The sequence below is a fragment of the Petaurus breviceps genome, unplaced genomic scaffold, assembly GCF_028583685.1.
Source record: "Petaurus breviceps papuanus isolate PSGF00001 unplaced genomic scaffold, PetGlider_PUasm1.0 90779, whole genome shotgun sequence".
Taxonomy (NCBI): Eukaryota; Metazoa; Chordata; class Mammalia; order Diprotodontia; family Petauridae; genus Petaurus; species Petaurus breviceps.
The window spans coordinates 2,561,110-2,618,092 of NW_027187344.1; the positions used below are offsets into that span (position 1 = coordinate 2,561,110).

Sequence of the window (56,983 nt, forward strand, 5' to 3'; positions counted from 1 at the left end):
TATATATATATATATATATATATATATATATATATATATATATATAATCCCTTCAACTACTGAGAAAAGTTTCATTAAGTTACAATTATTGTTTTTCCATGTAGGAATGTTAATAGTTCAACTTTGATAAGTTCCTTATGATATCTTTTCCCTGTTTACCTTCTCATGCTTCTCTTGCTTCTTGTATCTAAATGTCAAATTTTCTATTCAAGTCTGGTTTTTTCAGCAAGAATGCTTGAAAGTCCTCTATTCCACTGAATGACCACATTTTCCCCTGAAACATGATACTCAGTTTTGCTGGGTAGGTGACTCTTGGTTTTAATCCCAGCTCCCTTGACCTCTGGAATATCACATTCCAAGCCCTTCGATCCCTTAGTGTAGAAGCTGCCAGATCCTGGGTTATCCTGATTGTGTTTCCATAATATTCAAATTGTTTCTTGCTGGCTGCTTGTAATATTCTCTCCTTAATCTGGGAATTCCAGAACCTGGCTATAATATTCCTAGGAGTTTTCTTTTTGGGATCTTTTTCAGGAGGTGATCGGTGGATTCTTTCAACCTCTATTTTGCCCTCTGGTACTAAAACATCAGGGCAGTTTTCCTTGAGAACTTTCTGGAGGATGCTTTCTAGGTTCTTACTTTGGTCATGGCTTTCAGGCAGTCCAATAATTTTTAAATTCTCTCTCCTGGATCTATTTTCCAGGTCAGTAGTTTTTCCCATGAGATATTTTCACATTGCCTTCTATTCTTTCATTTGTTTGGATCTGTTTAACAGCATCTTGATTTCTCATAAAGTCATTAGCTTCCATTTGCTCCAATCTAATTCTGAAGCAATGATTCTCCTCCTTGAGCTTTTGAGATTCTTTTTCCATCTGGCAAATTCGGCTTTTTAAGGCATTCTTCTCCTCATTGCCTTTTTGAGCTTCCTTTGCCATTTGAGTCAGTCTGTTTTTTAAGGTATTATTTTCCTCAGTCAGGCTGTTGATTCTCATTTCATAATTTTCTTGCATTGTTCTCATTTCTCTTCCCAATTTTTCCCCCACTTCCCTTATCTGCTTCTTAAGGTCCTCTATGGCCTGTAACCAGCTTGTATTTTCCTTTGAAGCTTTTGGTGCAGGAGTTCTGACTTCACTGTTTTCCTCCTGTTCCATGCCTTGCTCCTTCTTGTCACCAAAATAGGAGTGTAATGTTGGAATCTTCTGTCTGCTTTGTTTCCTTTGCCTGCTCATTTTGCCACTCAATGATTTGACTTTTGGGCTTTTTGCCACAGTAGGACTCTGCCACCAGACAGGGGAGTTTTGGTCCCAAACGCTGGGGTTTTCTCAGCTGCCAGAGGTATTAGATGGGTGCCCTCTCTGAGGTCTCCACATGCTCTGGCAAGCTGGACACACACCCCAGGACCTCCACCCTAGACTGCAATCCAGATCCAAGCAGGTTAAAGCAAGAGCGATTACCCCTCAGACTGGTGCTTGGTCCCCCTACACTCTGCAGGCCAGGAGCTGAAGCCACCACATGGAGCTGGCTGGCTGGCTGTTCCAGCCTCTCAGTGGCTTCTTGCCCCGGGGGTAAAAGTCACACACTCCCACTTACTGTGTCCCAAAGTCCAGACTGCACTTGCCTCTCAGCTTGTCCTTTGCGTCTATGTATTGATAAATCTGGAAACGGCCACAGCTGCTGCTGATCTGGAGTCCCTCTGGCTGGCGGCTGGTCAGGCCCGCCCTGGGGCTAAAGCCTCAGTGTGGGGCTGGGCTTGGCTCCCAGAGCACTGTGCTGGATTCCTGCTGGCCTGCCAGGCTGTCCTCAGCGGGAGGTTTGCTCCTCTGTGTCATTTTGTGGGTTCTGCAGCTCCAAAGTTTGTTTAGAGTCCCCTTTTTACATGGATTGGGGAAGGTGGAAGCTGGAGCCAAGGGAATGTCGTGCTTCTACTCTGCCATCTTGGCTCCGCCCCCCCTATAATCCTGTCTATCTATCTATCATCTATCTAAAGAGAGAGATCTAAATGATAATATAAACCCAGTGTCAGCCTCTCCCGAAAATCATATCTTGCCTTCTAAAATTAAACTAAAGAACCTTGCACTTACCATCCACTAACATGGACAATGGGGACTTGTATTTATTTTAGTTTTGGGAAACTCCCAAATCAGAGAGGGTAGTTTCAAAAGACCTGGAGAAAGGTTCCTCGGATCATATCATAGAGTCACAGGTTTAGAGCTGGCAGGGACATTAGAGGTCATCTTACAAGCAGGTGGTAGTGCCATGGATAGAGCACTGAATCTGGAGGCAGGAAGAACTGGATTCAAATACAGCATCAGACATACCTTGTTTCCCCGATAATAAGACACTGTCTTATTAATTTTTTGGACAGAAAAACACCAGAGGGCTTATTTTCAGGGGAGGGCTTATTTTAATGAACATTGACAGCAATTTTAATAAACAGGTAAATGTGAACAAAAAAATGTACCTTTATTCAATAAGCAAATCACTGGGGAAGAACAGGATGACGCGCTCACTGCTGCAGCTCTGATTGGATGCAACTCGGAGCGCGGCGTGCGTTTCACCGGGAGGAGGGGGGACGGTGCATACAGAGGGTACCGTAATGTAGCGTGTAGCGCAGGGGATCACCTTCACTACAGTAGCAATCTTAATAGGGCTTATTTTCGGGGGAGGGCTTATTTTAGAGGAATCTCACACAGTAAGGGGAGGGCTTGTTTTCGGGATAGGCCTTATTATCGGGGAAACACGGTACTAGTTGTATGACCCTGGGCAAGTCACTTAACCTCTTTTTGCCTCAGTTCCCTCACATATAAATTGGGTATAATAATAGCACCTCCCTCTCAGGGTTGCCATGAAGATCAAATGATACAATATTTGTAAAAGTGCTTAGCACAGTGCCTAGCATATATGAAGTACTATGTAATTACTTATTCCTTTCCCTTCCTTTCCCCTTCCCATCAAGTCCATTTTATACATAAGGAAATTAAGGCATTTAGACCTTAAGTAACTTGCCCAAGATCATACAGCTAGTGAATCTTAGGCAGAGTTTGGACCCAAGTCTTATTGACTCTGAAGTCCAGCCCTCAATCTACCCTTCATTTCAAAGAAGTTGTACATTGTAGCATAAAGAAGAAAGAAAAGGAGGGTAAGGGAGGGGAGGGAGGGAGGGAGGGAGAGACAGACAGACAGAGAGGAGAGAGAGAGAGAGAGAGAGAGAGAGAGAGAGAGAGAGAGAGAGAATAGAAGAAAACAAAGCACTAAACTTGGAGTCAAAAGATTAAGGTTTGAATTCTGATTCTTCCCTTATCTGTTCTGTTGCCATGAGTCTTCAGAACCTCACTTTCCTTACTTGTAAAGTGGGGTTAAGAATACTAATCACTTTTGTGAAGAAAACTCTTTTTAAAACTTGTAGAGATACATAGATGTAAATTATTAGGAAAGAAGTAGTCTTGAGATTCAGAGGGTGCTAAGTTATAAGTACTAAGTATGTATTAGGTCAGAGAAGGACCAAATCTACTACGACTTTTGCCTCCAGTGGCCCTGGAACTGGTCATTATGAATCCATTCTTCCTTGGCGGTCTGAAGACCACAGAATGTCATTCTGTTACTTCATTATCTTTTCCCTCAGCTTGCTCTCATTGTCTCTGTTTGCAGTTTGGCTGCCATAAGAGACCAACCAACCATTGGCCTTGGCTCAACCTGAAAAGAATCAGGGGAATCAAAGTAGCAAGAGACACAGATGGGCAAGTGGAAGACCAAATTCAACAGGCCTTTTACTGGGAGAGAGGAGAAAGCTTTTAAGCACCATACTCTGCCCAGCAATGCCAATGTCTACAATGAAACTAAAATTCAGAGACTACATCATAGATCCTTCAAGGTGATGTCTTCAAAGGGAAACTCTATTATTTGGTTTTTATTTTAAAACTTATTTAGTTAAAGCTAATTAAAGGTTATAGAGTCATGCAAAACCAGAGATAGAGAGGATCATTGGAAATAAAATGGATAATTTTGATTACATGAAATTAAAGAGGGAAACAAAACTAATACTGCCAAAATTAGAAGGAAAGCAAGAAGCTGGGTAAAATATTTTGCAGCAAATTTCACTAACAAAGGCCTCATTTCATAGGGAACTGAACAGAATTTATTTTTTAAAATAGGAGCCATTGTCCAATTAATAAATAGTCAAAGGATATGAAGAGGCAGTTTTCAGAAGAAGAAATCAAAGCTATTGATCAGAGATGTGCAAATTAAAACAACTCTGAGGTACCACCTCACACCAGACTGGCTAATATGACAGAAGAGGGAATGTGGAAAAGAGGATGTGGAAGGAATATGGAAAAAACCAGGACACTCCTGCACTGTTGGAGTTTTGAACTGTTCCAACCATTCTGGAGAATAATATGTAACTATACCTAAAGGGCTATAAAACAGTGCATACCATTTCACCCAACAATACCACTACTAGGTCTGTATCCCAAAGACATCAAAGAAAAGGGGAAAGGAACTAATTGTACAAAATGTTTGTAACAGCTCTTTTTATGGTGACAAAACATTGAAAATTAAGGAGCTGCTCATCAATTGGAGAATGACTGAACAAGTTGTGGTATATGATTGTGATGGAATGCTGTTGTGCTGTAAGAAATGACAAGCAGGATATTTTCAGAAAAAAGACCTAGAAAGACTTACATGAATTAATACAAAGTTAAGTGAGCTGAAACAGGTGAACAATGCACAAAGTAACAGCAATATCATAAGGATTATCAACTATGAAAGATTGGGCTATTCTGATCAAGACAACGATCCAAGACAATTCCAAAGGACTCATGATAAAAAAATGTCATCCACCTCAAAAGAGAGAACTGATGAACTCTGAATTGAAGCATACTTTTAAATTTTCCTTTAGTTTTCTTGTGTGTATATGTGTGTTTCTTTTGCCACATATCTAATATAGAAATATGTTTTACATGACCTCATATATATAATTAATGTCATATTGCTTGCGGTGACAGACAACAAGAGGGAGGGAGAGAATTTAGAATTCAATCTTTAAAAAAATTAATGATAAAACATTTACATATAATTGCAAAATATTTAGAAAAATAAATTTAAAAAAACTTTTAAGGTTATAGGGTACACAATCACAGGATCATAGATCCTGGCTAAGACCACGAGATCATATAGTTATAGCTAACATTTCTAGTACAATATTAAATAATGATGGTGATAATGGGTAGCTTTCCTTCACTCTTGATCTTTTTGGAAAGGCTTCTTTTTTTTCAAATGATTTATTAACTTCTGATTTACATCATTCATTTCTGCCAGATTTTGAGTTACAAATTTTCTCCCCGTTTTTCCCCTATCCACCACCCCAAAATAGCAGTCCCACAGGATATCCCCTTCTCCAATCTGCTCTCTCCCATATTTTCTCCCATACCCCTTTTAATTTTTCCAGGGGATCTCTATGCCCCAGTGCCTGTATACCTTATTTTTCAATTACACGTAAAAAAGTATTAATAATAGTATATATATATATATTTAAACATTTTATTTTAAAACTTTGAATTCCAGATTTTTTCCCTTCCTCCCTTGTCACCCACCATCACTGGGAAGATAAGCAGTTCAGTATAGGTTGTACCTGTGTGGCTAATGCAAAACAATAACATAGTAGATATATTGTAAAAGACTGACTATATTTCCCTCCCTCCTATCCCACCTCCCACTTGTTCTCTTCTCTACTTTTATCCCATCCCTTTTCAAAAGTGGGTGCTTCCAACTTCCCTCCTCCCTAGCCTGCCCTCCCTTCCATCATCCCCCCTCTGATCCCATTCCCCTCAATCTCCTGTAGGGTGAGATACCCTATTTAGTGTGTATTTCATTCCCTCCTCAAGCCAAATTCAATGAAAATAAGGTTGACCCATTCCCTTTTGCCTTCCTATTCTTCTCCTCAATTATAACCATTTTCCTTTGCCTCTTCTATATGAAATAGTTTACCCCATTCTGTCTCTCCCCATCTCCTCTCATTATATTCCTCTCTCTCTTAATTTCACCTTTTAAGTATCATCCCTTCCTGTTAAATTGGTCCTGTGCCCTCTATCTATGTATACCTGTAAACATATATACACACATTCACATATGTATTCATATGCCCATATACCCTCATCTATAGACATATATATATATATTGCCTTCAACTACTGAGAAAAGTTTCATAAGTTACAATTATTGTTTTTCCATGTAGGAATGTTAATAGTTCAACTTTGATAAGTTCCTTATGATTTCTTTTCCCTGTTTACCTTCTCATGCTTCTCTTGTTTCTTGTATATGAATATCAAATTTTCTATTCAACCCTGGTTTTTTCATCAAGAATGCTTGAAAGTCCTCTATTCCACTAAATAACCATATTTTCCCCTGAAACATGATACTCAGTTTTGCTGAGTAGGTGACTTGGTTTTAATCCCAGCTCCTTTGACCTCCAGAATATCATAATCCAAGCCCTTCTATCCCTCAGTGTAGAAGCTGCCAGATCCTGGGTTATCCTGATTGTGTTTCCATAATATTCAAATTGTTTCTTGCTGGCTGCTTGTTATATTCTCTCCTTAATATGGGAATTCCAGAACCTGGCTATAATATTCCTAGGAGTTTTCTTTTTGGGATCTTTTTCAGGAGGTGATCGGTAGATTCTTTCAACCTCTATTTTGCCCTCTGGTACTAAAACATCAGGGCAGTTTTCTTTGAGAACTTCCTGGAGGATGATTTCTAGGTTCTTACTTTGATCATGGCTTTCAGGTAGTCCAATAATTTTTAAATTCTGTCTCCTGGATCTATTTTCCAGGTCAGTGGTTTTTGCCATGAGATATTTCACCTTGCCTTCTATTCTTTCATTTGTTTGGATCTGTTTAACAGCATCTTGATTTCTCATATAGTCATTAGCTTCTATTTACTCCAATCTAATTCTGAAGGAATGATTCTCCTCAGTGAATCTTTGAGATTCTTTTTCCATCTGGCAAATTCGGCTTTTTAAGGCATTCTTCTCCTCATTGCCTTTTTGAGCTTCTTTTACCATTTGAATTAGTCTGTTTTTTAAGGTATGATTTTCCTCAGTCAGGCTGTTGACTCTCATTTCATAATTTTCTTGCATTGTTCTCATTTCTCTTCCCAAGTTTTCCTCCACTTCTCTTATTTGCTTCTTAGGGTCCTCTATGGCCTGTATCTAGCTCATATTTTCCTTTGAAGCTTTTGGTGCAGGACTTCTGACTTCACTGTTTTCCTCCTGTTCCATGCTTTGCTTCTTTTTTCCCCAAAATAGGAGTCTAATGTTGGAATCTTCTGTCTGTTTTGTTTCCTTTGCCTGGTCATGTCGCCCCTCAGTCACTTGACCCCTGGGCTTTTTGCCACAGTAGGACTCTGCCACCAGACAGGGGAGCTTTCATCCCAAATCCTGGGGTTTTCTCAGCTGCCAGAGATATTAGATGGGTGCCCTCTCTGAGGCCTCCACAAGCTCTGGCAAGCTGGACACACACCCCAGGACCTCCACCCTAGACTGCAATCCAGATCCAAGCAGGTTAAAGCAAGAGAAATTACCCCTCAGACTGGTGCTTGGTCCCCCTACACTCTTCAGGCCAGGAGCTGAAGCTGCTACGTGGCTGTGCCAGTGTCTCAGCGGTTTCTCGCCCCGGAGGCAAAAGCCATGCACTCCCACTTACTGGGTCCCTAAGTCCAGACTGCACTGATCTCTCACTTTGTCCTTCGCATCTATGTGTTGATAAATCTGGAAATGGCCACAGCTGCTGCTGATCTGGAGTCCCTCCTGCCCGCAGCTAAAGCCTGGTCATGGGGCTGGGCTCGGCTCCCAGAGCGCTGTGCTAGCCGAATCCTGCCGGCCTGCTGGGCTGTCCTCAGCAGGAAGTTAGCTTCTCTGTGTCATTTTGTGGGTTCTGCAGCTCCAAAGTTTGTTCAGAGTCCCCTTTATACATGGATTGGGGAAGGTAGGAGCCGGAGCCGAGAGGACGTCCTGCTTCTATTCAGCCATCTTGACCCGCCTCACCGGGAAGGCTTCTTGCTTAGCCCCATTATAGATAATGTTTGCTGATGATTTCAGATACTACTTATCATTTTGATGAAAGCTCCACTTATTCCTATGTTCTCTAGTGTTTTTAGTAGGAACGGTTGTTGGTATACAAGATATTGTAAGAGAAGAATGGGGAGTTCCAAAGTGCTGAGAGATTAATAGAAATACCCTCAGTCATCCATTCACTTTCAGCATGTCACAATACATTGCAATATACATGTACGCAGTTCAATGGAAGTACATATTATATTGTTTTAACTAAACCAACCCCTATAAAATGGAAAAATGTGTTCAAAAGATTCTTGCCAAGAAACACTTGATTGAAGACAATATTAAAAATGTGAAAGCAAGCCAGTGACAAGGCATGGCAGAGGTGATATTTCTCGTATTCCTAGAATGAACTCTTTGTCGGCCACATGAGGTAAAAGCAATGATGATCTAATCAGATCTGACAATAAGTCAAAAAATTAAAATTACCAAGAAGATGATTTGGAATAAGGATTTACATCTTCTCTAACTAATTCTTACTAATTCTAACTAGCTAATTCTAACTAATTATGGACCTCACCCAAAGGGTACACAAGAATATTATACCTAATTAATGATAGTATTCAGTCATCACAATTAGCAAGATACTTAAACTTAGCTTTTGAAAAAAAAAATGGCTCCTCTATTAAAACTCTCACATTTGAACACTTTAAAAACTTGTAAACAGAATTTTATAATCTGTGTGAAAATCTTCCAAATGAAGTTTCAGTGGTTTTCAAATGTATTTGTTAAAAGCAAGTACAATGCTTTCTGATTAGTATGCAAGAACACCTGTTTGACAACAAGGACAGCAGAAATTTGCTAGCCAAATTTTAACAAAAACTTTTGCCTAACTGGGAATTAAATTCCTAAATGGGAATAAAAACTGTGATTCAAAGAAAATACACTTCCTTCATTTGGATCTAAGTATCTTTGTGATGTATCTTTTTCAGCTATGAAAGCCATCACAATCAGTTACCAAATAAGTCCAACTGAAAAGCAGACCTTCAAATCACTGAATCTCAAAAGTTAAGCTAAGATTGAAAAAAAAAATAATGAAGCATCCTCAATCATACTGTTTTCACTAATATGTATTATTATTATTTAGTGAGAACAAAGGGATTTTGCATAATTAATAAAAGTGAAACATTTAAAATATTTTATCTTTATCTCATCTTTTTATGTCTATATGTGTTTAGAAAGGAAACAAGTACTTACTATGTGAAAAGTATCACGAGAAGTGATATTATCCAAACATTGTTTCATTAGATCCTCAGAACAACTCTGGGAAATAAGTAGTATTATCCTTATTTTAAAGTAGAGGAAACGGAGACAGAGATGGGCTTGCCAAGGTCACATAGCTAGAAAATACATGAGGCTGGATTTGAACTCAATTCTTCCTCGCTCCAGGCCCAGCACTCTTTCCATCACACATCCAGCTGCCTCTAAGGCAGTTTACACTCTACAATATACGTGTTACATTAGGACATGAATAAGATATACAAATGCATGTTATCTGTATATAGGGGTGCATTTTCAAAAAATAGTGTTTGCTGTCGGTGCATGATTAAAACACATTTGGAGACCGCTGTTCTGTGGTGACTCTGAGGGAGAACCCAAGACATAAAGGCCAAAGGCCTGGGTTTGGAATCAAGTTCAGCCCCAGTGTGGCAGTTTTCTGTGTGGTATTGTTCAGTCATGTCTGACTCTTTGTCATCTGTTTTGAGGTTTTCGTGACAAAGATACTAGAGCAGTTTGCCATTTCCTTCTTCACTCATTTTCTAGATGAGAAAACTGAGGCTGGTAAGTGTCTGAGGCCAGATTTGAACTCAGGAAGATGAGTCTTCCTGCTGAGTGGGACAAGTGAAAATATTATAATAAAGTAAATGAGACAGTCATCAAACTTGAGCTGGACTTTAGTCTTTTTTTTTTTTTGGTTTGGTTTTTGGAGGGCAATTGAGGTTAAGTGACTTGCCCAAGGTCACACAGCTAGTTTTTTGTGTCTGAGGGCGCATTTGAACTCAGGTCCTCCTGACTCCAGGGCTGATGCTTTATTCATTGTGCCACCTAGCCTCCCCCAAGGCTTTAGTCTTGATAGGCCCAAATTTTATTTTTTATAATGTGTCTACCAGGTACCTACCTTTGGTAAACAAGAAAAGCAACAAGTGATCTATAAATTGCCTACTTTTTACAACAAATAATATGTCTGCCAGGTGTTTCTGTAAATTACCTACTTTTTGGTAAACAAGAAGAATAACACGTAATCTGTAATAAACCTACTTCTGATAAATAATTTTGTATTGGGTAAAAGGATTATAAGGACACATCTTCCCAATGATGGGAATGTTACTGGGGAGGGGATTGGGGGTTTTGGGATTGTCCTAGAATTGTTTATACAAGCGTACATAACTGCTTGCTTGAATTTGTACTTTGCCTCCCTACAGTGGTGTATGTTCTGGGTAGGTGATGCCCAAGTCTCACAAGACTTGTTTAGGAATAAATAGCTTCCGTTTCTACATGGAGAAGCCTCTGAGTTTTATTTGAGTAAGGGTCTTTGGGGTCTTTATCCCACACACTGTCTCCAGGCCCAGCACTCTATCCATAGCACCAGCTAGCTACCCTAAGAATCTTTAGAAGCCATTCACATCTAAAATCCTGATTTTTGTTGAGCTTTGAAGAATTGATTAGTGATGGAAGCCCCTAAGAATAAGAGTGGACTTTTCCCAAGGGAAGGGGTCAGGAGATAAAAGATGGGAGTGCATATGGAGAGCTACGGAAATTGGAGATGGGCAGACTGGCTGGAAGTTTAAAGCATCTTCTCAAGAAACAAAACCACAGAACAATCTTCAACCAGAATGTACCCTGAACAAACCAGAGGAGTAATGACTTCCACAGACCTAACAGAGTGAAAGTAATTTCTGTCTGACAGAGTACTTACCCTCCTCCCTTTTCTCCCACAATGGTACAGAGAGAGAGGAGGAAAACTTGGCTCAGTCAGTTTAAATGAACATAGCAAACATCCGATGTTCAATGAGAGGGAAAATAAAGAATCTCTCAGCTTGTAGACACCTATAAAACTACTCCTCTCTTGAGTGATTCAGGGCTGTGCCAGTGAGGAGAGTAAGGCAGGAAATAACAGGGAAGAATGCTGGACTGGGAGATGGTAAGTTTGGCTTAGAGAAGTGAGACTAAGGGCAAATCTTTTTCTCTCTGTGCCTCCATTTCCCCATCTGTAAAATGAAGGGGTTGAAATAGTTTGTCTCTAAGGTTATTCCTGTTGTGATATCTTATGTACTAAGGTTCTTTGCAGCTCTGGCATTCTATGTTCTAGAATAGATCCTTCTCAGCTCTCTCATGCTACAATGTAAGAGCCTTTTAAACTCTGACATTTGATGTTCTTTTTATTTTTGTTTTTTGCTTTTTTTAAGGGGGAGGGCAGGGCAAATGGGATTAAGTGACTTGCCCAAGGTGACATGGCTAGTAAATGTCAAGTATCTGAGACTAGATTTGAACTCTGGTCCTCCTCACTCCAGGGCCGGTGTTCTATTCACTGTACCACCTAGCTGCCCCCACCATTTGATGTTCTAAGGTCCCTTCTACCTCTCACATTCTGTTTTAAGGTTTCTCTAAACTCTGAAATTCTATATTCTAAGGTCTCTTCCAACTATGAAATTCATTGTCTAATATTTTCTTCCAGTTCTGAAATTCCATATCTATGTTCTGGAGTCTCTTCTAAGCTCTAACCTTGTAGATTCTAAGATCCCTTCTTTTCTGACATTGTTTATTTGTATATTTAACCCAGGTCTGCTATATTTTTTTTGTTCTAAAATTTCTTCTAGTTCCTGCATTCTATGCCCCAGATTCCTCTAAGTTCTGACATTCTGAGTTATGAAACAGAATTAAGAGTTTTGTTTTCTTATTATTTTATTGGTTTAATCTGCTCACATTTAAAGTTTATGAGTAAAGTTAATATTTTTCCTCCATTTGTGTCTCTAATTTTTTTTCTAAATTAAGAAATTTTCATTTCTTTTTAATATAGTATTTTGTCTCTACAATCATTTTTGCTTAATTTTCCTTAAGCCAACCTATTCCCCTAGTTTCCTTCCCTGTCCCATCTAATCTCTCCTCCCTTCCCTTTCCCTAGTTTTAGATAACACATAGATTCCTTCTTCATTCTTCCTTTTCTCCTTCTCTTTTTTCTTCCTGTCAGTTAAGTAGCTAATTAAGATCCCTCTGTCTTTTCTCCTTTTCAATTTGTTAGGTTTTTTCTTTCTTTATTGCACCTTTTTCTTTTTTTTCTTCTCTATGATAAAAGGATTTATTAAGTAGATGAACAGTATAAACCAGAGTCTATGGAAGAAGAGAAATGTATTAAACATACTTTCATAATATTTTAAAACTTTTATAGCATAAATGTTCAATTCAACATTTATTAAACATCAGTCTAATATGCTCAGTGTACTCCATTCACTAAGAATAAAAACATTAAAATGGCATAGGCCAGGCCTTCATAAAGCCTGCATCCTGTTCTGAGAGGAATACATGTATACAGATGAGTGTGTAAATTTATACATTCTGCAAGGTTCAGTACATCACATTCCAAAGATAGGTAGAGTATGAGTGGGGCAAAGAGTATGCCTCAAACTCTACAACTGGCTTGAGCTTGGGCAAAGAAAGTATGCAGGAAAAATACTTAATTGATTATGCATACTCATTAAAGCTGGCCCCTGTATTAGCAAGCACCCCAGTGTCCCCAGGGTGGCTGCCAACACGGGCTCTTAGATCTACTTTGTTGAAGGAAAGCAACTCAAAATGGGTTAACAAGCTTACTTTAATCAATCAAATATGTATCATTTACCTAGTTCAGGGGAAAAAGGTCAGCACCCTGAACTTCAGAGTATACAGACAGAATTATCAAGACAGAAACAGATCAAGTAGACAGGTTTCCAAACTGTTCAACCATTACATCCATACCAAATCAACATCTGGGTCTTTCAAAGCTGGAGGGCTCTCAACAACGGCTTCCCAGAGTCTCATCTGATCAAATCACAGAACACTTCTCAAAGTGAGCCCCAAAACAAAGCCTCACATCAGGGTTTATATAGCCTGCTCATGGCTCAGGGAATGTAGCAACCTTCTGGACCCACTGGCCAATCAAAAAGTATCTACTAAAAAACAAGCCTCCACCCCAGGCTCCAGGTGCACTTTAGCCTAGGGGCAGGGAAGATCTTTAAATTTGCATTTCCATTACAGCCCCCTAGGACCTCTACTTGCTGGTGCTGGCTTAATATTGTTGGATTTCCTTATAGATACTCAGACTAACTTGGAAGAAGAAGACCTGACTAAAATACTGAAGTTTTATTTTTTTTTTACTTTGAAAGTTTTAGACTATTTTCATGCATTTTCTCCCCAACTCTTTGATTACAAGAATTGTCATCTATCTCCCTGAATCTCTGACAAATTTTTTTTTTATATAGTGCTAGGCCCATTTGGTTGTTGCTGTTGTTGTTCAGTCATTTCAGTCACGTCTGACATTTTGTGACCCCACTGGGGGTTTTCTTGGCAAATATACTGTAGTAGTTTGTCATTTCCTTCTCCAGCCCATTTTATAGATGAGGAAACTGGTCACAAGTTTCTGATGGCATGTTTGAATTCCAGGCCCAGCCCTCTATCCACTAAGCCACCTAGCTCCCCTTTCCTTTTAAAAAGAAAGAGGGGTGGCTAGGTGGCACAGTGAATAGAGCACCAGCCCTGAAGTCAGGAGGACCTGAGTTCAAATCCAGCCTCAGACACTTGACACACTTACTAGCCATGTGACTTTGGGCAAGTCACTTAACCCCAATTGCCCTCCAAAAAAATAAAAGCAAAGCAAGACAAACAGAAAGAAAGGGAGAGGAAGGAAGGAAGGAAAGAAGGAAGAAAAGGGGGAGTTAGGAAGGTAGAAGGAAGGGAAAAAGAAAAAAGAAAGGAAGGAAAGATAAAAAGAGGGAGGAATGGGGGGAGTGAAGGAGGAAAGAAGGAGGAAGGGAGGAGAAGAAGGGAAAGTAGATGGAAGGGAGGAAAAAAGGAAAGATCAGAGGGAGGAAGGAGAGAAGGAAGGAACTGATGTATAACAGATGGACAGTCCAAGTATAACATTTATATCCATGAAATATTAAAAGATTCAGAGGAAGAACTCTAGTGGATTAGGTAGATACTCTATGGAAGATTTCAACCAACCCACAATCATTTATTAAGTGTCTACTATGTTTCAGGCACATAAAATACAAAAACAAAAATTAAATAGTTTCCGACTGCCAGGGGCTAACGTTGTATCAGGGGAAATAACCCTACAAGAACATGGACAAGAATAATACAGGAGTTGAAGGCACAGGTGGGTTGTGATCTGGACTTGTAAAGAAAGTACCCACATGAATAAGATCAAGGAACTATTGAAATACTGAAGTAACTCGCATTCATACTGTGCTTCAAAGCCTAAGAAGCCATTTCCTCACAATGAGTCCATGTGGGAGTTATTGAGGGGGTGGTGAAAGTGTCATTATCATGATTTTGTAGATAAGGAAACTCAAGTTCAGCAATGCTAAACTGATTTGCTCATGGTCATACACATTGTAAATGCTTGGGCCAGGATTTAAACCCAGGTTTCTTGATTCCAAGTCATAATTATGTCTATATAGATAGATATAGATACATACATATTCTTACATATATATGCATGTATATATAAACACATATACATATATACATAAAAGGGCAGTTAGGTAGCACAGTGGATAGAGAATCGGGTCTGGAATTAGGAAGACTCAAATTCCTGAGTTCAAATCTGGCCCCAGACACTTACTAGCTGTGTGACCCTGGGCAAGTCACTGAACCCTATTTGCCTCAGCTTTCTCATCTGTAAAACAAGCTGGAGAAGGAAATGGCAAACAACTCTTTGCTAAGAAAACCCCAGATAGGGTTGGACACAACTGAAATGACTGAAAAATAAAAATACATCTAAAAACACATGGATTAATGATTCATTCTAATTGTCACTGGTACTAGATGATTATATACAGATTTGGAAAGACCAGATATGAAAATGAGAGTATCATCTAATTATCCTAATCAACATAGTGCCATAATAACTCAGTTGTATGTAATATATATTTAGGCCATTATACTTGATCTATATGGATTGGATTAAGAGTAACTAAGGCAACATCCCCCAGTCATAACTAAGTAATTCCTTAACAATGTACAATTGTCCAATGTACAAAAATGCTGACCGTATATTTTGGTTTTCCATGCACTATACTTCACTAGGAAAGAATGCAGAACCCACCAGAGAAGTAAAGTCTGCAGTTTCCCCAGAAAACCAAATCCCTTCCCAGGAGCTGGAGAATGTGTCTCATGTGGTAGGTCTACCTTTCTCCCTACAAATGAAGACAGCAGAAATACTACTTGGACCATTTAGAGCAGATCTCCCCAAATACACACCATGAAAACATTCCCTCATTGTCTAAGGAAAGGGCCCCAGTGCCATGGCTTGTGATTATTGGCTGCCTGAAAACTAGTCCAAGAAAGGAGCTAGATTATTCTGTGACATTCACTGGTTTCTTGGCTGTTTTTTCTCAAATGAAACAGCTACATTTTTCAAGAATAAAATTTCAGCACATTCTGAGTTGGTGAGAAAACAGCTCTTCTCTCAACACTAGCCACTTAATGACTTGTTCTCATTTGCTGGACAACAGACATTCATGTACTCGTGCGCGCGCACACACACACACTTTCTTACAAATAGTGGCCCAGGGAAGATGAGTTTCAGATGCTAAAAATAATCACAATAGGGTACTCCAAAGCTGAAATGGCCATGTCATCAGGTCAGTCATCAGGAAAATGTTTTCATCTTTGACTTCTATCTTTAATTCATGTGATGTATAGACCAACATGTATTTTATATCCAGAATGTGGCTTGTAATTTCCTGTGGCTTGAAAATCCAGATGTTTCCAAGTTTAGAATATGCAACTTAAAAATGAATTTCACTGAAAACCCCTCTTTTAATTTCAGGGGGAAGTTTCTGTTTGAAGATGGATTTCTCTGCTTTGCAATCTGGGCCCTGTAAAGGAGTGGGAACAGCAAATGACTAAAATATGTAGACGACCACGGAAGGCCAACTGGGTGAGTGTGTCTGCCTGGGGACTGAGAATCTGATGGAGAAAATAAGACAGGAAAAAGCTACTGAGGACCAGGATGACAATCAGGAAAATCCCTATTACCAGAAATCTAGACTGGTGGGTTGGATTGGCCCTCCAAAGAAGTTGGTGCTTAGAAGCCCCGTCTTCACTACTCATTTAGAAGCCTACTGGCAAGTAAGCCTGAAATAGTATTGGTAATGAGCTGACCAAAGGGGCTCCAGGAGCCCACTCTTTAGGGTGGGACAATGCCTTCACTTTATTTTTTCAGCTCCTCTGTAATGAATGGTATGGGACTGTGACTCATGCTGGCGGTATTTTTAGGCTGACTCAATGAGCTGATGGAAGTAGCCTAAGTTATTAGAGGTTGAGTGCTAATTACAAACCAATCCTTCTCATCCCAGCTGGCTAAAGGAGTCTTAAGTAGGTTTTCTTCAGTCCTCCTGGGTTTCCCCCGATCCCCTTAGGAAAAAATAGTTATCTCCCACCCTGCCAAATTTTCTTGAGGGGCTAAACTCTTCACAAAATTCCCTATTCCCTGTCACTTATCTCTACTTCAACTCAAACAGAATTTTCTCTCTGAAGTGTGTACCTTTACCCACTGTAGTCTGCTTCCTAGTGAAAAGGTGACAGCTGGCTCTGAGTCTCAGCTTTACTTGTGTAGCCTTGAGTAAACAAGGCAATCAGTGCCCTTCTCTGGGACTCAGTTTCTCCTCTATGTAAAATGAGGGGCATGGACTAGATCAGTGACGGTCAAACTCAAAGAGAAAAGGGGGCCACTAGACCATACATTAGCATGACGGAGGGGTGCGTATTGACTTAGAAACAACAAATTAATATTACTTATGTCTTATTATATGTTTATTTTGTTAAATATTTCCCAATTACATCTCAATGTTACTGGGAATATTGTAGCCACATGAGCCTACTGGCCAGATGTTGACAGCTCTCAGGTAGAGGATCTCTAACCTCCCCATCAATTGTGGCATTCTGCTCTAAGGTCTCTTATAACTGTGATCTATGTTCTAAGGTCCCTCTCAGCACTGACATGTCCATGTCCTGAGATCCCTTGTAGCTCTGAAATCCCATGTTCTTAATTCTCTTCCACCTCTGATATTCCATGTTCTGGATCCTCTTCCACCTCTGCTATTCTGTGTTCTTGATCTTCTTCCACCTCAGATATTCCACGTTCTGAGTTCTCTTTCAGCTCTGAAGTTCTTTGAGTGCTTGATCTGCCAATCAACTGAAAGTCTCACCTCAAGTGTTCTTCCCCAATCTATAGTGAGACTATATCTTTTGTCTCATCTAGAATCCTTGTTGTTGTTTGTCCTTTGTTTTAGCAAAGGACCAATGACATCATGGGTGGTGTCTTGAATTGCTCATGAATTGAGGTGAGGCAGAGCTACACAAAGTCATCAGCCTCACTCTTTATTCCAGAGTCATCAAAGTCTAGCAGCAAGACAAAAGTCAAGATGACTGATGATGGCCTGGGATGCAACAGATGACCTTGACATCTCTGATGTCTGGCCAAGCTCTATGTGCTACACAGAGCCTGCTTCAGCCACCTTCATAGCCATTCCACAGGGGAACGTCTTCACATGCATGGGCAGATGTCCCCTAAGTTATCAATGGATTTGGGGCCTGTTAGTTACCCTCAACCCTAATTTAGCCATACTGGATGGTTCTGCCAGGTGCGGCCACTGTGCATGCTGTAGCTTCTTGGAGCCACAGGTGAGAGTTGGGTGACCAAAGGCAGATGAGCAGCCCTGAAAAGGGCTTGGCAAGTCCTCTTGGAACACATACCCAGACAGATATTCAGAGACTTCCTGTAGTTGCTTCCCTATACTACCTCTCCCACATTTCCTATTATTATTACTCCTCAAATCTACCATTAAGTTGCATCCAAGTAAGCCTCCTTCCTTCTTGCCTTCAGGAAAGTTTGTCTCTCACCACTACCATCTATAAGACTTCCCTTAATGACAGCCCTCCTGACTCACCTCATTCTACATTCACTCTTCTGTTTCCAATTCCATGAAGATCTTTAGTTTCTTTATGGATGGATGGATGTCTTGTCTTCCTCATTACATTGCAGGATCCTTAAAGGACAGGTCTCTTCTGTTTCTTGATCTTTTATGTGAAGTGAAATACAAGTTGCCAACTAAGCTCCTGCTTTGGGTCACTGTGCTACAGAGACAGGAATAAGGAAGAAAAGCGTTTGTCTGAGAGTTGGGACATTGAGATTGTAATCTAGCTCTGTAAATAACCATTTGTATCATGACCTTTCTTTTTCTCCCCTATCTAAAATGGGGGGAAGGATTGGTTATATGATGGCTGAGATCCCTTTCAGTCCTCCTATACCTTGACTCTGACTCTCAGGACAATAGGATGCTTCCTCGGCACCTTCTGCTCAAGTGCATTAGAGGCCTGGGTGGATGGTTGGACAGAGAACGGCTGTTCATAGTGGAGAGCGTAGGAGAAGAGGGCAAGATTATAGAGCAGGACAGGGAGGAGGCAGGTTAAAGACTAGCAGATGGGTTGGGGTGGAGAAATGGAGAGGAAAACGCCCGTGAAGTGGGCTTGGAGAGGATCCATGGAGGAAGGCTCAACACACCATCTGAAAGCCTGCATTGTGGGATGAGAAAAGCAAAGTGGCAGGGAACAGAACAAGACAAGTGAATGAAGAGGCTGGTCCAGACAAGTGCTCATTTGTACCACGGCCCTGGCTGTGGGTGAGGGAAGGAGAGACCTGGTTAGGCTAGAATTCCTTCTTAGACTAAGAGAGTAAAATAAACCAGCTGTATTCCTTCCCAAAGAGCTGGGCCAGTTTAATGATGGGCCAAAGGCTTTCTTTCCCACTGCCAGCAGCTGTGAGACAGCTGTTTTTATCTGTTCCCTCTCTCTGTCCCCGTACATCCTTTACTTCAAGTAAATTTTGGTCCAATTGGGATTTTGTTCCAAATGGTAAATATTTTATTCCCATCTGTTCCGTTCCCATACTGATGAAACCAATGACTTTAACATAATAAGGAAAATACCTTCCTTTCTTCAACTCAAACACTGGAGCCAGGAAGTTTTGTTAACTGAGTAGCCAAGGAGAGAGAATACGATAGCATTGGATTTAGAATTAGAAAGATAAATATTAGGTCAAATGCTACCCCAGACTCTAACTAGCTGCATGATCCTGGAAAAGACACATACCTTCCCAGAACTTCAGTCTGTTCACCTCTAAAATGGTGATAATAATGCCTATAGCACCTACCCTCCATCACTGTTGTAAGACTCAGATGAAAGAAAGAATTTGAAATGTCAGTTATTATTATTATTAATTTTGCATAATGCTCCCAACAGAATGCTAGGCTTGGACAGGATTCCCTTATTTCTCCAAAAAGCAAACCACAAAGATGAAGTAACTTATGATCATATAAGTAAAGGGGGGCATCCTTATGTTCTCATGTTACAGATGAGGAAACTGAGATCTGAAGGAGAGGAAGGACTTGTCCAAGACTGCATAATTTTTTTAGTGGAAGATCCAGGGGAATTGATTCCCAGTTCAGTAATTTGCCAATTAGACCACATTTTCACTTCAGTTTTGTATTCCATATCTTTGCTCTAATTGTGCTCCCTTCAGCATAGGTACAAAACTTCTCTGAATTATCTATCATACATTCTCCTCCTCTCCTTACTTCTTCTCTCCTTTCTTTCCATTGTCCAACCTCAGGATCAATAAAAACCAGCAGTTACAGTTAGTTTTATAGAGAACTATTCAACCAGTTTTCTTCCTTTCTATTAGCATTACCCTCACCTCTCAAGGCTGAAATGATGACATCACTCCCCATCTCAAAAACAGCTGATAACTATCTACTTCCTACAGGATGATGTCCCATTCCTCAGTCTGGCATTCAAGTTCCCCCACTCTCTAGCCCCCACCACATTTTGCAGTCTTACATCCTTTTCTTTTTCTCTTTCCTTACACATCTTTGGGATTCTCATTTTTGCTTGACTCACACTATTTCCTTTATCTAGAATGCCTTGCCTTCTCTTGATCCTGTCTCCCCAACCTTTAATATCCAATTCAAATTCAACCTTCTATTTGATTCTACAACCTAGAGTGTGATCTTCTTAATAAGATCAGAAATTTAAGATCTAAAAGGAATCATAAAAATTATCAAATCTGGGGTTGTTAACGTGAGATCTATGAACTTAGATTGGGGGAGGTAAGATACAAATATTTTGATGACTATCTATAATTGGTTTCTTTATAATGTTATAACTCCTTTGTATTTAAAAACATTTTTCTTAAAAGGGGATCATAGGCTTAACGAGATTGGCCAAGGAACACATGGCACACACAAAAAAGGTAAAGAATTCCTGATCTAACCTAATCCCCTTACTTTAAAGATAGAAAGTAGGGGGTTGCTAGGTGGTGGAGTGAATAGATCATTGGCCCTGGAGTCAGGAGGACCTGAGTTCAAATCCTACCTCAGACACTTAACACTTATTAGCCTTGCTACCTTAGCCAAGTCACTTAACCCCCACTGCCCTGCCGTCCAAAAAAAGCAAAAAAAAAAAAGATAGAAAGTGAGGTGGCTTGTAGAAGGTCTCACAGTGAGCTAGTAGCAGAATGGGGACAAGAAGCCAGAAGGCATCTGGTGGCACAGCAGATAAAAGTGCTGGTCCTGGAATCAAGAAGACCTGAGTTAAAATCTGGCCTCAGATATTTGCTAGCTGTGTGACCTTGGGCAAGTCATTTAACTTCTATTTGCCTCAGTTTCTTCAACTGCAAAATGTAGATAACAGTAGCACCTATCTCCCAGAGTTGTTGTGAGGATCCGAGCTATTTGAGAAGCACTCAGCACAGTCCCTAGCACATTGTTAGGTGCTATATAAATGCTTGTTCCCTTCTCTCTTATTTTTGTGGCCAATTCAGTATTCTTCCCACTTGATCATTGGATTTTGAGCTAGAAGGGAATGTAGCGATTATCTAATCCAACCTCCTGATTCTACGTATAAAGAAACTGAAACCCCAAAAGGTCTTATTGATCATTTGAATCTCACAGTCAAAGAGGTATAGAATTTGGATTCAAATCCAAATTTTCTGACTCCAAATCCAGTTCTTTTCCCACTATACTGTGTTGCCTCCTTATACCACCCATGTTTCATGGTAGAAGGGACCGACTTGTTATGTATGACCTAGAAAACAAGAGTACGATCATAGTTATTTTTCTGCTTTTAATTACCAATTCCTTAAATTCAAAATTGGTTTTAAAAAAACATACTTCTTTTCAGGTCCCTGTCTTATCATCCCTGTCATCCTGTATTTATTTTTTTTTAATTCTGGCTAGTTTGGGTTTCATATTCTTACTGATATCTTATTTTTATACCACTTTCATTTACATCACCTAAACCACATGTATTCATATTTCCACATAGCTTTTTCATACCTTCCCTACCCATCAAGTCATACCTTATTTTTTTTTAAATAATAGTTAAAAGAGAAAAAGAAAAATAAATCAGTTAAGGAAAGTCAACCAACAAATCATCCATTTATGTTTCACAGTATATGTGGTGTATACAACATTCCATACCCATAGCCCCATAACCCTGCAACAAAGGGAGAGAGGTACATTTTCTCAACTCTTCTTTAAGGAATTTACTTTTTTTTCCTTCCTCTCTTCCCATTTTCCAACCCTGGTACCACACAAGAACAAAAAACTACAGTTAGTATGGTAAAAAAAAAATATATATATATATATATATATATATATATATATATATCCAGTTATGTTTCCTTTTTTCTACTACTATTCTTGCCTCATCCCAAAGCAGGAATGACCATGTCAATCCCACCTCAAAAATTTTCACTAATTTCTCCTTGCTTACAAGAAGACTCTCCAATTTCTTAGACTCTCATTCAAAATGTTGCACAATCTGGTGCCACCAAACCTTTCTATACTAGTGTCTTTCTTCTGTCCTATATAGACCCTCATCTTGAGCCAGGTTATCTCACCTCTCATGTACATCTTAGATATTGCTATCTCTGCTCCTTTGCCCTCTCCTTGATAACTTACCTGGTTTCTACCCATTCCTTAAGAGACAAGTCAAATCCCCTCCTCCTTCCCTGACCACAAGCACTTGTAGAGTTCTATCTTAAGGAGCATAAGACTTAAACATAAAAGATTCCTTAGAGATCATCTTGTCCAACCCCCTAATTTTATAGATGAGGGAAACTGAAGCCCAGAGAGGTTAAGTGATTTTTCCAAGGTAATATGAGTGGTAAGCACCACAGTCAAGATTCAAAGCCAGATCCTCTAACTCTAATTCAAATGATTTTTCCATTTTCCTCTGAACTCTAATAATCTTTCTGATCTATGTTGTTCACCTGGTATCCCTAGTCAGATTCTAGGACCTGAAATACTTCATGCACAATAAACCCTTAAAAAAGGTTTATTCAGATGTTTGGTGATTTCTGCATAATCTAAGTCTTTTTTCCTTTTGCCAATTAATAAATAAGCTCTCTGAGGGCAGGTACTTTGTCTTATTCATTTTTGTAACAGAGGAACATAATAACAAGTGAAATTCTGTCTCATTTATTGACATTAAATTTCAATGTTCAAAAAACACTTTCAAGCATCTACTTGCTCAAGGCATTTACAAACTTTACTCATATTTGTTCTTATTCTAATGAGAATAAGACCTCTTCTAAAATAGATCAATTGATCAACTACAAGTTTTCACATGTAAGTTATATATGTAGACATGAGCAAACATATATGTACATATACATATCATATAATTCCCAAGTCCAATGCAATATTTTTCAGGAAGGGAGATGGGAAGAATCCCATGTGACCACTCCTAGCTACCCTTTTCATGGACACAATCACTGTGGTTGGACATTGTAGGTGGTCAAACAAGAGAACAATTATCACATTGAAGAAAAGCTTGGAACAAAGTTATGTTAAAGCCATTGTTTTGTTTGCTGATAAACAGATGTTAAGTTCAGTGCCCTGAATGGTACTTCTGTAGCCTGAAAGGGGGTCACTGACAAACTGGATTATGACCACAAGAGGGTAACCACTGACTGGTAGCCTTGTCAAATGAAGAGTATTTGAAGGAAGTGGGATTGTTTAGCCTGGAAAAGAGAAGACTTGAGAGGAAGAGTGACTATATAGTCTTCAACTCTCTGAAGGCCTATCATATAGAAGAAGTGATTACTTTATGATGTATGACCTAAAAGGCAAAATTAGGATCACTGGATTAGAGTCAGGTTATAAAAATTCTGACATAGGGACAAATCTATTATTGGATAAATGTAAAGTCTTAATGTGTGGGATCAAAAATTGAACTTCAAGTTCGCATATTAAAACTGCAGCAACATCCTCAACAAGCTCAGACATCTAGTACCCTCAATCATCTGGCACAGTCACAAATCTACAAGATCCCCCATCCCAAAAGTTTCTGGGTACAGAATAATAAGGGTAATCTTCATTGAGAAGAGCAAAAATGTGAAGATCTACCCCCTGCCATAAAACACCATTTGATTGATTGTTGGGTTTGGGGAGAGGGGAGAGGAGGAAGGGAGAATTGTTGTTCTTGACCAGAAGAAAGGAAAACTCTGATTAGCCAACAGTAATTTAGCAAAAACAACAACAACAAAAAGCTAAGTTTTGTGGGCCCTAAAGTCAAGAATTGCAAGAAAAAGGGAGAAAGATAAGAAATACCGGGCAAAAATAATGACTTATTTATGTAAAATTTTAAAGTTTGAAAGTACTTCCATCATAAGAATCCTAGAGAAAGGGGAGGAGTGATGGTAATCAATAAATGTGCTGCTTTTCCTTCTCTATAGATAAAGAATTTCAAGACCAGAAAATTTAAGTGACTTGCCTAAAGTCACACATCTAGTAAATATTGTATTGCCAATACAAATCAAGTTATTCTGACTAGAAGATTAGCACTCTTTTCATTACACTGTTGTGGGGAGAAGTTGTTGCCATGGCCCTCTAGACACTCGAAAAGGAGAGAAGCTGGAAGAAAGTAGAAATATCAAGAGAAATAACAGAGATTGAAATTATCAGTGAGAGAGATGAGAAGCAAGATACCTCCCTATTAGCAGAGATAAAATAACAGTATGGAAGAGACAGCTGTGAAGAGAGAGAGACCAAAGTATTAACAACTAAAGCTTCCCAGTAGACTTAGGGAGAAGGGGGACATGAGCACAAGTCATCAAGCAAATAACTATCATATTTATAACTCAGTGCAATCATTTGCAGAATCACAGAATCTCAGAGGTATAAGTGACCTCAGAGGCCATCAAGTCAACCCATATCTGACCAAGAATCCAGTCTCCAACATCCCTGTCTAGTTAGTGGCCATCCCCTGATGGGGAATACATTCCTCAGTAAGAGGCCTATTTCACTAATAACACTGAAAGAGCAATAAACAGTTCAATATACTCTGTTTACTAAGTCAGAGATCTATGTAATTCATTTTTAGAACATTTGCCATGAAATATAATTAAGTTGTTTAAAATAACATTTAAATAGTTACCTTTTAGATACCTTGCACTTTTCCTTGTTAGAACTCTTCACGCAACAGGATCTAGGCATGACGGAAATGTTACTATATGCAAATGGCAAGAGCCTCAAAGCAACCAGTCTGCTTTTCACTTGTCAAAATGAAGTCTGACCATGTGGTATTCAAAGCTACTTCATCCTTAGTTCATAGGATTATAGAGCATTTGACCTGAAATAAGCCTTACAAGTCTTCTAGTCCACCCCACTTCACCTCCATTTGAAAGAAAGATAGGAAGGCCATCCAGTTAAATGATTTACTTACTATCACTTAGCAAGTTAGCAGAGCTAGGGCTATAATCCAGGACTCCTGACTCCCACTCTAATACTCATGCATTATACCACACTGTCTTTGTTCACTAGTAAGGCAGTGTGGTACAGAGGAAAGGGTGTTAGATTTAGAGTGAGCTTGAATCACACATGCTATTTACTGCTGATCTCACTCTCTGGGACCCAGTTTCCTCATGCATAAAATGAGGGAAGTTGTCAGATGTGTCAAACTCACAGCTTATAGTTCCCCATTAGTGTGCCCTAAACCATATTTTTAAAATGCAAATGGGAAATGTTGAACAAAATTAGTGAAAATGCAATATAACATAGATAGTATAAATTTGTGGTTTTCTAAGTCACTATGGAACCTGCACGGTTCTTCTTTCTTTTTGAATTTAACAGCACTGGACTAGATGACCACTAAAGTCCCCTCTCACTATAAAATGGTGTTCTTATGACACTAAGTACAGAATAAATTATTTTGATTCTGTTTATTCTAGACAAGATATTTACATGTTTAATGGTTTCTATTGGTGGAAAGTGCTATTATTATGAGAACTCCAAAGGAGATTATGTTCATTCTATATTCCCAAAGAATAACTTAAAAATAAACATACCCTTTTTAATGTGTCCAAAGCAAAGATAACAGAAACAGAAAATGGCCCATGTTAGAGGGAAAACCAGCACATTACTGCACTATTAGTGCAACTGTAAGCTGGTCCATCCATTCTGGAAAGCAACTTGGAACTATGTGCAAAAAGCAATTAAACTGTTCATACCCTTTGACCCAATGATATCATTACCAGGTCTGTAACCCACAGAGATTTTAAAAAAAGAAGAAAATGGCTCATAGGTACAAAAATATTTATAGCATCTCTTTTGTGGTGGCAAAGAATTGGAAATTGAGGGGATGGATGCCCATCAGCTGTGGAATGGATGAACAAGTTATGGCATAAAGAATGTGATGGAATCTGTGGTGCTGTAAAAAAATGATGAAGGTGATAGTTTCATGGGAAGACTTTTATGAACTGGAACAAAGTGAAGTAAGCAGAACCAGGAGAATGATTTATGCTATAAGAATAATATTATAAAGACAAACTACTTTGAAAAACTTAAGAACTTTGATTGGCACAATGACCAACCACAATTCCAGAGGCATCACAATAAAATCTGCTATTCAATTCCAAATGATGGTTTCAGAGCACAGATGGGGTATGTGTGTGTGTGCACACATGCATGTGCATGTATTTAACATGGCCGATGGCCAATGACAAAAATTGTTTTGCTTGACATTATATATGTCATAACAGGTTTTATTTTTCCTTGTTTTCTCAATGGGAGTGAAAGGAGGGGAGGTGGGAGAGGTAGAATTCAGATCTGAAAATAAAATAAAGCTGAATTTTAAAAAATAATATGTCCAAAGTTAAATCCAGATAGCCTAATTATGCACAAATTAATGATATCACTAGCTACATTCTAAAACACTAGACAGAATAGAACCATGAATCTATTTACACAGGCATGGGGCAGAGCTACAGTCCCATTTAACAGAAAGGGACATCAAGGCATTGAGAATTCAAACAAGCAACTTAAGGTCAAACAGGGAAAGTGACTATCAGATGTTCAAGGATCAGGCTCAGATATCCTGGGCTAGTTTGCCTCTTGAGAAAGTTCACGCCCGGGAACAGCTGCCTCATAAATGATGTTTTCATGAATTTCCTGGAAAATGGAATTTTCACTTCTATGTGAGCTGCCTTGTGAGACACGGAAACCCAGGAGCTAAGTGCAGAGAGCTGGCCTTGTTCAGGGGACCTGGCATCCATACTTTGTTTTGTTTTTATTTACTCTTTGGTTATTTATTTAATAATCTCCAGATTTAAAAGCTGGCAGCAGGAAGGAAGGGAAGGTTACTAAAATATCCGCAACACTATATCTTTGGTGAGAATTAACTCACAATATCTCACCATACTGAATTTTCCTTCCCTTCCTACCTACTCACCCTCCCCCCCCAAAAAAAAAAATAATCCCACAAGGCTATATGAGAAAGTTCCTTTTGATTAAAAAAAATAATTTTACCTGGTGAATACGGCTCATGGATGCCTGAAATGCAGTTTAGGAAAAGGATTAAAAAAAACCAATTTAAAATAGTCATAAGTCCATGGAGAGTTGGGAGGATAAAATTTAATTCAATTCTACCAGCATTTGTTAATCACTTAATATTTGTGAGGCGCTGTGCTAGATGCAAAGTCTACAAAGACAAAAAAGAAAAAAAATTATGATCTAACATTTCCTGGGGGTATACACCAAATATATAAATGCATAAGTGAAAAGTATGCACAAGTTAAATACAAAGTCATTTTTTTTTGTTTCCAGGCTTACTTATTTTTTTTTGTAGTTTATTATTTTTTTATTTCTTAGTTTACATCATTCATTTCCACAAGATTTTCTTCCCATTTTTCCCCTACCCACCACCCCAAAACAGCGACCCCACTGAATATCCCCTACCCCAATCTGCTCTCTCCCATATCTTCCCCCATTCCCACTCTGACTTTCCAGTGGGGCATGGTGGATCTCTATGCCCCAGTGCCTGTATATCTTATTTCCCAGTTACATGTAAAATAATATACATATATATATATATTTAACATTTGATTTTAAATCTTTGAATTACATATTCTTTCCCTACCTCCCTTGTTACCCACCGTTACTGGGAAGATAAGCAATTCAATATAGGTTGTACATGTGTAGCTATGCAAAACATTTCTATAGTGGATCTATTGTGAAAGACTGGCTGTATTTACCTCCATCCGATCCCACCCCCACTTGTTCTGTTTTCTACTTTGATCCTGTCCCTTTTCAAAAGTGGGTGCTTCCAACTTCCCTCCCCGCCAGCCTGCCCTCCCTTCCATCATCCCCCCTCTCATAGCCTTCCCCCCTACTCTCCTATAGGGTGAGATACCCTATTTAGTGTGTATGTCATTCCCTCCCTAAGCCAAATTCATTGAGAATAAAATTGACTCATTCCCTTTTGCCTTCCTGTTCTTTCCCTCCCTTGTAATAGTTTTCCCTTGCTTTTTTTATATGAGAAAATTTACCCCATTCTATCTCTCCCCATCTCCTCTCATTATATTCCTCTCTTACCTCTTAATTTCACCTTTTGTGTATCATCCTTTCCTATTCAGCTGGTCCTGTGCCCTCTGTATCTATCTATCTATCTATCTATCTATCTATCTATCTATCTATCTATCTATCTATCTATCTATCTATCTATATATATACTATCTATACCTGTACACATATATACACATACTCACATATGTATTCATATGCCCATATACCCTCCTATATAGACATATATATGTGTGTGTGTGTGTGTGTGTGTATATATATATATTTCTATTCCCTTCAACTATTCTCATACTGAGAAAAGTTTCATAAGTTACAATTATTGTTTTTCCATGTAGGAATGTAAGTAGTTCAATTTTGATAAGTTCCTTATGATTTCTTTTCCCTGTTTACCTTCTCTTGCTTCTTGTAAATGTCAAATTTTCTATTCAACTCCGGTTTTTTCATCAAGAATGCTTGAAAGTCCTCTATTCCATAGAATGACCATATTTTCCCTTGAAAAATGATACTTAGTTTTGTTGGGTAGGTGATTCTCACTTTTAATCCCAGCCCCTTTGACCTCCAGAATATCATATTCCAAGCCCTTCGATTCCCTCAGTGTAGAAGCTGCCACGTCCTGTGTTATTCTGACTGTGTTTCCACAGTATTCAAATTGTTTCTTCCTGGCTGCTTGTAATATTTTCTCCTTGATCTGGGAACTCTAGAACCTGACTATAATATTCCTAGGAGTTTTCTTTTGGGGATCTTTTTCAGGAGGTGATTGGTAGATTCTTTCAACCTCTATTTTGCCCTCTCGTTCTAAAACATCAGGGCAATTTTCCTTGTGAATTTCTTGGAGGATGATTTACAGGTTCTTTTTTGATCATGGCTTTCAAGTAGTCCAATAATTTATAAATTCTCTCTCCTGGATCTATTTTCCAGGTCAGTGTTTTTTCCAATGACATATTTCACATTGCCTTCTATTTTTTAATTTGTTTGGATCTGTTTAATAGTATCTTGATTTCTCATAAAGTCGCTAGCTTCCATTTGCTCCAATCTAATACTGAAGGAATGATTCTCTTCAGTGAGCTTTTGAAATTCTTTTTCCATCTGGCAAATTTGGCTTTTTAAGGCATTCTTCTCCTCATTGCCTTTTTAAGCCTCTTTTGCCATTTGAGTTAGTCTATTTTTAAGTTGTTATCTTCTTCAGTAAGGTTGTTGACTCTCATTTTATAATTTTCTTGAATCATTCTCATTTCTCTTCTCAATTTTTCCTCCACTTCTCTTATTTTCTTTTCAAAATCCTTCTCAAGCTCCTCTATGGCTTGTAAGCAGCTTATTCTTTTCTTGGAAGCTTCTGGTGCAGGAATTCTGACTTTGCTGTCTTCTTCCTGTTCCATGCCTTGATCCTTTTTGTCCCCAAAAAAGGAATCCAAAGGCAGACTGCTGTGCTTGCCGTGCTTCCCTTGCTTGCTCATGTTGCCACTCAATTCCTTGACTTTTGAGCTTTTTGCCATGGTAGAACTCTGCTACCAGAGTGGGGAGCTTTGTCCCAAATTGCTGAGGTTTTCTCAGCTGCCAGAGCTATTAGTTAGGTGCCCTCTCAGAAGCCTTCACTGGCTCTGGCAAACTGGTCATGCACCCCAGGACCTCCACCCTCTCACTTTGTCCGCAGCATCTCTGGGTTGACAGTTCTGGAAACCACCACAGCTGCTGATGAACTGAAGTCCCTAAAACCTCAAGTTTGCTGGGTCCTGAGATAGGCTCCCAGAGTACGGTGCTGGCCACTTCCTGTTGGCCTGTCCTCAGCAGGAGGTTAGATTCTCTGTCATTTTGTAGGTTACATAGCTCCAAAGTTTGTTCAGAGTCTCCTTTTACATGAATTGGAAGAGGTGGAAGCGGGAGCCCCTCAGAAGTCCTGTTTCTACTCAGCCATCTTGATTCTGCCCCTTCCCAGGCTCCAAGTCATTTCTGAAGGTGGGGGCAGGAGAACCCTCACACTGGTGGGGATCACAAGAATGATATCTGAGCTGAGCTTTAAAGGTGATTAGGCATGCCAAGAAGCCTAGGCAAGGAGGGAAAGCATTCTAGGCACAGGGCACATAACTGGAATGACATTAAAAAAAAAAATGAGCCTGGGTATCCTTATCTTTCCCAGGTTGGAAGTGAAGGGACTATTCAGAGGTCAGGCTGTACTCTCATCAGCACAGAAAATTTGACCAGTTTGGTTTCTAACTAGGTTGCACAATGGACAGAGCAATGAACCTGGAGTCAGGAAAACCTAAATCCAAATCTGGCCTCAGACACTTCCAAGCTGTGTGATCTTGGGCAAGTCACTTAACCTCTATTTGCCTCAGTTTCCTCAACTGTAAAATGAGGGTGACAACAGCATGTATCTCACGAGATCATTGTGAGGAGCAAATGAGATGTTTATAGAGCACTTAGCACAGTATCTGGCATGTAGTAGGCACCAAATTAATACTTACTCTCTAACCCTTCCCCCTAATCTGGGCAGGGTTGCTTCTCCTTAGACAATCTGGGACCCCTCCCTCCCATGGCTTCATCATATGAATTCTGAACTCATTGCAGACACACAATCAGCTTAGTCCACTAAAGCTCAGAACTCCAGAGCTCAAGCGATCCTCCCTCACGACAGGGATTAGAGAGTGTACCAAAAGACCCAACATGGGAAGATGAGCCCCTCAATCAGGAAGATGCTGGCTTGCTGTGGTCTCTGGCGTCACGAAGAGTCAGACACAACTGAACAGCAAAAACCACAATACGTGGCTGGCATGGCTTTCACTGTGAAGGAAATAAAAATGTTTAACTTTCTTTGTTGCGATCTGGATGTAAAATCTAAGGCAGCTTCTTTAAGAGTTGCCCTTATTCATTTTTTTTTCATGTGTCAAGACTCATTAAATGGGTGGTTAGGGTGGGAGAAAAAAGTGAGGTCTTTTTCTCCTTCATTGCTACAATTACAAAAACAAAGAGAGTTCCCAAATTATAAGCTAAGTTCTGCATCAAGGTGAGAGTATGGAACTGAACAGAACCTCACAAACTGCATGGCTCCCATTTTGACTGGTTGGCTGGCTTGTCCCTGGAGCAGCCCTTCTACCACCCACATCTAATGAGAAGAAACCAGGGTATAGTGGAAGAAGCAACAGATTTAGAATCAATCAGCCAATCAATCAGTTTCTATTAAATACCTCAGATACCTGCCAGGCTAGGAATAAAAAGACAAAAATGCAACGTCCCTGCCCTCAATGAGCTTACAATCAATTAGAGGAAAGAACAGGTATGTATATGTAAATATATACATACAAAATATATTTAAGGAAAACACATAGTAATTTCCCTTGAGAGGGGAAGAGACTAGCAGTTGGGAGGACCACAAGTAACCTAGAAGTTAAACAAATCAAGTATAAATCTATGATCTAGTAACATCCTTATCCCACAAAGGATAACTTTTTCTCAACTCACATTGACTGGATCCAATCTTGGGAGAATTGCCCCCTTAAGCAAAGGGGTTAGTTCTGGTCTCACTTTTGCTTATTGCCCCACCCCAAAGTAGAACTCCATGGAAAATACCTCATGTCTTACATCTAGAATCTCTCCAAAAAGGATTAACAGATGTCCCTTATGGAAAAGTGAATGTACAAAGTTGTAGGTATCGGGTATCATACAGCTTTTTATTTCTTCTTTCACAAAAATAAATGCTTAAAATGCAAAGACACATTAATACATGTTAATAAATACTTAAAGCACAAAACAGCAATTCATCAGCCCTATTATATACCCTTGGAAGGTGGGAAAACCTCCTGAGAAAATTGTGGAACTACAACAGATTTCCCTTTCACCTCAGTCTGTAGTGTGTGAGCAATGACTCGTGCAAGGTTCATATATTATAGCCAGCCAAGTATGTTTGGCTCCTCCTTCTGGCAGCGGTCATCTCCAAGAAGGACGCAGCTGCACGAAGCATCTCCTGCTGAGCTAACAACACCAAGACCTCTCAATCATACATGACACTCCATCTCCCAACACAGTGCCTTTTCTCTGGCTGTCCCCCTCTGCCTGGAATGCTTTCCCTCCTCACCTCTGCCTCTTGGCTTCCTTAACCTCCTTCAGGGTTCCAAGCAAATCCCATCTTCTGCAAGAAGCCTCTCTTAGTCATATAACCTCTGTGTAGCTCAGTTTTCTCAACTGTAAAATGGGGGTAATAATGGCACCCACCACCCAGAGCTGTTGTGAGGATCAGATTAGCTAACACAGTCAATCACTTACCACAGTAGCTGGCACATAGCAGGCACTGAAGAAATGCTCATTTTCTTCCTTCTTCCCTCCCCGTCCCCCTTCCCCCACCAGTGTCTTCCCTTTGAGGCCCCCTCCCTGTATATGTCTTGGGTGTACATTCAGGTTGTTTCCTCATTGGTCCGTAAGTCCGCAAGTCCGTAAGTCCGCTCCTTAAGGGCAGAGGCAATGTTTGTGCCTTTCTTTGTATCCCCAGCGCTTAGACAGTGCTTGGCACATAAAATAATAAATGTTGGTTAACTGAATAACTTAGGAAAAACCACCTCAGATCACCATTAAATCATCTTTTCTAAAGAGACACAAAGCAAAGGAGGTAGCTAGGGTTTTGAGATCCCGTCTCTAGCTCATTGAGATAAACAAATACATCTTCTAGTTGTCCTAGCTGCTGCTAGGAAAGAGGAAGAAAGAGAGTTCTCCAGCCTATCCCCATTCCTACGAAACGTCTGAGTGAATCCTGACATGCTAGAAGAGAGGGGCAAAGGAGAAAGGAAGGAGGGGGGCTAACACCTCAGCCTATTCTTTTTAGCCCAAGGAGTGGAGAATTATTCCTTGTTTAGTAGCCATCTTCTTTATCCTAATCTTCCCCTAAACCTCACAAGGACCAAGGGACCAACTAGGAATCTCTGGGTGTAGGTGCTCTTTAGGAAGGGGCTAATGCAGGTGTCACTGGAAGTGAACCTAATACTCCCGTTACATATACAATTCCATAATCTCAGAAGAATCCAGCATGATCCAAAGGTAATCCAAAGGGCAGGGAGGACATTATGTATTACCATCGATTACCAGAGTGCAAGAAATTACAGAAAAGTATCATTGGAAAGGCAGTGTGGTTTGGTGGATGAAGAGCTAGCCAAAGAGTAATAAGAAAAACCTGATGAAGGTCAAGTCTGGTCCTGGGCAAGTCACTTAAGCTCTCAGAAAATTTGGGCAACTAAGAGTTGCCAATTTGCTTTGGTAGGAGTTTCTTATCTTAAACTTCTGTTTACCAATGAAAACTCAGGTGAGAAGGAGGAGGAGGATGACAATGATGACAATGAAGAAAAGGAGAAGGAGGAGGGAAAGAAAGAGGAAGGTAGAGAGGGAGAGAAAGAAAGAAAGGATGAAGGGAAAGAATAAGGAATAGGAAAAGGGAAAGAAGTAGAGGAACTTCCATTGAGGAAATGTAAGATTGAAAAAGGAAGTAGGCTGGCCAGATCGATAGCAGAGAGTGTCAGTCTGTCACTTCTGACCTTGTGTAGCCTTGTGTAGTCTTGCTGAAGTCACTGCCCCCATTTCAAAGCTTCATCTTCCTTATCTGTGAAATGAGAGGATTAGACAAAGTGGTTTCTAAATTCCCTTCTAGCCCTAAATCCTATGATCTCTATAGGAGAAAATAGGGAGTCATTTTAATTTAGTTCAATAATGTCTACTGCTACAGAGAGAATGAAGCTGGTCTTCGTAAGAAAGATAAAGATGAAGACGCTGTTAGTGTCCTCATGTAGACTTCAGTCTACTAAGAAGAAAGAGGAAAGTAGGAGAGAATTTGGCAAAAGAAAAAGGAACCTGAGGACATGGAAGAATGAGCATTCTGAGAATTCCAAGGGGGTAGGATTTTTGACTAGAGGAATAGGGAAGACTTCCTGGAAGAAGCAGCATTTGTACTGGAACTTGAAGAATGATTAAGATTTCAAGTCAACTCAATTCTACAAGTATTTTTGAATATTTACTATGTAATAGGACCAGTGCTTGATACTGAGATAGAGAAAATCAAAACAGTCTCTGCCCTTCAGGAGTTTACACTCTATAGGAGGTAAATAACATGTTCATATATAAATAGCTATAATATACAGAGAAAGTGACAACAAAATAATTTTCATGGGGATGGAGGAGCAGTAATAAATAGGCTGTTCAGGAAAAGCCATCTGCAGGAGGTACCCCCTGAGCTGTGTCTTAAAGGAAGTTAGCAATTCTTTTTTTTTTTTTTTTAAAGCAGTTGGGGTTAAGTAACTTGCTCAAGGTTACACGGTTATAAGGCCAGTTATTTTTGTGTGGATGCCAAGTATCTGAGGCCGGAACCAATCCCGGGTCTCCCGACATCAGGGCCGCCGCTCTTACTCACTGTGCCACCTGGCCTCCCCTGGAAGTTAGCAATTCTGAAATTGGAGATGGAGAAGACCATTCTAGGTTTGGAGGGAGGGAGGGAACCACAGCCTATCCAAAAGTAGAGAGGTGGGAAAATGAAGTATTTGCTCATAGGGAACAAGAAGCTGTCCAGTTTGATTGGAACACAATTAATAATGAGGAATAATGTATGATCAGTCTGCTGAAGCCAGGAAAACAAGGGTTGGGGATTTGGAGTAGGTCATCCCAGATGTAAGGAACAACGTAAATGGAAATGTGGTGAGAGAGTATGGGATGTGTTAAAAAGGATGGGTCATAGTGCATTTTGGCATCTGTGTTACTAGGAATCATTTCCAAATTCTAAACAATGCCTGACATGTTATTACCTAATTGATAAATATATTATTTAACAGCACAAATAAGCTGCATTTGTTAGTTTTGCTTTAGCTTCTAGAAGCTCTGTGAAATAAATAATTATGTTCATAACTCATTAATTTTTTTAAAGACTAGATCTCCCTCTTTCATCCAAGCTGGATGTGCCCCAGGCACTGATCAAGATGAATCCCCCTGCTGATTACCATGGGAGCTTTGACTTACTCTTTTTCTGACCTGACCTGGTTGGTCCCTCCTTAGGCAGCCTGTTAGCCCTAGTCTCGTCTCTACTCTCTTGTACCCATCATTCTGGTACCAAATTTATTGTAGATAACCAATCAGCTTAGCTCAGTACATCTCAGAACTTTGGAGTCAAAGCCATCCATTAGCCTCAGTCTCCCCAGCAGCAGGAATTATAGACATGCATCACCACGTCAGACATTACATATTAATTTTCACAGACTGTTCTGAAAATTCTATAACTGGCAACCCCAAATGGAAACACAGGATTTACACAGACCTGGTTTGATCTTAGAGATTTCACTGTAAAATAAACTCTCATTTTTTACTTGTGTTCCCCTCTCAGCTTGCCCTTGTAATATTAGAATCTAGCTCAAGTTTAGGTCTCTGCAACAAATACATGGTTATCAATCCCCTTGCAAACCTTCAGGTTTGCTCTGTGTCTAAAATAGAACATGTTTTGTTTACCACCAACAAAAAACACAAATGACTTGCAATCAAACCCATAAATAGTCAAAACAATTAATTCCACCTTGTCAGAGGGACTCTAAGGTTTTCTAACCCTTTGGTTATCCCCCGAGGTTGAAACCTAGGGAAAAGCAATAGGCATTTCCAGAGAATCCAGCATTCTCCCTCAACCTAAAAAGTCACTGAATCATAGAATTATGGAATCTCAAAGCTGGAAAGGACCTTAGTAGTCATTTAGCCCAACTTACAAAATATAATAACTTCAGCTACAATAGTCCTAAAAATGCTTACCACAGTGCCTGGCACATAGTAAGCATTAAATAAATACTTGTTTTCTTCCTTCCCTCCTCTCTTCTTTCATTTCCTTCCCTTCCTTCTCCCTTCTTTTCCTTCCTTCCTTCACTCCTTCCTTCCCCCTTTTCCTTCCCTCCTTTTCTTCCTTTCTTCTCTTCCTTCTTTACCATATTCCTTCCTTCCCTTAACTCCTTTTCTTCCCTCTTCCATTCTTACTTTCTTTCCTCCCTCTTTCCTTCTTTCCCTTCCTATCATCTTTCTTTCATTCTCTCCTTCATTTCTTTCCATTTTCCTTCCTCCTTCTCTTCCTCTCCTTCCTTCTTTTATTTCTTCCTTCCCTTTCTTCCCTCCTCCATTCTTTCTCTCCTTTCTTTCCTTCCTCTTTCATTCATTCCTTCTCTTCCTTTCTTCTCTCTTTCACTTCCTCCTTTCCTTCCTTCCTTTATTCCTTCTTTCTCTCATTTCTTCCTTCCTTATCTTCTTCCTCTTTCCCTTCTTCCCCTCTTTTTTTCTTCCTTTCAGCCTTCCCTCCCTTCTTTTCTTATTTGTTTTCTTTTTTTCCTCCTTTCTTCCCATAGATTTCTCTCCAGTACACTAGTGATCTTCTGTCTTCTGACAGAAGCTGAGCCATTAATGTCCCCCAGCTCTGAGCTATTCAGCTTTCCCTTCTAGAACCACCATCTTTACCCCTGTATTTTCTGCCTTGTCCCTCAATTCCTCTCCTCTTATTTTCATGAAACACCAATCCCTGGCCCTGGTATAAACTGCCAGTTCTGCCCAGACTACCTCTTTAGAAAGTTCCTTTATTCCTTTATTACTATAGAATACACATTGACCTTTTCAAAAAATAATCCCCACAGTTTATCACACTATGTAAAACACATAAAATTCATGTTAATATTGGTGTAGATTTCTCCTTAATTAATAGCACTATGAGTTTGTGCCCCTCTTCTCCTCTACTAGGAAAAAACACTCAACATCGCTAGAAAATCAGCCCCTTTTCCTGATCTTTATGATCTCCATTACTCAGAGTATTAGTGAAAGGAAAAATCCAGGTTTGCTCCACCCATTGTTTGTCTCTCTTAGAGTTCCTTCGTTCTGCTTCTGTCTTCGTCTGGGAATCCTGTATCAGGCCCAGGAGACTTGGTCCAGGAATGCTTCTGCTTACTCTAGGACCTCATGATGATGCAAGAGTTCCTCTGATAGGTCAGAGAGGCTAATCCCAGGAGTTCCTCCTTCATGACACCATTGCCTCTTCACATTTCTACGACTCAGAAATTTCTGGTCACACCATTATCTGCCTCTGTTCACTGGCGTCTCTGGGCACATTTTTCCTTGGAAGGGCCTCACAAACACAGGGGCTTCTCTGTAGGCAACCAGAATCTGTGTATAGCCCTTCCCCTCCTGCATCTGTGCTCTACTCTGTGCCTTCTTAGTTTGCTGCCATTTTGAAGGCTATATCCAAGTGTATGGCCCAGTCATATGGACTGGACATAAATCAACCAGTTATCCTTAATATCATATCGAAAGGACAGGAGAAGTATCCAAAACCAAGTGAATTCATACTTTATCAAAGAATTAAGGTTTTCCAGGGATTCATTCCTACAAAAAGGGGAATTCAGAAGAGTCATTCCAGGCCCCTGCTGGACATGCCCTCTCTCCTTAGTAGAACCAGTGATGTCTATATGGCTCTTCCCTCCACTGAAGGTGGACTTCAGCCTCTGCAAGCTCCTCATCCTATTCAATTCATGAGTATGTCTTCCTGAAATTCCTGCATTAGGAATCCACCCAACAAGGTGGAGGTCCTTCTAAGGTTCTTTTAATATATCATGGACATTAAGGCTGCCTACAAACTGTCTTATCTGTTATCACTCATTCTCACATAATTCTTTATCAATTCACACACACACACACACATACACACACACATATATATATATATATATATTCATGCTGACATCTCCCTTCTCAGGGGCAAGTGAGTTGGGTCGCAGGCCACAGCTCTCTAGTCAAAAGGATCACCAGGAGAAGGTATTTTTAAGTCACTCATGTGACTATATTTAAAACCTTGTGAAGGAAGGACTAAAACTGATGGTTTTGTGCCACCACATACACACAAAGCATATGAGCATCCATCAGTGAAGCATGATTGTAAGACTAGTTGATAACATGTCCATGAGGTGATGCACCAAGGAAGATCACACATTTTAGAAATTTGAAGAGTCCTAGGGGTCTTGTTTGACTCAGTTCACCACAAAATGGTATGGATGGAATCTAAAGAATGGTCTAGAGACCTACTCACATTACAGAGGAATCTACAGCAAAGTGACTTTCTCAAGGTCATGCAGCAAGAGCCAGACCTTAAACTTTCAGACTTCATATCCAAGTTACTTTCCACTGTATGATTCTCCCTCCCAAACCTCAGTTTCCAGCTCTAACTTCTTGCCCCAAATCCAGTCATCTGTTCCTTACTTCCATGATATCTAACTTAAAGAGTCCCAAACCAAATTCCCTTTTCTTCTTAATAGCGGCCTCTCCTTCCAACTACCCTGACCCTTGCATCTGAACCACTCTTCCCTCAGTCCTTTATGGATAGTCTTTAATCCAACCCTTTCTTCTACCATTCCCCACTCCACCTTCCAGCCACAGAAGATAGAATGTCAGAGGCAGAAAGGACCTTAGACCACTGAATTTCACAAATGGAAGAGAATATCTCATTCAGTCTTTTCATTTTACAGATGTGGAAACTGAGGCAGAGCAGAGAAGTATCTTGCTCAAGGTCATACAATCAGTAGATCAGTAGCTTAAGAGACTTTTAAGTGACTTCTATTTCACTTGCATTTTCACTGCTGGCACCCTGGTCCAGGCCCTCATCCCCTCACACCTGGACAACTACAACATGCTCCCCAAGAAAAGTGAAGACACAGAGTGTCCCATGGTACAGAACACACAACTGAGTGTATAGCAGGAACCCAAGAAAGAACTTCAAATTGAATAAGCCATGTGCATAGTAGGAATGTGGAGCTGCCTGGAAGGAGAAGCAGAGCCTTCTTACTCATCCTTCCCTTCCACCCACTCTTCTGATTCAGCTGTACTGGCTTCTTTGCTGTTTTCCACACATGACGCTCATTTGCAGAACCTCTGTATTTGCCATCTTCTATGTCTAAAAGGCTGTCCCTCTGCACCAATGCCTTTTAGAATCACTAGCTGCCTTCAGAACTACTTAGATGCTGCCTTACAGGTGGTCCTGCCCCATCCCCCCAGCTACTAACTCCTTCCTCTCCGAGATTACCTTTCATGCACTCTGTATGTATCTTCCCAAAACCTACTTATGCCTATGCACATATTCTTCCCCGTTAGAATGTGAGTTCCTTGAGAAATGGTTTTGCTTCTACTTATTTTTAATAGTCCCAGTTTTTAGTACAGTGCCTTACATAGAAAAAGTATTTAATAAATACACTTTTGTTCATTGGTTTATGGAGCAGTCAGAGAGATCTCAGGAGCTACAATAAAAGAAAGCATTTCTCTCGAGAAAGACAGGCTTCTGGCTCTTTGCCATTATACTTTAATTCCTTTGGTTTAAGACATTGTTCCATGCTAGCACACAAAAACCCCAGGTAGAGGTAACATACTAAACCTTATCAGTCATGTTCACTCTAATATGAATGAATATATATGCATGTATTTATGTAACTCTTACCAGTTTATAAAACACTTCTACATACATGATCTTATTTGAGACTCATAACAAGCCTGTGAAGTAAACTGGGCAGGGATTGGGCTCTTTATTGTATAGATAAAGAAATGAAGGGATAGAGAGGCTGGGTGACTTCTTCATAGTCATCCAGATAATTAGGGAAAGATCTGGGATTAAAATACCTTGACCCAGGATTCTAATCTTCCTTTAATGGAAAAGAAACTGGGCCCTCTTACTTCTCACCAGTAAAACAGTTTTATCATCAGGGAAGAGAAAGCATATGGAAACCATTGAAAAGGAGAAAAAAACCAACCTATATATTCTCTGAAGCTCCTATCTTTTCCTTCCTCCCCTCTAGTCTCTCCTGGACAACGATCAGAAATAGGAAAACATCTGCAATCCTTTAAACAGAGGTTGAGCGACTGACTGGGCTGAGTTCCCCTACTTTGGACTCCAGTTGAGGCGCTCGCTCCAAGGAAACGGAGAGCTTGCAGAAGTGCATGTACTAGCCCATTCCCAGGACAATGTTCATCCACGTCCCCATCCCTGACCCCATTCTGTGTGATCTGGGCGGGATCCCAGACCAAGAGGCCCAGCATTGAGTACAAAGCACAAGGGGGATTGCTCAACTCACTCCACACGTCTCTCTGTACATATTTCTAGTTGAAAGTGAGTGGGGGAAGGGGATTTGAGTAGACACTCCCCTCTCCCTCCTTTCCTCACACAGTCAACACACAAAGTCTCTACTAGTTCAGGGAAGTGTGCCAAGAAGCTGTGAAAGACAGAGATCAAAAAAGAGTTCGTTTTAGAATTTCAAATTCTGAATTCCTCCATATCTTATGCATAGTAGGCAATTAACAAATGTTTCCTGAATTTAACTCATTTGAATTAAATTGAATTTCAGAGTTAGAAAGGATCTGAGAGGTGTCTGGTCCAACCTGTACCTGAGCAGAAATCTCTTCAACATCCCTTACAAGTGGACATTCAGTGGCTAGTTAGACCTCCCATGATGGGAGGAAGAGAACTCATTTCCTCAAGAGGAGGAAGGGGAAATAAGCTTTTATATAGCACCTACTATGCACTAAGCCCTTTATAAATATTATCTCATTTGAGGCAGACATAGGAAGCAGGCCATTACTCTTTTGCATAGCTTTTGCTATTAAGAAAAAACTAAGATGTTTTCCCATATAATAATAATTTGCATTTTTATAGGGCCCTATTCTACACTTACCCCCAGGTCTCTTAGACTTTAAGTTGCAGGGCAGACATTCATCTGCATTGATAAAGGGAGTTTCCTTATCAGCAGTTCCCTACTCCTATGAAATCATAGGTCTCATCCAAAAATAAATCCATTAATCAAACAATAATAATAAATGACATAAATAAATTTGTTTATTGGTCTCCCTGTCATAGGGCTCTCCCCTCTGTAGTCCATCCTCAAGTTAGCTGTCAAAGTGATCTTCCTAAAAATCAGGTCCAACTATGTCACTCCTCTACTCAATAAACTCCTGTGGCTCCCCATTACCACCAGGATCAAACATAAAATCTTCAGTTTGGCATTCAAAGTCCCTCATGACATGCCCCCCACCTTTCCAGTCTTCTTATGTCTTACACACCACACACACACACACACACACACACACACACACACATTCTATAATCCAGTGACACTGGCCTCTTTGTTGCTCCCTGAAGAAAATACTCCATCTCACAAGTGGACATTTTCTCTGGCTGCCGCATACATGGAACACTCCCTCTGCATCTCTGCCACCTGCCTGCCCTGACTTCCTTAACTCCAAACTAAAATCCCACTTTCTACAGGAAGTCTTTCCCAGTCCTTCTTAATTCTAGCCCCTGCCTTCTATGGATGATTTCCAATTTGTCCTCCATGTATTTGTTCATAGTTATTTATATTCTGGTTCCTTCATTAGACTCTAAAGAAAGCAGGAACTTGGGTCAGCTAGGTGGCTGCAGTGAATAGAGAACCACGCCTGGAGTCAGGAGGACCTGAGTTCAAATTTGACCTCAGACACTTAACACAAAAACTAGCCGTGTGACCTTGGGCAAGTCACTTAACTCCAATTGCTCCTCCAAAAAACAAAACAAAAAAGCAGGAACTCTCCTTTACCTCTCTTTGTATTCCCAGTGTCTTGCACAGTGCCCGGCACACAGTAATTGCTCAATAAATGTTTACTGACTGATTGACTAAGCAAGCACTGTCATCACTGCCACCCTGTGAGGTGAAAAAGCCACTTATTATTATCCCCATTTCTATGGCTGTAGAGAGGATGACTTTTGGGATTTAAACCCAGTGCTCCTCACAAGGAGTCCACTGCTCCAGATTACAAACCACGGGTAGTTTCCATTCTATTCTATACTGCCAGGACAGGCCAAATGAGTTTGATCTTTCTTGTGCATGATTCCTGCCCTAAACTTATCCTCTAGCTAAGAAGGGAAGAAATAGACATGAAAAAATAACAATATCACCCTGCAGTACAGAATCTATTTCCAGAAAAGAGGGGCAGAGAGTATGTGTAAGACGTGTTCAGATAGAACATGTTCATTACTGTGTGGCTTGCTGTTGAGTTGCTTTTCAGTCATGTTTAACTCTTTATGACCCCATTTGGGATATTCTTGGCAAGATCCTGGAGTGGTTTGCCATTTCCTCCTCCAGCTTATTTTACAGATGAGGGAACTTAGGCAAAGAGAGTTAAGTGACTTGCCCAGAGTCACACAACTAGTAAGTGTCTGAGGCCAGATTTGAACTCAGGTCTTCTGACTCCAGGCCTAGCACTCTATCCACTGGGTCACCCAGCTCCCCTTTCTGTGGGGCAGAGTAATTTTAATGTGATATTTTATCCCAGAAGCTCTGTATGTTACCAGAGATCAAAGCCTAGGTCAAAGAAACAAAACTCTAACAGAAATGTCAGATAAGCAAGTGGGGAAGAAATTTTTGTATCTGTGTCCTTCCCATCACTCCCCAAAATCACCCTCCATAAACATCTGTTGACTCAACCTAAATTGTTATTTTTTATTTTTAATTTATGGAATAAAACAAGCATTTCTATAACACAGCACAATTTAAAAAATGATTGAACATGAAATTGCAAATCTACTATGCACAAGTTGCTATTCCTAAATATGTAACAAAATTTCTTTTTTTCCTCTCCCCTGCCCTGCCAGTAAGGGTCTTTTCCTCTCCATCTCTCCTAGGCCAGAGCTTCTTTTTTTTGAGGGGGGTAGGCAAGGCAATTGGAGTTAAGTGACTTGCCAAAGGCCACACAACTAGTAGGTGTGACAAGTGTCTGAGACTGGATTTGAACTCAGGTCCTCCTGACTCCAGAGCCAGTGTTCTATTCTCTGCACCACCATAAGAAGCCCCAGGCCAGGGCTTCTTATCCTCTCATTCCTATCCCTAGAAATGTTCTCAATAAATAAAAAAAGGGGTCATCAATCACATTCACTGTCATTTAAGTCAATTCTACTATATCTGCTTAGCCTCCAGACCCTTGATGATTGAGTTGAAAGAGTGCTGAACTTGGAGTAGGCAGAGACTAGAACAAGGCTAATGGCTCCTGGAAGGCACCTGGAGACGCCATCATCCTGAAAGTATTGGCTTATCTTGCTGTCTTTGGTGGAGGTGGGCAATGAGGACATGGGAAGAACTTGAGGAAAGACCATTGAAAGTGTTGGATTGACTAGAGAAAGCTGGCTCAAGCTGTCCATTCACAGGGGCCAGGTCTGCAAAGCCTCTGCAAAGTATATGGCTCATGGAGGATCACTGCATGGAAGGAGCACTGGACCCAGAGAGGACAGAAGTGCTCGTCAACAGCCTCTATCCAAAGAACCACATAGTCTTAAGGACTTTTTTAGGAATTCAGGGACATCACAATTTTGAAGAGAACCATACCACTATTATTAACCCACTGAATGATCTAACTCAGGGATATGTGATTGAGGAGAACCAGAAACAGTAAGTCAAGAAAGGTCAGTTTGGCCTAAACTCTCTGACACCATCTGGAGATTGTTGTAAGGAAAGGCAGAACGGTGCCTGGTATTTTCAGAGAAAAGAGCAGAGACTAGTCCAGCTAGAGTTTAGAGAATGTTGAAGGGACTGATAAAAGATAAGGTTAAAAAAGGCTGGCTGGTACCAAAGAGTGGAGGGCCTTGAATGCCAAGTAGAGGAGTTTGCACTTATTTCAGGAGGCAATAGAATAAACCTTCAGATAATCAAAAATGTGTGGGGAAGCTAGGTGGTGAGTGGATAAAGTGCTGGACATGGAGTCTCTTCCTGAGTTTAAATCTGGCATCATAAACTTCCTTAGATGTGTGACCCTGGACAAGTGATTTAATCCTGTTTTCCTCAGTTTCTTCATCTGTAAAATGAGTTGGAGAGGGAAATGCCAAGCCACTCCAGTATCTTTGCCAAGAAAATCCTGAATGGAGTCACAGAGAGTTGGACATAACTGAAGAATGACTAAACAATAAAAATCACAAAATTGGGGGGGGGGGGGGGGTGCGAAGCCAAGACAGTGGAGTAAAAGCAGGGACTTGCTTGAGCTCACTCCCAAACCCCTCCAAATACCTGCAAAAAATGACTCTAAACAAATTCTAGAGCTGCTGAACCCACAAAATGAATGAGGGGAAACATGTCTCTAGCCCAAGACAACCAGAAAAGTTAACAGGAAGATATATCACACTGGACTGGAAGCAGAGCACAGTCTGGCATGGGCTATGCCAGCAAAGACGAGGCTGTAGCAGGCCTCAGGGGATTGAATCACTGGTAGCTGTGGTGGTTTCCAGACTTCTCAACCTACAAATGCCGAGAAAAGAGTGGAAGGTCAGTGGGGAAACTCTGTGGGACTTGAGTGAAAGAGGAGCCCCAGGGTGGCAGAGGTGGTGGTGGTAGTAGCAGCAGCAGCAGAGCCTGCTTCCAGAGCACTGGGTCCACAGATGGTGTGGGATCAAGTGGCTGATACAAAACCCCTGAAGTCTGGGACAGTACACCCACTCCTACCCCTACCTCCACTGGAAGCAGGGTCCTACCTTGAAAAAGAGTTAGAAAGTCTAGTATTTGACTGGGAAGATGAGCAGAGTACAAAAAGTCATACTCTAGAATCTTACTTTGGTGACAAAGAAGATTAAAACATACAACCAGAAGAAGACAACAGAGTCAAAGCTCCTACATCAAATTCTCCAAGAAAAATATGAATTGGTCACGTACCATGGAAGAACTCAAAAAGGATCTTGAAAATCAAGTAAAAGAAGTAGAGGAAAAACTGGGAAGAGAAATAAGAATGCTGCAAGAAAATAATGAAAAATGAGTCAACAATTTGCTAAAGGAGACCCAAAAAAATACTGAAGAAAATAACACCTTAAAAAATAGAGTAACCCAAATGGCAAAAGAGGTCCAAAAAATCGATGAGGTGAAGAATGCCTTAAAAAGTAGATTTGGCCAAATGGAAAAGGAGGTCTGAAAACTCACTGAGGTAAATAATCCTTCAAAATTAGAATGGAACAAATGGAAGCTAATGACTTTATGAGGAAATCAAGAAATTGTAAAACAGAACCAAAACAATGAAAAAATAGAAAACAATATTAAATATCTCCTTAGAAAAACCACTGACTTTGAAAATAGATCCAGGAGAGATAATTTTAAAATTATTGGACTACCCAAAATCCATGATAAAAAAAATCCTAGATACCATCTTTCAAGAAATTATCAAGGAAAACTGCCCTGATATTCTAGAACCAGAGGGGGAAATAGAAATTGAAAGAACCCACTAATCACCTCTTGAAAGGGATTCCCAAAGGAAAACTCCTTAGGAATATTGTAGCCAAATTCAAAAGTTCCCAGGTCAAGGAGAAAATATTGCAATCAGTCCAAAGGCAATGATTAGAGTATTGTGGAAATACAATCAGGATAACACATGATCTAGCAGCTTCTGAGTGAGAAGAGTAGAGCCAGGAGGAATTTGTACACAAGGTATGTGTGATGACCAAGTTTGATAAACTGGACTCTTCTCAGCAACCCAGAGTCATAAGTCAAACCCAAAAGACTGATGATGGAGAGAGATGTTTACATCCAGAGAAAGAACTGAGATTGAACCCAGATTGAAGCAAACTACCTGTCCTTTTTTGTTTTCTTGTTTGGTTTTGTTTCCTCTTTCCCATTCTTCATTCCATCTGTTACAATCCTTCTTTATAACCTGACTAATGCCTAATGTGAAAGTATTTGCAGATACTATACTTGATTGTACGCTACCATGGGGGGGAGGGGTAAGGAGGGAGAGAAAATTTGAAACTCAAGAAATTGTTGTAATGAATCTTGTAAACTAAAAGTAAACAAATTAATAAAGACCAAAAAAAGATCTAGCAGCTTCTATATTAAGGGATCAAAGGGCTTGGGATATGATAATCTGGAGGTCCGAAGAGCCAGGATTAAAACAAGAATCACCTACCCAGAAAAACTGAGTATAATACTTCAGGGGAACAAATAGACATTCAATGAAATAGAGGACTTTAAAGCATTCTTGATGAAAAGACCAGAGCTAAATAGAAAATCTGACTTTCAAATACAAGAATCAAGAGAAGCATGAAAAGGTAAATAGAAAAGAGAAATCATAAGGGACTTGTTAAAGGCGAACTGTTTACATTCCTACATGGAAAGATGACATTTGTAAATCAGGAGACCTTTCTCAATATTAGGGTAGTTGGAAGAGACAGACAGACAGACAGACAGACAGACAGACAGACAGACAGACAGACAGACAGACAGACAGACAGATAGATAGATAGATAGATAGATAGATAGATAGATAGATAGATAGATAGATAGATAGATAGATAGATAGATGGATGGATGGATGGATGGCATGGGGTAAGTTGAATATGAAGGGATGATATCTAAAAAATAAAATTAAAGAGTGAGAGAAGAATATATTCAGAGAAGGAAAGAGGGAGAGATAAAATGGGATAAATTATCTCATATAAAAGAGACAAGAAAAAGGTTTCACAATGGAGGGGAAGAAGGGGGAGATGAGAGGGAATGAGTGAACTTTACTCCCATTAGATTTGGCTTAAGGAGGGAATAGCATATATACTCAATTGGGTATCTTGCCCTACAGAAAGATAAGGGGAAAGGGGATAAGGGAGGGGGTGACAGAAGAGAGGGTAGCTTGGGGGAAAGGGTAGTCAGAAGCAAACACTTTTCAAAAGGGACAGGGTCAAAGGAGAAAATAGAATAAGTGAGGGAGGATGGGATAGAATGGATGGAAAAACAGTCTTTCACAACATGACCATTATAGAAGTGTTCTGCATAACTACACATGTATAACCTATATTGAATTGCTTGCCTTCTCAGTGAGGGTGGGTGGGGAGGGAAGAAGGGAGAGAATTTGGAACTCAAAGTTTTAAAAACAAATGTTTAAAAATGGTTTTTACATGCAACTGGTAAATAAGATATACAGGCTATGGGGTATAGAAATCTTTCTTGCCATACCAGAAAGTAAGGGGACAGGGGATAAGAAGTGGGGTGTGGGTGATAGAACAGGGGGCAGACTTGGGAAAGGAGCAATCAAAATACATGTCATCTTGAGGCAGCGGGGAGGGAAGACATGGGGAAAAAATTTGGAACTCAAAATCTTGTGAAAATGAATGTTGAAAACTAAAAATAAATAAATTAATAAAAATAACAAAACGTAATTAGATTCTCCCATTCTGTAAGCATTGTTTTCTTGAACATTGATCATACATCAGGTCCTTCTCCCATGAAGATCATCATAAAAGTTCTGAAGATCATCTTTTGAGAAACATAAGAACTGAAGTCTACTGATAGAAACCAATTAGTTACCAGTTTAAGTGACTTCAAGTAGAGCAGGGAGATAATGCCTAAAAGAGTCTGATTTGGGTCCTCCACAGTTCTATTCCATATAGCTGTCTTGCTCATTGTTTGGGTTTTGATGGCTCAGAGTGAATGTAAATAGTAACTGCTTCTGTTCTGGCCAGAAACACTGAGCGTCTTCTCCTCCCATACCAATTCTTTTGTGAAGGCAAACTAGGCCATCTATTCTTACCTAACCTTTCATTATTGAATGGGCAATGCCACAGACAAACTGGAACCTGGGAAAGACCTTAGCTTGAAAACCCCATGGTCTGCCACTGTATCTGGGGCCATTGCCAGTCATTTGACCCATGTCTTGTCACTGAACTCTGGAGAAGAGAGTGAGATTTATGACTTTGCACAGCCCTGCCTCACTTAAATACTATTCACTTGCAAGTCAAGACAACACCCTCCTGATGTCATTGGTCCTCTTCAAGAACAAAGGACAAAGCACAACAACAAAATGTCGATAATAATAACACCCAACTCCCAGAATTATTGCGAGGATCAAATGAAATGGTATTTATAATGTGTTTTATAAACCCAAGGCACCATATAAATATTAGCCATTATTATAATAAGGATGATGTTCTTTCCCTTTTCCATGGGACCAGCTCTCAAGCAATTGACCTATGGGAATTGGGGGGATATCCCTCAAGATTTGTCTACACCTCAACAATAAGAGTTTATGGTTCTTTAGTGTGGGGTTCTGGAATCTCTTTTCACACTGTTACCCAAAATTGCAGGCCTCACACCCAAAATGTTCCATGGGATAATGAAAATCTCTCTCCTCCCCCTCCCCATACACACCTCACAAATAGGTGTCTCCAACCAAATTCTGTTTGGATAAAAGGTCCCATTTGTATCTTCTCTCTTTCAGAGCTAGAAGAAAATGTCTCCTATTTACATTAGCACATTATACTGGGTCTTCATGCTCAGAAAAAAAAAAAAAACATCCTCTTCTCTTTCCTATTATTTCTCAGTCCTTTCTTTCCCTTGGGACAACTGGCCTGGTCTATCCCATCTACCTGGAGGTGCTTCCCAAAACATTAAAAAAAAGGAAGATGGAAGTGGACTTGCTTTACTTTCCAGGAAAAGAGATTTGTAATCTCTATTCCATATGCATGGAGTATTCTTATAATGGTTTTATAGAAATAAGAAAACTGGCACATGAGAAAGTGGGCAAAGTAAGTCAGTCACTGAGTACTTGTTCTTTTTTTTTTAACAATCACAAGTAATTTATTTTTGAGAATCAATTTACATGAAATTATACAAATAAAATTTGTATAAACATAAATCCACATTTTGTCATAACACAGATGGCAAAGGACAAAAGCAAAAACAAGAAAACTAAATCAGCCGCTATATACAATTGGACACAGTTGTGTCATGTACACTAAAAGTCTTTTACAAAATAGTCAATCTCAGATCAATAGAAGAACACTGTCCATTCAATGTCGTCATCCTGCAAGATAGACTGCTGTAGCATCCACACCTGTTTTCTCCATGTCCTCCTTTAATATGACTGGTAATTGTTTGGGTGATTACCACCCCCTCGGGATGCTTTGCCATACGCACTTTGTTGACCACTGTAGTCTGCATATCCCTGTCCATATCCATAGTTCCCATAGTTATACCCAGTATAATCATATCCGCCATAGCCACTATAGATTTGATCGCCACCATAGGCACTATTGTAATTTCCATATCCTTGATCATAATAGTTATTAAATCCTTGGTTCCAGTTAGTCCCACCTCGGCCGCTGGCCGCAGCGCCCCTCCCTCCTTTCTGTTGCTGCTGCTGCTGCCTGTATACCTCTTTGGGCTGGGCAACTTTGATTTCACACTTCCCAGAACCAATCTGGTGATATCTGTTCTCTAACAATTTCTTTACTGGCTCCTCGTCTGTGTACGTGATAAAACAGAATCCTCTTCTCTCGTTAGTCTTCGTGTCCATGGGAAGCTCGATGTTCTCGATCTCTCCGAACGCCCCGAAGTCCTCCTTGATCTACAGCTCCGACGTGTCCGGGCTCAGGCCGCCCACGAACACCTTCTTGGGCGGCTCCTTGCCCTTCAGCGCCTTGGCCCGCTTCGGGTCTATCAACTTGCCGTCCAGCTTGTGCTCCTTGAGCTCCAGCACCTTGTCCACGCTGGCCGCGTCTTTGAAGAGCACGAAGCCGAAGCCCCGCGATCGGCCCGTGACCGGGTCCGTCTTGATCGTGCAGTCCACCGGGACAGGTACTCGGTCAGGTCTTTCTTGCTCGTGTCCCAGCTCTGCCCTCCGATAAACATCTTACCGTCGTCCTGCTGGTTCTTGCTGGCATTGATCTTGGAGCCCTCGGCGAACTCCTCCATGTTGCTGTACTCGTTCACGTCCTCCATGGCGGCGGGGCTGTCGGCCGGGGGCAGGCGGCGTGGAGAGGCATTCTCAGCCCGTACTTGTTCTTATTCACCTTTTTTTTGTCATGGCACTATCCATGATATTTTATCTCAAAAATTGATCAGTCATTGACTACTTTAAAATCGATGCCATCCTCCAGCACAGATTTCTTCCACATCATCTTACTTGCCATTCCCATTTCCTTACATAGCACATTGGGAGTTGGTGAAATGCAAATGCAGTTCATATGCTATCACAAATTATAAGAATATGAAATATTCTTTATTATAAGAACATATATTATATTTTTATTATATATATTATATTGTAATTATAAGAATATAATAATAAGAAATGCTAGCAGATCCATTTTATTTCATTCTATTTATTGTCTTCCCATTTCATCTATATATGCTCTTGGGATCATGTGTCTCATGCTAAGTTTTGAAGGATAATTTCCCCTCTGCTGCTTTTTACAGTTTATGTTATATTCATTTGATTTTCCCTATACTGATTTTCCTTAATGTTCTACAAATGAGCTTGTCCTCTGTGCCAGAATGACTGCTGTGTTTCTCTGCATGGCATGGAGAGTAAGTGTTTACTGGTTGTAGCAGATTCTGTCCTCCATGTTATGTCCACTGCTTTACCTCAGTAAAACTTTAATAAATGATTATCATCAGTTAATGACTTTACTTTGATCCACTTCCCTAATTCAACATACACAATAGTCCCTTTTGCTAGTACACACCCTCACTAGAGGGTGTCACTCACTTTAGGGAATATTCAAAATACTCCTCCATCCTGGCGATTCCCAGACCTTCCCAGTGGCTGACCCCAGGTTTCACCAGAATGTTCTATTCATTCAGCTTTGGAGATGAGTTTTTGTGTAATAGAAGCCAATGGGAGGCTGGAGAAGACATCAGAACTAGACATTCTGGAGGTGCTGTACTTTTGAACCATAATCAAAGAGAAATCACTGCTTCAACTCTCTCTACCCTCTGCTGTGATTGCAAAAAGAGATGGGACAAAGATGCTGAAAAAGTAGGAGCTGATGAAAGAGCCCAGAAATTCTTTTTCCTTTTTTTTTCTTTTTGGAGGGGGAAGGAAGGGCAATTGGGGTTAAGTGACTTGCCCAAGGTCACATGGCTAGTGTTAAGTGTCTGAGGCTGAATTTGAACTAGGGTCCTCCTGACTCCAGGGCTGGTACTCTATTCACTGAGCCACCTAGTCACCTTTCTTTTCCTTTTCTTTATGTTTCTAAGCAACTGATTTCCTTGTCTCTTTTGCCTCTGCCTCTCTCTGTCTCTCTGTCTCTCTCTCTGTCTCTCTCTCTGTCTCTCTCCCATTCCCTCTCTCTCTCTCCCTCCCTTCCCCTTCCCTTCCCCCTCTCTTCTCTCCTCTCTCCTCTTTCCTCTCTCCTCTCTCCTTTCTCTCTCTCATTTGTTTGTTTTTTGAGGGGCAGTATCTTTGCCAAACACTAAGTGGAAACATCTGATAAACCCTGGAAAGGTATCAAAGTTGAGATTCGAACATAGTAATTTAGTTTTCATCTGCAGCCCAGAATTACCATCTGCTCTGTATGTCTCACACTAGTTGCCTGTACCGTTCCACAGCATACAACTGTTCTGTCCTTACATATTTCTGAAGCACATTTAAGCTGAAGACAACTCAGATTTTCACAGAAGGAGAAGGGGACTTGGATGGCCTCAGAGGCTGAGGAGAACACCTGGACCATCTTACCCAAACACTTGAATTCAATAGTGGCTTGTTAATTAAAATCAAATCCTCCATTCAAACATTATCATCACCTGAGGGGTTGTTCTTCATTAAAGCAGATCAAAGCAACTGGCAATACTGGAAATATTTCTTTGCCCAGCTCCTGTTCCCACCATTAGAACACCAAGAATCCATGTCTTTCTGGTGTCTTTGGGCAAGAAACAAAGCCAGATCTTTCTGAGTCCAGATCTTCCCAGCATAGAGCAGAGGGCTAATGGTTATCTGGTAAACATGAGCCATATAGACAGCCATCTGGACAACTGAGACCCCCAAATGAGTTTTATCCCCCACCAGCCTGGTAGTGTTTTCACAATAAGTTATTATCTGTCTACTTCCTGAGCCTGTGTTCCTGCCCTCTATTCTCCCCTATGAGAAACAGAAGCTTCATTCACTTAAGGAAGCCTCATGGTTTCGATTTTCCAAGTCAAAGAGGACTGGTCTACATGGCACACATTGAGAGTGAGATAAGGCTAATGGCAATTTCAAACCAGGGTGGTCGCACCCCAGGAAGGCAAGGTTTCCAGGCCAACATACGGTACTTAGGGCTCAGGTCCCCATTTCTCACCTCCTGTTCCTTCAAGAGTGAAAGGGCAGACAGCACACATTCACCACCAGGTCCCCAGGTATATACCCCTACAATGGGAGAGAATTTATTCCTGAGAAAAGTACGAATAATTATCCATTTGCTCTTTCATTCAAAATGCATTGCTCTATGCAAAGCCATTGCTAGGTACTGGGCAGAGACCCAGATTTAATTCAAACATTTATTAAGCACATACAATGTACAAGGCTTTGTGTTTGGTGTTGGAGATACATCATAGTACCTGTACCATAGTATACTAAGGAAATGTAACACAGAAATAAAAATAAAACAAGGGGAAATGATCAACTGAATTGAATTGGATCTCAGAGATGGTAGGGACCCCAGGGGTCAGCTAGTCCAACCTCATCAGGAATCTCCTCTGCAAAGTAGAAATCTAGACAAAGTATGTTAAGAAAATCAGAATACATAAAATATGCCCCTAGCCCTCAAGGAGGTCTCAGGTTGGTAGAGGAGATGGGACATGTCCTATTTTCCTCTACATAGACTACATTATTGTTGTTGGGTCATTTTGGTCATGCCAGACTCCCTATGACTCCATTTTGGGGGTTTTCTTGCCAAAGACATTGGAATGGTTTGCCATTTTCTTCTCTAACTCATTTTACAGACAAGGAACTAAGGCAAACAGGGTTAAGTGACTTAGCGTCAGACAGCTAATAAGTGTCTGAGGATGGATTTGAATTCATGTCTTCCTGACTCCAGGGCTGGCACTCTATCCACTATGCCACCTAATTGCCCATAGAGTACCTTAAGAGAGGTACAAAGTAAAAAAGAAAGAAAAGAAATGAATGAATGAGAGATACAAAGTACAAGACTTCCAAGGAGAGGGGGAACAATTTCCCAGAGACAGATAGACCCCCTCCCTACCCTCTAAGGATGAGACTAAGGAATACATTAAAACTCTTTTCTTGTCCAGCTCTCAGTACCAGGTAGACAGAAAATGATCCAAAGACAGAAATCAGTGAAGGGAGGAAGCTTGATCACTCTTCCCATTCTATTAGCACACATTAATTTGTTACTCCCAGAAAGCACCAAGAGCCTAAAAGGTAAAGCAAGAACATGGAAGTTCTAACCTTCAGTGGCTCTAAATGAGGGTGAGAAGCATAGCCAAAGGGCTGGAAACTATTCCATTAAAGGACAGATAACAACTACTATTGACATAGTGCCTTAAGTTTTGCAAAGCATTTCACATATGCTACCTCATTTGATCTCTACAGCAGCTATAGGAGGTAGGTGATGTTATTATCTCCATGTTTCAGATGAGTAAACTGAGTCTAAGGAATGTTGAGTTATTTGCTCTGATTATCCTCTATGTCACCTAGCCTAGAAAAGAGACTATTTGGAGGACACAGAGGAAGAGAGAGATTTGAACATTTTCTTCTAGTATTTAAGGAGATTTCAGGTAAAAGAGGGATTAGTTGCCTCTAATTAGAGTTTTCTCTAAGAGAGTTCTGCTTAGAATCAGAAAACAGAATTAAGAGCACTGGATGAAAGGTACATAGGTTTAAGTTTGATGTATGAAAGAACCTTCTAATAATAATAATTGTCCATAAATACAATGAATTGATTTAGAATGAAGTATATTTGGGGGCAGAGCCAAGATGGCAGAGTAGAAACAGGACTTCCCCATGGCTCCAGCTTCTACCTCCTCTGATACATGTAAAAGATGACTCTAAACAAATTTTAGAGCTACAGAACCCACAAAGTGACAGAGAGAAACAAGTCTCCCACTGAAGGCAGCCCAGCAGGCTGGCAGGAAGGGGCTATTGCAGCATGCTAGGAGCTAAGCCCAATCCCACAGGAACCATGTGGTTTTGGCCCCACAGCAGCCCTGACCAGCAGCAGCCAGAGCAGACTTCAGGAGAGTGAAGCACCAGCAGCTGTGGTGGTTTCCAGACTTCTCAACCCATAAACACCAAAGACAAAGTAAAAGGTCAGTGTGTAACTCTGTTGGAACAGGGGTGGATGGAAGAATGCAGTCCAGCCTCTGTCCCTGGGGCAAGAAGTGGCTAGAGGAGTGGTGTCACAGCCACGTAGCTGCCTCAGAAGTTCCTGGCCTGCAGATTATAGGGGGACCAAGCAACCGTTCTGAGGCTCTTGCTTTGACTTGCTTGGATATGGATCACGGTCTTGGATGGAGGTCCTGGGGTGTGTGGCCAGGTGCCAGAGCCTGTGGGGGCTGCAGAGAGGGTGCCTTCCTAATTGCTCCAGCATCTGCAAAAAAACCCCAGCAATTTGGGACAAAGCTCTGTCCATTCTGAAAGCAGAGTTCTACCATGGCAAAGAGTTCAAAAGTCAAGTAATTGACTGGCAACATGAGCAAGCAGAGGAAATGTGATCCTACCATAGATTCCTTTTTCAGGGACAAAAAGGATCAAAGCAAGGAATGGGAGGAAGACAACAAAGCCAAAACTCCTGTATCAAAAGCTCCTAAGAAAAATATGAATTGGTTACAGGCCATGGAGGAGCTCAAGAAGGATTTTGAAAACCAAGTAAGAGAAGTGGAGGAAAAATTGGGAAAAGAAATGAGAATGATGCAAGAAAAGCAAGTCAACATCCTGACTGAAGAAAATAACACCCTAAAAAACAGACTAATTAGAATGGCAAAAGAGGCCCAAAAAGCCAATGAGGAGAAGACTGCCTTAAAAAGCCAAATTTGCCAGAGGGAAAAGGAATTTCAAAAATTCACTGAATAGAATAATTCCTTCAAAATTAGATTGGAGCAAATGGAAGCTAATGACTTTATGAGAAATCAAGATACTACAAAACAGATCCAAATAATGTGAAATATCTCACTAGAAAAACCACTGACCTGGAAAATAGATCCAGGAGAGATAATTTTAAAATTATTGGCCTACCTGAAAGCCATGATCCAAAAAAGAGCCCAGATACCATCTTTCAAGCAAAATTGCCCTGATATTCTAGGACCAGATGGCAAAATAGAAATTTAAATAATTCACCAATCACTTCTTGAAAAAGAACCCCAAAAGAAAACTCCTAGGAATATTATAACCAAATTCCAGAGTTCCTAGGCCAAAGAGAAAATACCAGAAGCAGTCAGGAAGAAACAATTTGAGTATTGTGGAAACACAATCAGGATAATGCAAGACCTAGCAGCTTTTACATTAAGGGATCAAAGGGCTTGGAGTATGATATTCTGGAGGTCAAAGGATCTAGGATTAAAACCAAGAATCACCTACCCAGCAAAACTGAGTCTAACGCTTCAGGTAAAAATATGGTCATTCAATGAAATAGAGTATTTTCAAGCATTCTGGATAAAAAAAAAAACAGAGCTGAACAGAAAATTTTACTTTCAAATGCAAAAAGCAAAAAAAGCATGAGAAGGTAAACAGGAAAAGAAATCATAAGGACCTTATTAAAGTTGAACTATTTACATTCCTACATGGAACAATGATAATTGTAACTCATTAGACTTTTCTCATTATGAGGACAGTTGAGGGGAATATATATGTGTATACATATATATTATGTATATATTTTTATTTATTTTATTATATATTATACATTTATGTATACATACATATATGTATGTATATGAGGGTGTAGGTATGTATAAATATATGTGTGAGAGTGTGCATATATATGTACATGTATACATAGAGGGCACAGGACAAGTTGAACATGAAGGGATGATACCTAAAAAATAAAGAGGTGAGAGAGAAATATAGTGGGAGGAGAAAAGGAGAGATAGATTAGGGTAAATTATCTCATATAAAAGAAACGAGAGAAAACTGTTACAATGGAGGGGAAGAGAAGGAAGGTAAAAGGGAATGGGACAACCTTATTCTCATTGAATTTGACTTAAGGAGGGAATAATACACACTCAATTAGGTATCTTATACTACAGGAAAATAGGGGGGAAAGGGATAAGATGGGGATAATAGAAGGGAGGGCAGATTGAGGGAGAGAATAGTTAAAAGCAAACCCTTTTGAAAAGGGACAGGGTCAAAGGATAAAATAGAATAAGTGGGGGGTAGGATGGGATGGAGGGAAATATAGTTAGTCTTTCACAATACACCTACTATGGAAATGTTTTCTGTAATTTCACATGTACAACCTATATTAAATTGCTTATCTTCCCAGTGAGGGTGGGTGAGGAGGGAAGAAGGGGAAAAATCTGGAACTCCAAGTTATAAAAACAAATATGTATTTTACAAATTGGTTTGTTGTTTTTGTTTTTCTAAAACATGCAGCTGGGAAATCAGATATATAGGCGCTGGGGTATAGAAATCCATCTTGCCCTACTAGAATGTTGTGGGAGTATGGGGGAGGACATAAGAGAGAACAGATTGGGGAAAGGGGTATACAGTATGCTAGCTATTTTGGGGAAGGGGCAGGGGAAAGATGAGAAGAAAAATGTGTAACTCAAAGTCTTGTGGAAATGAATGTTGAAAACTAAAAATAAATAAATGGGAAAAAAAGAATGAAGTATATTCTCCATCAAGGACCTGGAGTAAAATCCTAGTCTTGCTAAAGTGAGATTTTGAGCAAGGCAGCTATTTAAGCTCTATAGGTTTCACTTTTCATATCTGTAAAATGAAGTGATCAGATTAGATGCTATTAAAGATATTTTCTAGAAATTTTTTCAGGTGTGTGACAGCTATGTATTGCCTACACACACCTAAATACACACACACA

The 56,983-nt window shown here is 40.2% G+C and overlaps 1 long non-coding RNA gene and 1 pseudogene across 1 annotated transcript; one reads left to right on the forward strand and one right to left on the reverse strand.

Moving 5' to 3' along the window:
- Positions 1 to 15,579: 15,579 nt before the first annotated feature.
- Positions 15,580 to 41,087, forward strand: LOC138147224 (uncharacterized). The gene is made up of 3 exons (XR_011164738.1): positions 15,580 to 15,948; positions 16,137 to 16,247; positions 40,044 to 41,087. It is a non-coding gene; the product is annotated as an uncharacterized lncRNA (long non-coding RNA).
- A 7,687-nt stretch (positions 41,088 to 48,774) lies between these two features.
- Positions 48,775 to 50,002, reverse strand: LOC138147225 (heterogeneous nuclear ribonucleoprotein D-like pseudogene; annotated as a pseudogene).
- Between the last annotated feature and the right edge of the window lie 6,981 nt (positions 50,003 to 56,983).